The sequence below is a fragment of the Pinus tabuliformis genome, chromosome 7 (assembly GCF_031772625.1).
Source record: "Pinus tabuliformis cultivar Carrire ecotype Pingquan chromosome 7, CPIR1, whole genome shotgun sequence".
In the NCBI taxonomy this organism is placed as follows: Eukaryota; Viridiplantae; Streptophyta; class Pinopsida; order Pinales; family Pinaceae; genus Pinus; species Pinus tabuliformis.
The window spans coordinates 1,933,816,365-1,933,888,453 of record NC_142293.1 but is presented as its reverse complement, the minus strand read 5'-3'; positions in this window follow the sequence as shown (position 1 = coordinate 1,933,888,453).

The following is a 72,089-nucleotide window of genomic DNA, read 5'->3' as shown; positions in this document are numbered from 1 at the left end:
CCTATGCAGATGTGCACTCCGTCTGCCACTAAAAAGTGTGCACATGACTCAATAAATAGTGAAAATAAAAGGTGAGATCTAGAAGCATTTTTGGGTGAATCATTCCCAATTGAAAGCCTCAAACTCATGTTTATTCTAGCCTAACCTCATTTTTGATGGAGTCAATCCCCATTCTTCAAGGAGCCGTCATCACTCTTTTAGTGGATCTCATCCTTGGACTAAGGATATCAAACTATTTCCTTTTGGCCTATTAATCAAACCATAGGTGGGGGAGTTGAGAGAGGTTACTGAGAATAAGTTTATGCTAGAGAAATTAGGTTGGAGAGCTTATCATTCTTAGAGAGGATTGAGATCAATGGGAGGAGCTTCACAACATCAAGGCACAAGTTTTGTAGCTATTTTATTTTTCTGAAATTAATACAAACAAGTGTTTCTTCTCACTGCATTGTTTAATGGATTAATTGATGAATTTCATGGATGGTTTATGTTATTTCTATTTGCCCATTGGAATGATGTTTGTTACTAGTCTCCTTAATCACTAGTTTGAATTATTGAGTCATTTATGTTGCATATACCTTTGATCGTTTATTGTTTCCATGTGTGCAGGCCTGGATTCAATCATGGAGGAGCTTCACTAAAGCAAAAAGGGGGATCTTCATCAATCATGTCGTAATAAGGTATGGATTTCCTTTTCTCACTTTGTTATCTTATAATTCAAGAAAATATAGATTCAAGGAAGGAATTTGCTTGATTGTTTGTTTGTTACTAGGGTTCTTTGAAACCTAGGGAGATTGCTCGCATCCATACTTGTGTTTTGTCCTCATAACAAATTGGCAACTCCTTTGGGGAACGTCCTTTTCTCTTCCATATCCTTGTTTTTTATTCTCAAACTTTTTTGATAGCTTTATTTGAGTCTCAACAGTTTAATAATCTTTCAGATTTTGTGATTTGTTTGGATAATTTTTTATTTTTTTCTTTATGTTTATTGACCTATGTGATTTTTGTTCAGAAATAGAGCACAAATATCCATATATTACCTTTAGCAACAATGCATATACACAATGTACTCTATTGTCTTCCTGTGCATATTCTCAGAATTTTTGAAAAAATATCTTTTCCTGTCATTAAATTCTGAATTTTTGTTTTTTAATTTTTCATTATACTTGTCTATGTATCTAGTCAGTTTCCATGTGTTTGATGAGGTGTTGTGAAGGAATTTTTTTTTGATATTTTTTCATTTTCAAGGATTGAAAGGTAGGGTTTCTCAATAATTAGTGTTTTGATGAGATGTGCTTCTTGTGTTGCATTGAAAAATAAAGTCATTTTTATTCCAATATTGAAGTATAATCAAAATTACACTTTAAGTGTTGATTTCATAACATTCATTCAAGCATTTTCATTTTTAGGATTTCATTGGGTGTTTTGGATTTGATTTCCTTTGGTCATTGCTCAAATATTTGTCTCAGTTTCATAACAATTTTTGCATGTTTTTTCTTTCATTTTTGCAAAAAAAGTTCCCCCTCAGTCGCCGGGGGGTGGGGGGTGGGGGCGGAATTATGTCTGAGTGTTAATCACCTTTGAGTGTCATTTTTTTTATCTTTGGAATTTTCACCCAATTTCCTTTGCTTACACTTGATTGGTTCTATAGTTGTACTAGTGAAGAGAAATAGTCTTGTTGTTCTTTCACTGATTTGGAATTATCTTGTGTTAGTTTTGAAGAATTACTTTGCATAGATTATATTTGCATAGTGCTCACGAAAATTTTGCATAGAGTAAAGTTGCATAATTTTCAAGAAAGTTGTGCATATATTACATTCAGTGGTTTGTAACTTAGAGCTTTGAATTGCAATGGAAAATTAGAAGTGGTGCATTTTGGAGTTAATATTTTAAAGAACAACCTCTTTACTTACTCTATCTAGAATTAATTGAAATGAAGAGATTAAAAATTTCATATTTGATGCATTATAGTTTTGGGGCAAGTCATGATACCATCAATTTCATGTCCATTTACCCTTTGAGTAAATAACAACTTAATAACACAATGTTAATAAAATTTATCTAGAATTTTTATTCTTTTTAGGGCTATTTTACACCTACAGTAGATTATGTTGTAGGTATTTAGAATAGGGAAGAGAGTAAAATTTCTGAAATTGCAGGCAAACACTGGAATATTTTGATAGGGAGATAAATCTAGTTATTTCAATTTTTCTCTAGAAAGCTCCCTTTACAAAGGAGTCAAGCATGAGATCATATCAAACCTGGTGAAGTGATCATACCCAATTCATTGGTTATGGTACAATGATTTACATGTATTAAAATGGTGCCAAAAGGTACTTGGGGTCACTTGAAAGTGAACCTCCAATTAACCATGTTGAGGAGCTTTCAAGGGGATTGAGCTTTGTTACTCTTCCCTTACGTGTACGTCCGATCTATGGCTGTCCCCCCAAGTAGAATTGTTCTAGTTGGTAACCTTAGTGACCATAATGCTAGGGCTATTACTCGAGGTGAAAATAGAGGGAAGCTCCTGCCATTCCTGGAACATACATTGACTAGACTCACTTGGAATATTTGGAGGGTAATCTTCACTCGAGATGGCATAAGTGAAGTTACTTGGACTAGATTGTTTCATTAAGAAGGTTGTTATTCTAACTGGTTCCACTCACTCTATCTATAACCACTTTTCACTTTGATTTCTGTGACGTTGGATTTCAATACCAGCGAGTGATTTCGTTGTGAAAATCATGTTTACATGGTTTGAATCCTTAAGTTTTTTAAGTGGGTGATAATTGGTTGTCTTTACTTTTTAGTGAATTTAGGTGTGGATTTTGATTTATTCAACTATTAATATTGATAGTTAATTTATCTAAGTTGAAGCTAATGGAAAAATACTGAAATTTATTAATAAAGACCTTTGTTTTAACAAGAGCCCTAATCCTTTCCCTGATTTTGCAAATGTTAGTCCTCATATGGCTACATTTTCACTTCCCAGATTCATAATAGATTTACCTATATGGATGTTCTCAACTTCTTTAATTCAAAATTCTCCAATTGTACAACTCAACCGAGTTTTTCACCTCAACCGAGTTCACCATCTCAACATCACCAACATATTGTTAACCCTTTATCTTCTTCATCCAACATTTCCTCCTCCCTTTCTTCCTCTTCGCTTGGTAAAAGCCTTGAGGCTAGTAACCACGTGACTAAGAAGAAGAAGAAAGGGAAGGAGAATAAGAAGCAAGATAAGAAATAAGTCAACCAACCAAGCATGGTTATAAGTATTGCTAATGTTGAGGAAATTTTTAAAATGCATCGTAAGCCCAAATACCCTTGCAATATTTGTAAGGGTGACCACTTCCTTATCAATTGTCCTGGTATTCCTAATGTTTTGGAAGTATGGTCAAATAATTCTCATCGACTTACTATTGATCCATCAACCACTGATTATTAGATTTCAGGGAAAAAGATTAAGGTTAGGTTTCCTTGTAGGTTATGCAAAGGGGCTCATCATAGTCACATTTTCCCTCACATGGATGAAGCCTCAAAATTTCTTGAAAATCTTACTATTTCACAAAAACAACTTCTAACTAATTATTGTAAAATTTCTCCCCATCTACCATTAGTTAAAGAGGAGATTGATCTAAATCCAAGTACAGTCAATCCCACTCTTCCATTGGAGAGTGAAACATGTATCACTTAGGTTGATGGAATATTTGTTGATGAAGTGATCGAATTGATTCAATCTTCGATTTATTCCACTCTCCCTTTAGAGAGTGAACTTCATACTTCTCAGGTTCTTCATGTTACCTTAGATTCTTCTACACATGCATCTCTTTCTTTTCAACCCCATCCAAGTAATCCAACTATTTCTTTTGATTGGAGTAGACTAACAAAACCTCGTCTTCCTTCTTATGCCCCTTTCCAAATTATTGTGAAGTCTTATGGTAAGAATGTGCGTGCACAAATGTAGATGAATGCAATTCTATCAGTGTTTTATGCTCGACTGCTTGGCAAGCTTTGGGTTCCCCTCATCTTGGTCCTGTTACACAAACTCTGTTAGCTTTTAACATAACTATTAGTAAGCCTTTAGGGGTTATTCCTAAGTTACCTATTACTCTAGAAGATAAAATTGTTTGTATTGATCTTATGGTAGTCCAAAGTTGTTATAGACATTTTTGGGCACTACAACCCCAAGCATGAAATGTCCATAAACCAAGGGCTCCTAAGTCCCTAAAAGTGTTGTTCTAACCCCTAAAGGAACAAGGTCAACTGATTACAGCTTCTCCCAGAAGTTCTCCATGAAAAACTGCTCAGAACTGGTCAAAACAGGATCATTTCAGCTGCTCCATAGGGAAAGTGCGTTGCATATCACCTAAATACACTGTGTGGGTGGGTTGCATTTCAAAAAGCCCTTCTATGGGGTGCGATGGGTGAGAAGTGACAAATGGAAGTGTCATTCCACGAGGTGGAGAGGCATGGAATCTTCCAGAAACTTCTCCTGTGACACTTGCCTCTCTGAATTTGACCAAGGATGAGTAAGAGATCATCAATCTCCAAGTGGAAGCAAGAACTATCAGAGGGAAGACACTAATCAAATCACAAGCTGACCCATCTCCCTTACATATATCTATATATGGATCCCTCATCCCAGAGATCCTGAGGCTGGAATTTTGCATATTGTAAGGAATTGCTGTTGGTTTCTTAAGACAACATTAGAGTGTTGGGTGATCTAATCTTTGTATGAGGTGAAGAGGGGCTTACCTGCTGAGAGGATGATGCTGGGTCAGAACAACTGGTTGTAACTCCCTTGGCGTTTTCTTGTTTATCAACAAAAGCTATTCAAGTTTTCCTCCATACTCTTGTGTCATTTATGTTTTATGCATTTGTATGGTCAATTTACATCTGATCCTAGATTGTTTATGATTATAGATCCATGTTCTTGTATAGTGCTATGCTATTGTGATCTTACATGTATGCTGTGAAGCTGAGCATACAAGGGAGCAAGTAGCGAAAGACTATCAAGAGAGAGAGAGGAATCAAACTAGGAGATTAGCGCAAGACAGAGGTTGGTCTTCGTTGTTCTTCTCTAATACATATTTCATAAAGGAAAAACGAAAGTAGCTTTACCTTGTTTGTTTCTAAGGTAGCTATCACACCTTAGTGGGATAAGCAGTTCTGTGTAGACACTTTTCCTTGTAACAAAATGGCGACTCCACTGGGGAGGAATTAGTTTGTTTGTTTATCTTCCTTGTTGTCTATTTTATAAACTTACAGACGAAGCCTGAAGTCGAGCCAGGTAGCTTTCGAACTGCATTTGCTATGCAAATGCAAAGTAGATAAATGCAGCTTCAGTCAATCTCCGGGATTTGTTTATGACCTAAACAACTGATTCACAAACTCTTTAATTGCCCCTTGTGGTAGCTCTTAGAACCTCCTTAGATCTACCCCTGATTGTTGCATTACTGATTACCATTTGCTCGGCCAAAACCCATGAACTGAACTGCAAACTGTGACCCGGAACCCAAGCAAAGTCTCGTCTCTGGCCCAGCGTAGGTACTGTTCTGTGAATCTGAAATTCAGCGCACTTCTCGAGTGTAGTAGGTGCGCTGCATTTAAAATTCCCTATGTTACAAGTGCACTGATCAGACTAGGCATGTTCAGTTTTGGTTTCTGTGATTCATTCTTTTCAGTTCTATTCATGAATTTTGCTGCCTGTAATCGGTATATCTCTGTTTGAAACCCCTTTTCCTTGTTGTTATTCCGCCTCCTTTGTGCAAAAGAACTGTAAATGTTTTTGTGTATTTGTTGAGTCATTTTCAGTTCTCCTTTGCAAAAAGTAACGTAATCGTACTGTCGTCCTTTGATTTGAAAGTGTCGCAAGTGTCGTTTTTAGTCATAGGAAAGAGTTTGGTTGCTATTGATAGTCGATTATCCTGTTACTATTGTATTTGGTCTGAATTCGTAGTTTTTCTTGTGTCAAAAACAAGTATCCATTTCCAAATCGTAAAATGTTGTGATTGTCTCCATTTTTTATTTTGAAAAGAAACTTGTTAATAATTGTCGCTTGAAAAGTAATTCAGATTTGTGCATCAAATTTATTTTTACCATTCACATACTAAGAAAGCCGAAAACAAATTCATGCATGTGCATTTACATTTAGACTGTTTGATTGGTTTGATTTAGGACAGTGCATTTAGAGTGTGCTCTTTGCTCTTTGTGAAAGAATACTGTCTATCTTTCCTTAGTAGCTAGGATTTTCATTGCACAAAGAAGATAAAAGACTGTTTATCATCTTAGATTACATTTTAGGAATTATACATCTACATCTCGCGGTGAACTTGAAAGGAAAATTTCTTAAACAAGATCAACTATAAAATAAATTCAATGAATCTAACAACGCTTTGGAACCTAACACACAACATCTAGAAGTCTAGGCTAGAGACGTATTCCGGCATCGTAAACCCTGGGAATTGTTGTTCTCACTGATGGTTTGTTGATTCCTCCACTTTGAGATGATAAGTGACAGTACGGACTTGTGCTCCCACGTATCGTCGAGTATATTTTGGGAGACCACAATAGGCTTAATCCTTTATCCATAGGAAGCCGTGTCTGCCGCCCTATCGATCGCAATGCACTGAACACAGCATTGGGAAGATTGACTGCCGTACCGTAAAACGTATTTTGCAGTTTTGCGATTGGTTTGGTAATCCCTCTACCTAGACTTCCAGAGTAGTCCCTTTCATTCCTTTTCAGACTCCTTAACGGAAAAGGTCCATCTGAGCACTTGTCACTTCAAGCTCATTAAAAATCGAAGGTGACTAGGGTCATCTTTTGTTTTTTCTCGACCCTTAAAAATTGAAAAAACAAGTTGTGTCAAAGCGTCTAAAATTTATTTTAAACGGAATAATCATCACCCTTTCCTACATTGATCTTGGGTTGAGAAAATAGAACCCACCAACCAAGGATTCCCCTTGGAGGAAATCCTAGTCCCTTCTCCTCTTGGGGAGATGTTGGTGCACCCCATATGGCCACATTGTCACTTCTAGGATTGACAATCGGCTTGCCCGTATGGCTCTTCTCAACATCTTTTGTTCAGAACACCGCAATTCCTGAACAATCGATTCAGCAACTAGACGAATCCAGAGTTACCCACCAACCTTCTACTTCCTCCAATTCTTCCTCTCCTCCTTCTCCTTCGCTTGATGGGGTTGGTAAAGCCAAAAATCAAGTACCCGAGAAGAAGAAGGAAAAGAAGAAGAAAGAGAAGAAGAAGTAGGAGCCAAAAGCAAAAGGGGGCAAACAAGCATCGTCTAGCGAAAATCCACACACTGAGCCGACCAGGCCTAAATCGCCATGTGTCATTTGTTGGAAATAATACTGAGAGGGGGGGTGAATCAGTATTATCACATTAATAAAACTTTTTCAATTCCATAATCAGATTCATATATGCTACTTCCACAACTTCTTAAGATTAAGTTAATCGATCTTCAATGAGTGCATTAGGACATTATCAACCATATTATCAGTTAACAGATGCAGTAACATAAAGTAGATCATCACACATAAGGCACACATATGAACACAATGATATAAGGTGGAAACCCAATGCGGGAGAAAACCACCTGCTGCAAGTCATCTCAATCTTCTTCTTAATAAGAAAATTCTTTTACAATATTTGTACTGGTGCAGCCTTATACCAGTACGGGAGCTACAACCCCCTTTGCTCTTGTACTAGCCGATCCATTTACTAGTACGCAGGCTACTACCTGCTACAATGCTCCAAAGATTTCTTTTAGCTCTTGTACTAGCTTAGATACTAGTACATAGGCGCCGGCCTACAATCTTCTCCCTTTAAGTACCACGTTTCATCAATTTTCATACTGGATACATTGAGGCACAACTCATAATCTTGAAAGGCCACATTTCATCCAATTTTCATATTGGACCCAACAACAACATTGAAGCTCAAACAACCTTCTGAAACACCCAATCAACTGTAGTAACTAGATCAACAATAATAGGACCAAACCCAGGATGCAACAATGATAAACAAAGATTTTAAGAGAAGGAAGCACCCTGCTCAACTGCTAGCCTGAGTCCGGACTCACCCTGCTCAACTGCTAGCCTGAGTCCCGGACTCACCCTGCTCAACTGCTGGCCTGAGTCCCTGGACGCACCCTGTTCAACTGCTAGCCCGCGTCCCGGACGCACTCTGCTCAACTGCTAGCCTGCGTCCCTCGCTCTGAGTCTTTTGAACTGCCTGCGTCTCGGCGCACCTGAACCCTTCTGCGCCTGCGTCCGGCGCACCTGAACCGGTTCGCTCCTGCGTCCCGGACGCACCTGAACCCTTACTGCACCTGCGTCTCTTTAGATATGAAATATATAAAGACTTCAAGACTAACCCAAACATTCAGATCTACAGATCTGATCGTGCGCCATAGCGATCATAGTCCATTAGAAGATTCGCCTTCATAGATCTGGACTAGATCTCACCAAAAGATATTCAACAAAGATGGTCCATAATCCAAATGAACTCCTTTGCTTTATATAGGCAAGCTTCTCCCCAAAACATGGAACAATACCACGAGCCGACACCATAGAAACGCAAAACCGTCGGCTAGATACCACACAAGAAACCCCCACGTGCTTTCCTCTGCCTTGATATGTGTGCACTGGGTGGACGCACCCCCTAAACGGCTGGCCTGCGTCTCTGGACGCGGGTTCTGCATGGATTACCTGCGGGGACGCACTTTCTGTAAGGTGTACCTGCGTCCTTCATAATTTCAACAATATTTGAACCTCTGCTTACAAAGAGCTTGCCATTTGATTCCTTTGAGCTATCCTGAAATATGTCACATCTGATATCTCTTCTGTAGATTCATCTGAATGTATATAAGTGAGATGATCTTCTATGAGAGTGTTGCCATCAAGTACAACATATGCATCATAATGCCAACATCATTTGCAAAGGAGACCACTATCATAGAGATTTTCCTTGCATCCCTCGGATCTTAAGGGACTGGTCTCCTCGTTTGCACAACCCGGTGTCATCAACCTCTGATGATCATGTTGAAAGCACACCGTCGACTAGTGAAAGTGAAGCCCCAGGACAAAAAGGAAAATATAGATTTCCTTGTAAAATGTGCGAAGGCGATCATGCCGTCCACCGTTGTCCCTTCTTAGATGAGGCTAAAAGAGTTTTGGACGATCGTCCGGTTTCACTGTTACGACTTCCTCCTGGATATTAAAAACTCTTGCTGAGTCCGTCACTAGTTGAAAAGCCGGCTGACCCGCTCAGGTGGTCGGCCGAAGCATCTGTCATTGAAGACAAAACATTTGAACCCATACCAGATGAAAGTCAAAAGGTCAAGGCGGCAGTTGACCCGGTCTTGCCTTTAGAGGTTCCATCTTCAGATGATACAGTCACAGAAGAGAATAAGGATGACACCATCCAAATTATTTTCGTAAGCACAGACTCTGATGAACATGGGGGCAATTTACCTATTCCTTTACCGTAGGAAGGAGGTTCGTCAGAGTTGTACCTGGCCGTCTATTCGGTCCCACCTCCAAGCAACCTAGCTGTCTCCTTCGACTGGAATCAACTAGGCAGACCCCGTTTACCGGCTAGTGTACCATTCCAAATTATTGCTCAAATATATAGAATGGTTATGGCTGGTACCATCATAGATGAAGGGGCTTCTGTGAGTATCCTTTCCTCGACTACTTGGAAAGCTCTTGGTTCGCCATCGCTTTTGCCTGAGATGAGAAATCTAACAGGCTTTGACAAAGGAACCAGTCGACCGTTAGGGATCCTTCCCAATGTGCCCATAACATTGAGAGGGAAAACCGTTCACATGAACGTAATGGTAGTTCAAGGATCCATGGATTATAATCTACTCCTTGGACGAGACTATATTTATTGCATGGGAGCCATTGTCTCATCACTCTTTAGAGTAATGTGTTTTCCGCATGAAGGAAGAGTGGTCAAGCTCATAGACCAACTTTCATTTCCCGGATCACGCATAGCAAATAGTCATATACCATCCCTGAATGGTCTTTTCACACAAGGAATGTCTCATCAATCCCTAGTCCATCCACCTGATGAGCACGAGTGATTCGGGGGACATGACTGAAACCCAGGGGGCATGCACCCTAGTCTGCTTCGGCAGGAAAACTTCGGGTATAGGGTAGGTTTCCACGAGGGAATCTTATTCCAGTCTAACTCCCTTTTCTAATCACGGACGAGAGTATAGACTAGTCATATATCTCTCGCGGAAACCTACCCTATACCCGAAGTTTTCCTACCGAAGCAGACCAGGGTGCATGCCCCCTGGGTTACAGTCATGTCTCCCGAATCATTCGCGCTCATCAGGTGGACAGACTGGGGATTGATGAGACATTCCTTGTGTGAAAAGACCATTCAGGGATGGTATATGACTATTTTCTATGCGTGATCCAAGAAATGAAAGCTGGTCTACGAGCTTGACCACTCTTCCTTCGTGCGGAAAACACATTACTCTAAAGAGTGATGAGAGGAAATCATATACCATCCCTGGAATTTTGCATATTGTAAGGAATTGCTATTGGTTTCTTGAGACAACATTAGAGTGTTGGGTGATCTAAGCTTTGTATGAGGTGAAGAGGGCCTTACTTGCTGAGAGGATGATGCTGGGTCAGAACAACTGGTTGTAACTCCCTTGGCTTTTTCTTGTTTATCAATAAAAGCTATTCACGTTTTCCTCCATGCTCTTGTGTCATTTATGTTTCATGCATTTGTATGGTCAATTTACATTTGATCCTAGATTGTTTATGATTATAGATTCATGTTCTTGTATAGTGCTATGCTACTGTGATCTTACAGGTACGCTATGAAGCTGAGCGTACAAGGGAGCAAGTAGCGAAAGACTATCAAGAGAGAGAGGAATCGAACTAGGAGATTAGCGCAAGAGAGAGGTTGGTCTTCTTTGTTCTTCTCTCATCTATGTTTCATAAGGGAAGTTCTTTGTTTTGTTTTGTTACAGGGAAAAGTGTCTACACAGAACTGCTTATCCCACTAAGGTGTGATAGCTACCTTAGAAACAAACAAAGTAAAGCTACTTTCGTTTTTCCTTTATGAAATATAGATGAGAGAAGAACAAAGAAGACCAACCTCTGTCTTGCACTAATCTCCTAGTTCGATTCCTCTCTCTCTTGATAGTCTTTTGCTACTTGCTCCCTTGTACGCTCATCTTCACAGCGTACCTGTAAGATCATAGTAGCATAGCACTATACAAGAACATGGATCTATAACCATAAACAATCTAGGATCAGATGTAAATTGACCATACAAATGCATAAAACATAAATGACACAAGAGTATGGAGGAAAACTTGAATAGCTTTTATTGATAAACAAGAAAAAGCCAAGGGACTTACAACCAGTTGTTCTGACCCAACATCATCCTCTCAGCAAGTAAGCCCCTCTTCACCTCATACAAAGCTTATATTACCCAACACTCTGATGTTGTCTCAAGAAACCAACAACAATTCCTTACAATATGAAAAATTCCAGCCTCTGGATCTCTAGGATGAGGGATCCATATATAGATATCTATAAGGGAGATGAGTTAGCTTGTGATTTGATTAGTGTCTTCCCTCTGATAGTTCTTGCTTCCACTTGGAGATTGATGATCTCTTACTCATCCTTGGTCGAATTCAGAGAGGCAAGTGTCACAGGAGAAGTTTCTGGAAGATTCCATGCCTCTCCACCTCCCGCAATGACACTGCCATTTGTCACTTCTCGCCCATCGCACCCCATAGAAGGGATTTTTGAAATGCAACACACCCACACAGTGTATTTAGGTGAGATGCAATGCACTTTACCTATGGAGCAGCTGAAATGATCTTGTTTTGACTAGTTTTGAGTGGTTTTTTATGGAGAACTTCTGGGAGAAGTTGTAATCTGTTGACCTTGTTCCTTTAGGGGTTAGAACAACACTTTTAGGGACTTAGGAGCCCTTGGTTCATGGAAATTTCATAATTGGGTTTGTAGTGCCCAAAAATGTCTATAACAGTTGCCCCTAAAGCATGAGGTCATTAATCTTTTGATGTCGGGTGAAATGCTTTATTATGAGGATCCGAAGTTGTTTCAAGCTGGGAGGAGACCTGTACTAAGATACAATACAATACATTATCTTCATAATATTCTCATGATCTAGCTGAGGCGGGCATTCCCATTCTCAGCTTTATAAATTCATTTTCATGTACATACGACAGCCAATCGTCTGAGTGTAGATTGATGATTCTGGTAGAGTCATCATCCCTTTGATTGGATGATTATCTGTGCAGCAGTAATGTACATTTGATGTCTTTATTTCCCTGAATATATATCGCAGCCCGGATGGATGAAACTAGATCCGGAGTCTTCAATCTCGTTCGATCTTCACTCGAAGTACAAGTCTATCCATGTGAGAGATGTTCTAGAGTCGAACATGGAAAGACATCGCCTGATTACCAGCCAATGATGTAAGTTGTTAATAGGCGTGAGAGGAATCACCGATAATGATAATGACCCTCAAGGTACTGCAGCACAATTCACGTGGTGTGAATAAAGGACTTGGTGTCGAACACCACGCAAAATCTTTCGGTCGAAGGCCATTGATGTAAACCTGTCGCCGGAAGTGAGAAACTTGCCATTGAGGCATGCAAGCTACAAAGTACTGACCGGGGTGTTCCTAGATCGACTTCTTGGAAAATGAGCTGATGTCGAAAAGAAGCGATCCGTCACAGGAGGGCCTTAATGAATCCCACATCAATGACATGGAACAGAGCAAATGATTTTAATGGAGGTGAAAACAATCTGATGACATAAGGTTCAGGGTGGCGGTCATGAAAGAATGGAGTGTAAATGTATTGTAGTGGGTGAGACACAGGTGAATTCTCTTAATGAATTCTCTTGAACATATCGGCGACACTAATGTGATGGATTGGTAGCATTAATCCCAAATGTGGATGGTGTAATGGGACCATGGGGATGTGACTGGTGAATGAAACAACCCAACCCGACTTGGATGCAGAGTGAAAGTGTCATGTTCAAGAGCGACTTGCTACCAACAAAGTTTCTTCAAGTTTTCTTCCATACTCTTGTGTCATTTATGTTTTATGCATTTGTATGGTCAATTTACATCTGATCCTAGATTGTTTATGATTATAGATCCATGTCCTTGTATAGTGCTATGCTACTGTGATCTTACAGGTACGCTGTGAAGCTGAGTGTACAAGGGAGAAAGTAGCGAAAGACTATCAAGAGAGAGAGGAATCGAAATAGGAGATTAGCGCAAGACAGAGGTTGGTCTTCTTTGTTCTTCTCTCATCTATATTTCATAAAGGAAAAACAAAAGTAGCTTTACTTTGTTTGTTTCTAAGGTAGCTATCACACCTTAGTGGGATAAGCAGTTCTGTGTAGACACTTTTCCCTGTAACAAAATGGCGACTCCGCTGGGGGAAAAGTGTCTACACAGAATTGCTTATCCCACTAAGGTGTGATAGCTACCTTAGAAAAAAACAAAGTAAAGCTACTTTTGTTTTTCCTTTATGAAATATAGATGAGAGAAGAACAAAGAAGACCAACCTCTGTCTTGCGCTAATTTCCTAGTTCGATTCCTCTCTCTCTTGATAGTCTTTCGCTACTTGCTCCCTTGTATGCTCAGCTTCATAGAGTACCTGTAACATCACAGTAGCATAGCACTATACAAGAACATGGATCTATAATCATAAACAATCTAGGATCAGATGTAAATTGACCATACAAATGCATAAAACATAAATGACACAAGAGTATGGAGGAAAAAAATGTTATAGAAATTTTTGGGCACTACAACCCCAAGCATGAAATGTCCATAAACCAAGGGCTCCTAAGTCCCTAAAAGTGTTGTTATAACCCCTAAAGGAACAAGGTCAACTATTTACAGCTTCTCCCAGAAGTTCTCCATGAAAAAAATGCTCAAAACGGGTCGAAACAGGATCATTTCAGCTGCTCCATAGGTAAAGTGCTTTGCATCTCACCTAAATACACTGTGTGGGTGCGTTGCATTTCAAAACGCCCTTCTATGGGGTGTGATTGGCGAGAAGTGAAAAATGGCAGTGTCATTCCGCGAGGTGGAGAGGCATGGAATCTTCCAGAAACTTCTCCTGTGACACTTGCCTCTATGAATTCGACCAAGGATGAGTAAGAGATCATCAATCTCCAAGTGGAAGCAAGAACTGTCAGAGGGAAGACACTAGTCAAATCACAAGCTGACTCATCTCCCTTACAGATATCTATATATGGATCCCTCATCCCAGAGATCCAGAGGTTGGGATTTTGCATATTGTAAGGAATTGTTGTTGGTTTCTTGAGACAACATCCGAGTGTTGGGTGATCTAAGCTTTGTATGATGTGAAGAGGGGCTTACCTGCTGAGAGGATGATGCTGGGTCAGAACAACTGGTTGTAACTCCCTTGGCTTTTTCTTGTTTATCAATAAAAGCTATTCAAGTTTTCCTCCATACTCTTGTGTCATTTATGTTTTATGCATTTGTATGGTCAATTTACATCTGATCCTAGATTGTTTATGATTATAGATCCATGTTCTTGTATAGTGCTATGCTACTGTGATCTTACATGTACGATGTGAAGCTGAGCGTACAAGGGAGAAAGTAGCAAAAGAATATCAAGAGAGAGAGGAATCAAACTAGGAGATTAGCGCAAGACAAAGGTTGGTCTTCTTTGTTCTTCTCTCATCTATATTTCATAAAGGAAAAACGAAAGTATCTTTACTTTGTTTGTTTCTAAGGTAGCTATCACACCTTAGTGGGATAAGCAGTTCTGTGTAGACACTTTTCCCTGTAACAAAATGGCGACCATACTGGGGACGAATTAGTTTGTTTCTTTATCTTCCTTGTTGTCTATTTTATAAACTCACAGACGAAGCCTAAAGTCAAGCCAGGTAGCTTTCGAATTTCATTTGCTATGCAAATGCAAAGTAGATAAATGCCGCTTCAGTCAATCTCTGGGATTTGTTTATAAATTAAACAACTGATTAACAAAATCTCTGATTGCCCCTTGTGGTAGCTCTTAGAACCTCCTTAGATCTACCCCTGATTGTTGCATTACTGATTACCATTTACTCGGCCAAAACCCATGAACTGAACTGCAAACTGTGACCCGGAACCCAAGCAAAGTCTCGCCTCTGGCCCAGTGCAGGTATTGTTCTATGAATCTGAAATTCAGCGCACTTCCCGAGTGTAGTAGGTGTGCTGCATTTCAAATTCCCTGTGTTACAAGTGCGCTGATCAGACTAGGAATTGTTTAGTTTTGGTTTCTGTGATTCATCCTTTTCAGTTCTATTCATGAATTTTGCTGCTTGTAATCAGTATATCTCTGTTTGAAACCCCTTTTCCTTGCTGTTATTCTGCCTCCTTTGTGCAAAAGAATTGTAAATGTTTTTGTGTATTTGTTGAGTCATTTTCAGTTCTCCTTTGCAAAAAGTAACGTAATCGTACTGTCATCCTTTGATTTGAAAGTGTCGCAAGTGTCGTTTTCAGTCATAGGAAAGAGTTTGGTTGCTATTGATAGTCGATTATCCTGTTACTATTGTATTTGGTCTAAATTTGTAGTTTTTCTAGTGTCAAAAACAAGTATTCATTTCCAAATCGTAAAATGTTGTGATTGTCTCCATTTTTTATTTTGAAAAGAAACTTGTTAATAATTGTCGCTTGAAAAGTAATTCAGATTTGTGCATTAGCTTTCTTTTTACCATTCACATACTAAGAAAGACAAAAACAAATACATGCATGTGCATTTGCATTTAGACTGTTTGATTGGTTTGATTTAGAACAATGCATTTAGAGTGTGCTCTTTGCTCTTTGTGAAAGAATACTGCCTCTCTTTCCTTAGTAGCTAGGATTTTCATTGCACAAAGAAGATAAAAGACTGTTTATCATCTTAGATTGCATTTTAGGAATTATACATCTACATCTCACGGTGAACCTGAAAGGAAAATTTCTTAAACAAGATCAACTATAAAATAAATTCAATGAATCTAACAACGCTTTGGAACCTAACGCACAACATTTAGAAGTCTAGGCTAGAGACGTATTCCGACGTCGTAAAGCCTGGTAACTGTTGTTCTCACTGATGGTTGGGTGATTCCTCCACTTTGAGACGATAAGTTCCAATACAGACTTGTGCTCCCACATACCGTCAAGTATATTTTGGGAGACCACAATAGGCTTAATCCTTTATCCATAGGAAGCCGTGTCTGCCGCCCTATCGATCGCAATGCACTGAACACTGCATTCGGAAAGATTGACTGCCATACCGTAAAAATTATTTTGCAGTTTTGCGATTGGTTTGGTAATCCCTCTACCTAGATTTCCAGAGCAGTCCCTTTCATTCCTTTTCAGACTCCTTAACGGAAAAGGTCCATCTGAGCACTTGTCACTTCTGGCTCATTAAAAATCGAAGGCGACTAGAGTCATCTTTTGTTTTTTCTCGACTCTTAAAAATTGAAAAAACAAGTTGTGTCAAAGCGTCTAAAATTTATTTTAAACGGAATAATCATCACCCTTTCCTACGTTGATCTTAGGTTGAGAAAATGGAACCCACCAACCAAGGAATTCCCCTTGGAGGAAATCTTAGTCCCTTCTCCTCTTGGGGAGATGTTGGTGCACCCCATATGGCCACATTGTCGCTTCCAGGATTGACAATCGGCTTGCCCGTATGGCTCTTCTCAACCTCTGTCATTTAAAACACTGCAATTCCTGAACAATCGAGTCAGCAACTAGACGAATCCAGAGTTACCCACCAGCCTTCTACTTCCTCCAATTCTTCCTCTCCTCCTTCTTCTTCGCTTGATGGGGTTGGTAAAGCCAAAAATCAAGTACCTGAGAAGAAGAAGGAAAAGAAGAAGAAAGAGAAGAAGAAGAAGGAGCCAAAAGTGAAAGGGGGCAACCAAGCGTCGTCTAGCAAAAATCCACACACTGCACCGACCAGGCCTAAATCACCATGTGTCATTTGCAAAGGAGGCCACTATCATAGAGATTGTCCTTGCATCCCTCGGATCTTAAGGGACTGGTCTCCTCGTTTGCACAACCCGGTGTCGTCAACCTCTGATGATCATGTTGAAAACACACTATCGACTAGTGAAAGTGAAGCCCCAAGACAAAAAGGAAAATATAGATTTCCTTGTCAACTGTGTGAAGGCGATCATGCCATCCACTGTTGTTCCTTCTTAGACGAGGCTAAAAGAGTTTTGGACGATCGTCCGGTTTCACCGTTACGACTTCCTCCTAGATATAAAAAACTCTTGCTGAGTCCGTCACTAGTTGAAAATCTGGCTGACCCACCCAGGTGGTCGGCTGAAGCATCTATCATTGAAGACAAACCACCTGAACCCATACCAGGCGAAAGTCAAAAGGTCAAGGTGGCAGTTGACCCGGTCTTGCCTTCAGAGGTTCCATCTTCAAATGATACAGTCACAGAAGAGAATAAGGATGACACTGTCCAAATTCTTTTCGTAAGCACAGACTCCGATGAACATGGGGGAAATTTACCCATTCCTTTACCGTAGGAAGGAAGTTCGTCAAAGTCATACCCGGCAGTATATTCAGTCCCACCTCCAAGAAACCTAGTTGTCTCCTTTGACTGGAATCGACTAGGCAGACCCCGTTTAACGGTTAGTGTACCATTCCGAATTATTGCTCAAATATATAGAATGGTTATGGCTGGTACCATCATAGATGAAGGGGCTTTTCTGAGTATCCTTTCCTCGACTGCTTGGAAAGCGCTTGGTTCGCCATCGCTTTTGCCTGAGATGAGAAATCTAACAGGCTTTGACAAAGGAACTAGTCGACCATTAGGGATCCTTCCCAATGTGCCCATAACATTGAGAGGGAAAATCGTTCACATGAATGTAATGGTAGTTCAAGGACCCCTAGATTATAATCTAGTCCTTGGACGAGACTATATTTATTGCATGGGAGCGATTGTCTCCTCACTCTTTAGAGTAATGTGTTTTCCGCACGAAGGAAGAGTGGTCAAGCTCGTAGACCAGCTTTCATTTCCCGGATCACGCGGAGCAAATAGTCATATGCCATCCCTGAATGGTCTTTTCACACAAGGAATGTCTCATCAATCTCCAGTCCGTCCACCTGATGAGCGCGAGTAATTCAGGGGACATGACTGAAACCCAGGGGGCATGCACCCTGGTCTGCTTCGGCAGGAAAACTTCGGGTATAGGATAGGTTTCCGCGAGAGATATATGACTGGACTGTACTCCCGTCCGTGATTGGAAGAGGGGGTTAGACTGGAACAAGATTTCCTCGTCAAAGTTATGTGAGTGGAGTCGTCTCCGCCACTCGCCTTTGTCTATTTCGGTAGACATCGCCGAGGAAGTGTTTTGTTTGCGCTGTGAACAAAACAATCTTTGGTAACCTGAAAGAGGTATACCTTTCCTGATAAAACAAATGTTTTGTCGGTAGAACAAAAGGTGACCTTGAAGCTTTATTTTATACCTGGGGGCATGCAAACCTTTTGGCATGCAAGCGAAGAGCGACTATTTATTTTTTAAATTTATAGGCCCTCTAACCCTTTAAACTCGTAAGATTGGTCGTTTCCTAACTTGCATAAAGAAAGGATGTGGGGCAAAACTCTAAAAATTTCCGTTTCTAAATGGGACATTCTTATTATATGACTGGATTAATCGAGCAGTTTTAGCGCATAGTTCAAGCTCGTTAAAAAATAAACATAAGCCATGAGCAAATGTTTCCCCCCGCTTTTAAGCTCATTAAAAACTGAACTATTTTTTGGTAAATAACCATCGTGAATGTAGTACTTTAGCCTTTAAAGCTTTGGTCGTGCTCTCATAATCACCTCCACTCTGTAGTGGCTGATCATTCACCTCCATTTGATTGTTTACCCCTTTTTGAGGAACAGCTGCGAAGAGTGATCCCACTAGCCATCCTTGTAACACTGCCATGATTGGAAAATTCCAAACCTTACCTGGAATCAGCTGCTACCAAATTTTATCACTCGTTCCTCAAAAGACGAGTCTCCTTTAAGCTCTTTTCAACTGACTCGTAAAATATGAAAAGATTGCCGAGCCATTGGCCTCTCCAGCTCGTTAAAGGGACCAGAAGTGCTATCCCTCCTTTCGATTTTAATCTTTTTGGACCTGAGGGATTATTACACAAAAAGATCGAGCGCTTGTTTTGTTCGGCACGTTAAAAGTATCGAAAATTCATCCCTTCTGTATTGTTTTATACTTTTTCGGACTTAAGGGATTAGATGACGAAAAAGGAATTTTGGAGTTTCCTTTACGTCCCTTTTTAGACTCTCTAAAATTGAAAAGCACCGAGTTATCTTTGTCGTTAAACTCATTAAAACTTAATAGCAACAAACTTGTCCATAGCAGACAAGAATGAGTTTCACTATCGCTAGGCTCGTTAAAACACAGTGATGGGTTTGCCCGAAGGGAAAATTATAGAACAAGCATATGTTATCCTCTTCAAGCTTGACAAAAATAAAGAGGTACTGGTCAGCAATGACTGGGGAAAAATTGGGAAGAAAACTTGAAGAAACTTTGTTGGTAGCAAGTCGCTCTTGAACATGACACTTTCACTCCGCATCCAAGTCGGGTTGGGTTGTTTCATTCACCGGTCACATCACCATGGTCCCATCACACCATCCACATTTAGGGTTAATGCTACCAATCCATCACGTCAGTGTCGCCGATATGTTCAAGAGAAGTCATTTAGAGAATTCACCTGTGTCTCACGCGCTACAATACATTTACACTCCATTCTTTCATGACCACCACCCTGAACCTTATGTTATCAGATTGTTTTCACCTCCATTAAAATCATTTGCTCCGTTCCGTGTCATTGATGTGGGATTCATTAAGGCCCTCCTGTGACGGATCGCTTCTTGTCGACATCAGCTCATTATCCAAGAAGTCGATCTAGGAACACCCCGTTCAATACTTTGAAGCTTGCATGCCTCAATGGCAAGTTTCTCACTTCCGGCGACAGGTTTACGTCAATGGCCTTCGACCAAAATATTTTGTGTGGTTTTCGACGCCAAGTCCTTTATTCACACCACGTGAATTGTACTGCAGTACCTTGAGGGTCATTATCATTATCGGTGATTCCTCTTGCGCCCGTTAACAGCTTACATCATTGGCTGGTAATCAAGCGATGTCTTTCCATGTTCGACTCCAAAACATCTCTCACATGGATAGACTTGTATTTTGAGTGAAGATCGAACGAGATTGAAGACCCCGGATCTAGATTCATCCATCCGAGCTGTGATATATATTCAGGGAAATAAAGATATCAAATGTACATCATTGCTGCACAGATAATCATCCAATCAAAGGGATGATGACTCTACCAGAATCATCAATCTACACTCAGACGACTGTCTGTCCTATGTACATGAAAATGAATTTATAAAGCTGAGCATGGGAATGCCCGCCTCAGCTAGATCATGAAAATATTATGAAGATAATGTATTGTATTGTATCTTATTACAAGTCTCCTCTCAGCTTGAAAGAACTTCGGATCCTCATAATAAAGCATTTCACTTGACATCAAAAGATTAACAACCTCATGCTTTAGGGGCCAACTGTTATAGACATTTTTGGGCACTACAACCCCAAACATGAAATTTCCATAAACCAAGGGCTCCTAAGTCCCTAAAAGTGTTCTTCTAACCCCTAAACGAACAAGGTCAACTGATTACAGCTTCTCCCAGAAGTTTTCCATGAAAAAATTGCTCAAAACTGGTCAAAACAGGATCATTTCAGCTGCTCCATAGGCAAAGTACGTTGCATCTCACCTAAATACACTATGTGGATGCGTTGCATTTCAAAAAGCCCTTCTATGGGGTGCGATGGGCGAGAAGTGACAAATGGCAGTGTCATTCCACGAGGTGGAGAGGCATGGAATCTTCCAGAAACTTCTCCTGTGACACTTGCCTCTATGAATTCGACCAAGGATGAGTAAGAGATCATCAATCTCCAAGTGGAAGCAAGAACTATCAGAGGGAAGACACTAATCAAATCACAAGCTGACTCATCTCCCTTACAAATATCTATATATGGATCCCTCATCCCAGAGATCCAGAGGCTAGAATTTTGCATATTGTAAGGAATTGTTGTTGGTTTCTTGAGACAACATCAGAGTGTTGGTTGATCTAAGCTTTGTATGAGGTGAAGAGGGGCTTACTTGCTGAGAGGATGATGCTGGGTCAGAAGAACTAGTTGTAACTCCCTTGGCTTTTTCTTGTTTATCAATAAAAGCTATTCAAGTTTTCCTCCATACTCTTGTGTCATTTATGTTTTATGCATTTGCATGGTCAATTTACATATGATCCTAGATGGTTTATGATTATAGATCCATGTCCTTGTATAGTTCTATGCTACTGTGATCTTACAGGTACGCTGTGAGGCTGAGCGTACAAGGGAGCAAGTAGCGAAAGACTATCAAGAGAGAGAGGAATCGAACTAGGAGATTAGCACAAGACAGAGGTTGGTCTTCTTTGTTTTTCTCTCATCTATATTTCATAAAGGAAAAACGAAAGTAGCTTTACTTTGTTTGTTTCTAAGGTAGCTATCACACTTTAGTGGGATAAGTAGTTCTGTGTAGACACTTTTCCCTGTAAAAGGGAAAAGTGTCTACACAGAACTGCTTATCCCACTAAGGTGTGGTAGCTACCTTAGAAACAAACAAAGTAAAGCTACTTTTGTTTTTCCTTTATGAAATATAGATGAGAGAAGAACAAAGAAGACCAACCTCTGTCTTGCGCTAATCTCCTAGTTCGATTCCTCTCTCTCTTGATAGTCTTTCGCCACTTGCTCCCTTGTACGCCCAACTTCACAGAGTACCTGCAAGATCGCAGTAGCATAGCACTATACAAGAACATGGATCTATAATCATAAACAATTTATGATCAAATGTAAATTGACCATACAAATGCATAAAACATAAATGACACAAGAGTATGGAGGAAAACTTGAATAACTTTTATTGATAAACAAGAAAAAGCCAAGGGAGTTACAACCAGTTGTTCTGTCCCAGCATCATCCTCTCAGCAAGTAAGCCCCTCTTCACCTCATACAAAGCATAGATCACCCAACACTCTGATGTTGTCTCAAGAAACCAACAGCAATTCCTTACAATATGCAAAATTCCAGCCCCTCGGATCTCTGGGATGAGGGATCCATATATAGATATCTGTAAGGGAGATGAGTCAGCTTGTGATTTGATTAGTGTCTTCCCTCTGATAGTTCTTGCTTCCACTTGGAGATTGATGATCTCTTACTCATCCTTGAGCGAATTCAGAGAGGCAAGTGTCACAGGAGAAGTTTCTGGAAGATTCCATGCCTCTCCACCTCGCGGAATGACACTGCCATTTGTCACTTCTCGCCCATCGCACCCCTTAGAAGGGATTTTTGAAATGCAACGCACCCACACAGTGTATTTAGGTGAGATGCAACACACTTTGCCTATGGAGCAGTAGAAATGATCTTGTTTTGACCAGTTTTGAGTGATTTTTTATGGAGAACTTCTGGGAGAAGCTGTAATCAGTTGACCTTGTTCCTTTAGGGGTTAGAAGAACACTTTTAGGGACTTAGGAGCCCTTGTTTCATGGAAATTTCATGCTTGGGGTTGTAGTGCCCAAAAATGTCTATAACAGTCGCCCCCTAAGGCATGAGGTCGTTAATCTTTTGATGTTGGGTGAAATGCTTTATTATGAGGATCCGAAGTTGTTTCAAGCTGGGAGGAGACTTGTAATAAGATACAATACAATACATTATCTTCATAATATTCTCATGATCTAGCTGAGGCGGGCATTCCCATTCTCAGCTTTATAAATTCATTTTCATGTACATAGGACAGACAATCGTCTGAGTGTAGATTGATGATTCTAGTAGAGTCATCATCCCTTTGATTGGATGATTATTTGTGCAGCAATAATGTACATTTGATGTCTTTATTTCCCTGAATATATATCACAGCCCGGATGGATGAAACTAATCCGGGGTCTTCAATCTCGTTCGATCTTCACTCGAAGTACAAGTCTATCCATGTGAGAGATGTTCTAGAGTCGAAGATGGAAAGACATCGCCTGATTACCAGCCAATGATGTAAGCTGTTAACAGGCGCGAGAGGAATCACCGATAATGATAATGAATCTCAAGGTACTGCAGTACAATTCACATGGTGTGAATAAAGGACTTGGCGTCGAACACCACGCAAAATATTTCGGTCGAAGGCCATTGATGTAAACCTGTCGCCGGAAGTGAGAAACTTGCCATTGAGGCATGCAAGCTTCAAAGTACTGACCGGGGTGTTCCTATATCGACGTCTTGGAAAATGAGCTGATGTCGACAAGAAGCGATCCATCAGAGGAGGGCCTTAATGAATCCCACATTAATGACACAGAACGGAGCAAATGATTTTAATGGAGGTGAAAACAATCTGATGACATAAGGTTCAGGGTGGTGGTCATGAAAGAATGGAGTGTAAATGTATTGTAGCGTGTGAGACACAGGTGAATTCTCTGAATGACTTCTCTTGAACATATCGGTGACACTGACGTGATGGATTGGTAGCATTAACCCCAAATTTGGATGGTGTGATGGGACCATGGTGATGTGACTGGTGAATGAAACAACCCAACCTGCCTTGGATGCAGAGTGAAAGTGTCATGTTCAAGAGCGACTTGCTACCAACAAAGTTTCTTCAAGTTTTCTTCCCAATTTTTCCCCAGTCATTGCTAACCAGTACCTCTTTATTTTTGTCAAGCTTGAGGAGGATAACATATGCTTGTTCTATAATTTTCCCTTCGGGCAAACCCATCGCTATGTTTTAACGAGCCTAGCGATAGTGAAACTTGTTCTTGTCTGCTATGGACAAGTTTGTCGCTATTAAGTTTTAACGATTTTAACGACAAAGATAACTCGGTCCTTTTCAATTTTAGAGAGTCTAAAAAGGGACATAAAGGAAACTCCAAAATCCTTTTTTTGTCATCTAATCCCTTAAGTCCGAAAAAGTATAAAACAATACAGAAGGGATGAATTTTCGATACTTTTAACGTGCCGAAAAAAACAAGCGCTCGATCTTTTTGTGTAATAATCCCTCAGGTCCAAAAAGATTAAAATCTAAAGGAGGGATAGCACTTCCGGTCCCTTTAACGAACTGGAGAGGCCAATGGCTCGGCAATCTTTTCATATTTTACGAGTCAGTCGAAAAGAGCTTAAAGGAGACTCGTCTTTTGAGGAACGAGTGATAAAATTGGGTAGCAGCTGATTCTAGGTAAGGTTTGGAATTTTCCAATCACGACAGTGTTACAAGGATGGCTAGTGGGATCACTCTTCGCAGCTGTTCCTCAGAAAGGGGTAAACAATCAAATGGAGGTGAATGATCGGCCAATACAGAGTGGAGGTGTTGATGAGAGCACAACCAAGGCTTTAAAGGTTGAAGTACTACATTCACGATGGTTATTTACTGGAATATAGTTCATTTTTTAATGAGCTTAAACGCGGGGGGAAACATTTGCTCATGGCTTATGTTTATCTTTTAACGAGCTTGAACTATGCGCTAAAACTGCTCGATTAATCTAGTCGTATAATAAGAATGTCCCATTTAAAAACGATAATTGTTAGAGTTTTGCCCACATCCTTTCTTTATGCAAGTTAGGAAACGACCAATCCTACGAGTTTAAAGGGTTAGAGGACCTAAAAATTTTAAAAATAAATAGTCGCTCTTCGCTTGCATGCCAAGAGGTTTACATGCCCCCAGGTATAAAATAAAGCTTCAAGGTCACCTTTTGTTCTACCGAGAAAACATTTGTTTTATCAGGAAAGGTATACCTCTTTCAGGTTACCAAAGATTGTTTTGTTCACAGCGCAAACAAAACATTTCTTCGGCGATGTCTACCGAAATAGACAAAGGCGAGTGGTGGAGACGACTCCACTCACATAACTTTGACGAGGGAATCTTATTCCAGTCTATCTCCCTTTTCCAATCACGAACGAGAGTACAGACTAGTCATATATCTCTCGCGGAAACCTATCCTATACCCGAAGTTTTCTTGCCTAAGCAGACCAGGGTGCATGCCCCCTGGGTTTCAGTCATGTACCCCGAATCACTCGCGCTCATCAGGTGGACGGACTGGGGATTGATGAGACATTCCTTGTGTGAAAAGACCATTCAAGGATGGCATATGACTATTTGCTCCGTGTGATCCGGGAAATGAAAGCTGGTCTACGAGCTTGACCACTCTTCCTTCGTGCGGAAAACACATTACTCTAAAGAGTGAGGAGACAATCGCTCCCATGCAATAAATATAGTCTCGTCCAAGGAGTAGATTATAATCCAGGGGTCCTTGAACTACCATTACATTCATGTGAACGGTTTTCCCTCTCAATGTTATGGGCACATTGGGAAGGATCCCTAATGGTCGACTGGTTCCTTTGTCAAAGCCTGTTAGATTTCTCATCTCAGGCAAAAGCGATGGCGAACCAAGCGCTTTCCAAGCAGTCGAGGAAAGGATACTCACAAAAGCCCCTTCATCTATGATGGTACTAGCCATAACCATTCTATATATTTGAGCAATAATTCAGAATGGTACACTAGCTGTTAAATGGGGTCTACCTAGTTGATTCCAGTCGAAGGAGACAACTAGGTTGCTTGGAGGTGAGATCGAATAGGTGGCCGGGTATGACTCTGACGAACTTCCTTCGTACGGTAAAGGAATGGGTAAATTTCCCCCATGTTGATCGGAGTCTGTGCTTACGAAAAGAATTTGGACGGTGTCATCCTTATTCTCTTCTGTGACTGTATCATTTGAAGATGGAACCTCTAAAGGCAAGACCGGGTCAACTGCCGCCTCGACCTTTTGACTTTCATCTGGTATGGGTTCAGGTGGTTTGTCTTCAATGATAGATGCTTCAGCCGACCACCTAGGCGAGTCAGTCGGATTTTCAACTAGTGACGGACTCGGCAAGAGTTTTTTATATCCAGGAGGAAGTCGTAACAGTGAAACCGGAAGATCGTCCAAAACTCTTTTAGCCTCATCTAAGAAGGGACAACGGTGGATGGCATGATTGCCTTCGCACAGTTTACAAGGAAATCTATATTTTCCTTTTTGTCCTGGGGCTTCACTTTCACTAGTCGATGGTGTGTTTTCAACATGATCATTAGAGGTTGACGACACTGGGTTGTGTAAATGAGGAGACCAGTCCCTTAAGATCCGAGGGATGCAAGGACAATCTCTATGATAGTGGTCTCCTTTGCAAATGACACATGGCGATTTAGGCCTGGTCGGTGCAGTGTGTGCATTTTCGCTAGACGATGCTTGGTTGCCCCCTTTCGCTTTTGGATCCTTCTTCTTCTTCTCTTTCTTCTTCTTTTCCTTCTTCTTCTCAGGTACTCGATTTTTGGCTTTACCAACCCCATCAAGCGAAGAAGAAGGAGGAGAGGAAGAATTAGAGGAAGTAGAAGGCTGGTGGGTAACTCTGGATTCGTCTAGTTGTTGACTCAATTGTTCAGGAATTGCAGTGTTCTGAACGACAGAGGTTGAGAAGAGCCATACGGGCAAGCCGATTGTCAATCCTGGAAGCGACAATGTGGCCATATGGGGTGCACCAACATCTCCCCAAGAGGAGAAGGGACTAGGATTTCCTCCAAGGGGAATTCCTTGGTTGGTGGGTTCCATTTTCTCAACCTAAGATCAACGTAGGAAAGGGTGATGATTATTCCGTTTAAAATAAATTTTAGACGCTTTGACACGACTTGTTTTTTCAATTTTTAAGAGTCAAGAAAAAACAAAATATGACTCTAGTCGCCTTCCGTTAAGGAGTCTGAAAAGGAATGAAAGGGACTGCTCTGGAAATCTAGGTAGAGGGATTACCAACCAATCGCAAAACTGCAGAATAATTTTTACGGTATGGCAGTCAATCTTCCCGAATGCTGTGTTCAGTGCATTGCAATCGATAGGGCGGCAGACACGGCTTCCTATGGATAAAGGATTAAGCCTATTGTGGTCTCCCAAAATATACTTGAGGGTACATGGGAGCACAAGTCCGTACTAGCACTTATCTTCTAAAAGTGGAGGAATCACCCAACCATTAGTGAGAACAACAGTTACCAGGCTTTACGACGCTGGAATATGTCTCTAGCCTAGACTTCTAAATGTTGTGCGTTAGGTTCCAAAGCGTTGTTAGATTCATTGAATTTATTTTATAGTTGATCCTTGTTTAAGAAATTTGCCTTTCAGGTTCACCGCGAGATGTAGATGTATAATTCCTAAAATGCAATCTAAAATGATAAACAGTCTTTTATCTTCTTTGTGCAATGAAAATCCTAGCTACTAAGGAAAGAGAGACAATATTCTTTCACAAAGAGTAAAGAGCACACTCTAAATGCACTGTCCTAAATCAAAGCAATCAAACAGTCTAAATGCAAATGCACATGCATGTATTTTTTTTCGGCTTTCTTAGTATGTGAATGGTAAAATGAAAGCTAATGCACAAATCTGAATTACTTTTCAAGCGACAATTATTAACAAGTTTCTTTTCAAAATAAAAAATGGATTCAATCACAACATTTTACGATTTGGAAATGAATACTTGTTTTTGACACTAGAAAACTACAAATTCAGACCAAATACAATAGTAACAGGATAATCGACTATCAATAGCAACCAAACTCTTTCCTATGACTGAAAACGACACTTGCGACACTTTCAAATAAAAGGACGACAGTACGATTACGTTACCTTTTGTAAAGGAGAACTGAAAATGACTCAACAAATACACAAAAACATTTAAAGTTCTTTTGCACAAAGGAGGTGGAATAACAACAAGGAAAAGGGGTTTGAAATAGAGATATACTGATTATAGGCAGCAAAATTCATGAATAGAACTGAAAAGAATGAATCAAAGAAACCAAAACTGAACAATGCCTAGTCTGATCAGCGCACCTGTAACACAGGGAATTTGAAATGCAGCGCACCTACTACACTCGGGAAGTGCGCTGAATTTTAGATTCATAGAACAGTACCTGCGCTGGGCCAGAGACGAGACTTTGCTTAGGTTCCGGGTCACAGTTTGCAGTTCAATTCATGGTTTTTGGCCAAGCAAATGGTAATCAGTAATGCAACAATTAGGGGTAGATATAAGGAGATTCTAAGAGCTACCACGAGGGCAATCAAAGAGTTTGTGAATCAGTTGTTTAAGTCATAAACAAATCCTGGAGATTGACTGAAGCGACATTTATCTACTATGCAAATGCAGTTCGAAAGCTACCTGGCTCGACTTCAGGCTCCGTCTGTAAGTTTATAAAATAAACAACAAGGAAGATAAACAAACAAACTAATTCGTCCCCAGCGGAGTTGCCATTTTGTAGCAAATAGTCATATACCATCCCTGAATGGTCTTTTCACACAAGGAATGTCTCATCAATCCCCAGTCCATCCACCTGATGAGCACGAGTGATTTGGGGGACATGACTGAAACCCAGGGGGCATGCACCCTGGTCTACTTCGGCAGGAAAACTTTGGGTATAGGGTATGTTTTCGCGAGAGATATATGACTAGTCTGTACTCCCGTACGTGATTGGAAAAGGGAGTTAGATTGGAATAAGATTCCCTCGTCAAAGTTATGTGAGTGGAGTCTTCTCCGCCACTCGCCTTTGTCTATTTCGGTATACATCGCCGAAGAAATGTTTTGTTTGCGCTGTGAACAAAACAATCTTTGGTAACCTGAAAGAGGTATACCTTTCCTGATAAAACAAATTTTTTGTCGGTAGAACAAAAGGTGACCTTGAAGATTTATTTTATACCTGGGGGCATGAAATCCTCTTGGCATGCAAGTGAAGAGCGACTATTTATTTTTTAAATTTGTATGTCCTCTAACCCTTTAAACTTGTAGGATTGGTTGTTTCCTAACTTGCATAAAGAAAGGATGTGGGGCAAAACTCTAAAAATTTCCGTTTTTAAATGGGACATTCTTATTATACGACTGGTTTAATCGAGAAGTTTTAGCGCATAGTTCAAGCTCGTTAAAAAATAAACATAAGCCATGGGCAAATGTTTCCCCCCGCGTTTAAGCTCATTAAAAAATTAACTATTTCCCGGTAAATAACCATCGTGAATGTAGTACTCCAGCCTTTAAAAGCCTTGGTCGTGTTCTCATCATCACCTCCGCTCTGTATTGGCTGATCATTCACCTCCATTTGATTGTTTACCCCTTTTGAGGAACAACTACGAAGAGTGATCTCGCTAGCCATCCTTGTAACATTGCCGTGATTGGAAAATTCCAAACCTTACCTGGAATCAGCTGCTACCCAATTTTATCATTCATTCCTCAAGAGACGAGTCTCCTTTAAGATCTTTTCAACTGACTCGTAAAATATGAAAAGATTGCCGAGCCATTGGCCTCTCCAACTCATTTAAGGGACCGGAAGTGCTATCCCTCCTCTAAATTTTAATCTTTTTGGACCTGAGGGATTATTACACAAAAAGATCGAGTGCTTGTTTTGTTCGGCTCGTTAAAAGTATCGAAAATTCATCCCTTCGGTATTGTTTTATGCTTTTTCAAACTTAAGGGATTAGATGACGAAAAAGGAATGTTGGAGTTTCCTTTACGTTCCTTTTTAGACTCTCTAAAATTGAAAAGGACCGAGTTATCCTTGTCGTTAAACTTGTTAAAACTTAATAGCGACAAACTTGTCCATAGCAGACAAGAACGAGTTTCACTATTGCTAGGCTCGTTAAAACATAGTGTTGGGTTTGCCCAAAGGGAAAATTATAGAACAAGCATATGTTATCCTCCTCAAGCTTGACAAAAATAAAGAGGTACTGGTCAGAAATGACTGGGGAAAAATTGGGAAGAAAACTTGAATAAACTTTGTTGGTAGCAAGTCGCTCTTGAACATGACACTTTCACTCCACGTCCAAGTCGGGTTGGGTTGTTTCATTCACCGGTCACGTCACCATGGTCCCATCACACCATCCACATTTGGGGTTAATGCTACCAATCCATCATGTCAGTGTTGCCGATATGCTCAAGAGAAGTCATTCAGAGAATTCACCTGTGTCTCACCCACTACAATACATTTACACTCCATTCTTTCGTGACCGCCACCCTGAACCTTATGTTATCAGATTGTTTTCACCTCCATTAAAATTATTTTCTCCGTTCCGTGTCATTGATGTGGGATTCATTAAGGCCCTCTTGTGACGGATCGCTTCTTGTCGACATCGGCTCATTATCCAAGAAGTCGATCTAGGAACACCCCGGTCAGTACTTTGAAGCTTGCATGCCTCAATGGCAAGTTTCTCACTTCGGGCGACAGGTTTACATCAATGGCCTTCGACCGAAAGATTTTACATGGTGTTTGACACCAAGTCCTTTATTCACACCATGTGAATTGTACTGCAGTACCTTGAGGGTCATTATCATTATCGGTGATTCCTCTCGTGCCTGTTAACAGCTTACATCATTGGCTGGTAATCAGGCGATGTCTTTCCATGTTCGACTCCAGAACATCTCTCACATGGATAAACTTGTACTTCGAGTGAAGATTGAACGAGATTGAAGACCCCAGATCTAGTTTCATTCATCCGGGCTGCGATATATATTCATGGAAATAAAGACATCAAATGTACATCATTGTTGCACAGATAATCATCCAATCAAAGGGATGATGGCTCTACTAGAATCATCAGTCTACACTCAGACGATTGTTTGTCCTATGTACATGAAAATGAATTTATAAAGTTGAGCATGGGAATGCCCGCCTCAGCTAGATCATGAAAATATTATGAAGATAATGTTTTGTATTGTATCTTATTACAGGTCTCCTCCCAGCTTGAAAGAACTTCGGATCCTCATAATAAAGAATTTCACCCGACATTAAAAGATTAACGACCTCATGCTTTAGGGGGCAACTGTTATAGACATTTTTTGGCACTACAACCCCAAGCATGAAATGTCCATAAACCAAGGGCTCCTAAGTCCCTAAAAGTGTTGTTCTAACCCCTAAAGGAACAAGGTCAACTGATTGCAGCTTCTCCCAGAAGTTCTCCATGAAAAACTGCTCAGAACTGGTCAAAACAGGATCATTTCAGCTGCTCCATAGGCAAAGTGCATTGCATCTCACCTAAATACACCGTGTGGGTGCATTTCATTTCAAAAATCCCTTCTATGGGGTGCGATGGGCGAGAAGTGACAAACGACAGTGTCATTCCGCGAGGTGGAGAGGCATGGAATCTTCCAGAAACTTCTCCTGTGACACTTTCCTCTCTGAATTCGACCAAGGATGAGTAAGAGATCATCAATCTCCAAGTGGAAGCAAGAACTATCAGAGGGAAGACACTAATCAAATCACAAGCTGACTCATCTCCCTTACAGATATCTATATATGGATCCCTCATCCCGGAGATCCTGAGGCTGGAATTTTGCATATTGTAAGGAATTGCTGTTGGTTTCTTGAGACAAAATCAGAGTGTTGGGTGATCTAAGCTTTGTATGAGGTGAAGAGGGGCTTACTTGCTGAGAGGATGATGCTGGGTCAGAACAACTGGTTGTAACTCCCTTGGCTTTTTCTTGTTTATCAATAAAAGCTATTCAAGTTTTCCTCCATACTCTTGTGTCATTTATGTTTTATGCATTTGTATGGTCAATTTACATCTGATCCTAGATTGTTTATGATTATAGATCCATGTTCTTGTATAGTGCTATGCTACTGTGATCTTACAGGTACGCTGTGAAGCTAAGCGTACAAGGGAGCAAGTAGTGAAAGACTATCAAGAGAGAGAGGAATCGAACTAGGAGATTAGCGCAAGACAGAGGTTGGTCTTCTTTGTTCTTCTCTCATCTATATTTCATAAATGAAAAATGAAAGTAGCTTTACTTTGTTTGTTTCTAAGGTAGCTATCACACCTTAGTGGGATAAGCAGTTCTGTGTAGACACCTTTCCCTGTAACAAAGATCCCTTGGATTTCAATTTTCTCCTTTGGTGAGACTATATCTATGCCATAAAATTTGTCGTATCGATACTTTTTTGTGTGATGTCCTTCCCTCACAATGGAAACATTGTGACCGTTTATCATCTTTTATTCGTTGATCTTGATGCAACTACCAGCCATCTGGAACCCCTGAAAGTTCCTTATCTGCAAGTGGTACCTACCCTTCCACGGGTTAATTATGTGGCAACCTATCCCATGTTTTTAGTTATCAATGCAAGCAAGCCTCTCAATATTTTCTTGACTTCTTTTGACTTACATTTGATAATTGACATGGTCAAAACTTCAATAGGGAATTTGAATACTATTTTCTTATCCCTATTGATCCTCTTGACATGCGTTCCTTCCAAAGAACTATTCTTCTATCTGATCAAGACCTTTTGGAAGCCATGATCAAGGGGTCTCCCTTGGCATGTGTTTCTTCCAAATGGAATCCATGATACAATACATGAGGATAGTTCTTTTACTATGTCAATCTCATTAAAAATTGAAATAGGTCTCGTGAGGATGGTTCTTTTACTGTGTCAACCTCGTTACAAATGAAACAACTTTCTCATGAGGATGGTTCTTTTCATCAGCCTCATTAAAAACTGAAACAAGTTATATGTAGCATAGTTCTTTTCTTGTTTCAAGCTCGTTAAAAATGAAACAACACACTTGAGGATAGTTATTTTACTATGTCAAACTTGTTAAAAAATGAAATAGGTTCTCTGAGGAATGTTATTTTACTGTGTCAACCTTGTTAAAAAATGAAACATATCATTATGAGCATAGTTATTTTCATGTGTCAAGCTCGTTAAAAAATGAAACAAATCCTCCCCTGATTGAGTCAAGTTTTTCATCTGACTCGTAAACAAGACTTCATTACATCCACCTATTATTAACCTATAGTCTACCTAGGTGAATGAAATGAGTTTTGGGGGGCATGTGCCCTTGTAGTCATTATTTTGAGGGCATGGAAACTTATCTCAACCACAATTTCCTCTTTGTTTCAAGCTTGTGTAAAAATGAAACCACTCTCAAGCACATTTTTCTGTTTCAATATTGTGTAAAAATGAAACCACCCTCAATCATGGTTTTGCTTTGTTTCAAGCTTGTGTAAAATTAAAACCTATCTTGAGTCCATTTCGGTTATATTTTCAAGACTTTTTAAACTCATGAAAATCCAGAGTTTCTTTTGGTATCTTTTCATGCTCGTAAAGCGTACATGAAAATGTCAAGTTCTTTCCGTCTTTTCCTACTCGTTAATTGATTCGAGTACATTTTCATCACTTTTCCAAACTCATTACAAAAAATTGAAATGATGGATTTCTCTTTACGCCTTTTTTAGACTCCTTAAAAATGAAAATATCGTTGAGTAATTGATTGTTTGAACTCATAAAAGTAAATGAACAACTGTCCATTCAGTAAAAGTTTACCCCTTTTACAGATTGAACAGGACTATTTATGAAAAAGGTATACGTTGACTAATCATGGTCAATAGAGTTCTCTCTCACATTTTTTTATCCTTTTTTCAGGCTTGAGATACTAAACTTACGAAAAATAACATTGCGGATTTTTCTTATGTTTTTATCTTGACTCCCTAAAAATGAAAATCACTAAGCTTTACTTTCTCTGGGCTCATTAAAATTTTACTGTAAAAGAACTAAACGAGTTTCCTTTTCATGCCTTTTCAAACTCTTTAAACATGAAAACGACATTGAGTTACCCCTTTACTGGACTTGTAAAATTAAACAATATAGGACTCGTTAAGCATGACAATACCAAACCACTCCTTCTTAAGGTTCGTTAAAAATACTTTGAAGGACTCATCTGAAGGATGATTTTACAAGAAAAGCATGTGTTATCCTCCTCAAGCTTGTAAAAAATAAAGAGGTACTTTCCAGTAATGGTGGGGTGTTATAGACATTTTTGTGCCTTACAGCATGGAGCATGAAATGTCAATAATCTGAGGGATCCAAAGTCCCTAAACATGTTGTTCCTACCCCTAGAGGAACAAGGTCAGCAAACCACAGCACTTCAGATCAGTTCTCCACTGAAAAACACTCAAAAACAGGTCAATTTTGGATCAAAGCAGCTGCTCCACTAAGCATCTGCGCTGAATGTCAAAAGATCTATGGTGTACCTGCGCTGCATAGCAAGTGCAACAAAGGCTACCTGCGCTGGGCATACTTTGACATGTGGAGGAATCTTTTCTCAATGTGCCAGTGCCCAGGAAGCTTCCAAAATGACACTTGGATCAGAAGATTCGCCTAATGATGAGTAAAGAGGTTCTAAAACTCCAAGTGGAAGGTAGAAACTCCAAGTGGACTCAAGGACTGAAGAACAACTGGAGTTGAAGAGGACAACAAGTCACACATCAAGCTGACTTATCTTCACTCCAAAACTCTATATAAGGATCTCATCCCATGGGATCTGGAGGCCGGAATTTTGTGCAAAGAATTGCTGTTGGTTTACAGTTGTGAGTATTGGGTGATTGCTTGAGGGAGGTGAAGAGGAGATTTCTTTCCGTCGGGAAGGTGATGCTGGATTGGACCTCTCACGGTTGTATCACCGCCTGAACCTTACTTCCTTATATTAATAAAGCATTTGAGGTTCTTCTATTCGCATGTGTTTCAATGGTTTATTGTCTTACTTGCGTATTTGATTTATGCTAATCCTTGAATCAATTATGAATGCATGCTTCTTGTAGTTTCATTTTCTTGTCTTGTTCGCAGGATCTCGTGTAGCTGGGCCCGTGAGAAGACTTGGAGCTGGGAGCGAGCGGCAAATAGAGGAGATTGGATCGACCATTTGCGCAAGACATCGGTAAGTGGATCTCTTCCTTTCATCTCTTGCATGTCATAAAGAAGTAACTTTAGATAGCTTTGCTTCAGCTGTTGCTAAGGAACTATCACCCTTAGAGTGGGATAGGGTCATTCCGTGTTGGATACTTTTCCCCACAACAGACTGGCGACTCCACTAGGGATCGTGTCTTGTTGGTAGCTTGTGTTTCTTGCTATTCATTTCCTAAACAAAGGGAGTACCGAATCGAACTGCATTCGAATCCTTCGAATGCAAAGTAGAGGGCAGCTACTCTAGCTCAGTGCTGGGCATGTTTATGATTTGAAGAGCTGATCCACAAGGACTCTTTTAGCTCTTTGTGATAGTGTTCATCTTCCTTAATCATCCTCTAGTGTATACTTGGCTGATAGCCTCTGATTTGGCCAAAAACCATTGATTTTTGAGCAAACTGTAACCCGGAATCTGAGAGAGACGAGAGTTGTCTCTTCAGTGCAGCTGCAGCAAAGGCTACCTGCGTTGCAACGCAGGTCCCGAAGGGGCTACCTGCGCTGCATGTCAGATTGACAGTGCAGTACCTGCGCTGATCCAGTTTTTCCTTGTGCAACTGGGGTTCCCTACTGTCTGTTGCCCAGTTTTCAATATTGTTTTTGCAACCTGTTGTCAAGCTGTATACCCAGCTGAAACTACCTTTCTTTGCCTTCATTCCGCCTCAGTTGTATGAAGAAACCGTGATTGTTCTTATTGTATTTCTTGCTTTCATTCACAGTTTCCCGTAGCGAAAGTGAACTAGTCTTGCTGTGACCTCTTGGATCTAGGCCTGTAAGAAAGTGTCGTTGTGATTCTAAGAGCTAGTTTATTACTGTTCATAGCTGCTTGAACATTTGATTTCGTTATATGGTTCGAATTTCAGTATTTCTTGTGTTTAAACGAGTGAATCTTAAGGTGTTCTTTTGATTATTGGACAAAAACTTGTTTTCTTTCACTTGAAATTGAATTCGAAATTATACAACAGCTTTCTTTTTGTAGTACATCAACATTAAGGAAGAAGAAAAGAAATACTTGCATTGTGCATGTGCATTTTGACAGTTTGCATGTCGATTTAGGAAAAGTGCATCAGTGTGTGCTCTATGATCTGTTTGAAAAGATGATTTCTTTCTTTTCCCTCAGTAGTTAAGATTTTCATAAGTTGAAAGAATTGAAAAAGCTTGCTTATCATTCTTAGACTGCATTTAGGAGTTGTATCATACATCACGTGGTGATCCATAAAGGAAAACTGCTAAGCAAGATCAACCTAAAAAGAACTGAATTTATCTAACAACGCTTTGAAACATAACGAAACACAGTAGAGGTCTAGGTAGAGACGTGTTCCGGCGTCGTTAAACATAGTGACCGTCGATCTCTACGAAGGTGGGTGATTCCTCCTGAGGGACGATAGCACTAATACGGACTTGTGCCCCTGCGTACCGTCGCGTATATTGGGGGACCCCTATAGGAGCAAAGCCTTTATCCATAGGAAGCCGTGTCGGCCGCCCTACTGATCGCGATGCAGTGAACACAGCATTCACGAAGATCGACCACTCGTACCGTAAAACGTATTCTGTGGTTTTGCGAAAGGTTTGGCACACCCTCTGCCTAGAACTCCAGAGTAGTTTCTTTTGGCCTTTTTCAAACTCTATAACTGAAAAAGTCCATCCAAGCATTTGTCACTTCGGGCTCGTTAATACATCGAAGGAGACTAGAGTCATCTTTAGCTTTTTCTCGACTCTTAAAACATGAAAAAGCAAGTTGTGTCTTAAAAAGCATCTAAAATTAATCCAATTCGAAAACACATTTTTACCCTGTGCATTGTTGGTTGATCAAGTAATCCGCAACCGTGGAAGAAATTCAATCGATGAACCGTCGTTCGCGGAGGCATACGAGTCAACTGTCTTTGTCTCCGGAATCGAAAACAACCCGGGCAAAGCGATCTCGTTCAACTGGTTCCAAATCTCCTGTCAAAGTTAGAACAAGTGTTCCGACGAAATCTGAGGTTCCGGTTACTCCAAACATTTCTGGAAACCCTGCCCCTATTGAAGAAGTTCAACAGCCCCAGAAGGACAGTAACACTGATCCTAGTCTGAGAGCAACTACTTGTGTTACTGAATCAGTTCCATCAGTGATCGGTTCAGAGAGTCTGGCTCCTCAAACAACTGTCGCTGTCGAAACAACCCCTTCTTCGGCACCAGAAATATTCTACGGACCTGACGGTCTTCCTCTTCCACCCGGTCTGATCGCAATAGAAGAAGTTGTAGAAGATCCACAAGCAACTACTCCAACACATTTTGGAGCAGGGATCACTCTACTTCCTACTGCATCAGAAGCTAGCCTATCACCCAGAGAAGTTCCTGAAGAATCACTAGGCAATCTACTGGATAGACTCAAAATGTCTGAACAACCGTCAACATCTAGGACTGTGCCAAATGACACAGCGACAGCAGAACTCCCTGCAGTCATTCCGACAATGTTCGCCGGCATACCATCTGTCCCTAACTCTCAACAGCTGGAGGGGGTCCCTTCGGGGGCCATGACGACATTATGGTCTGTTCCTGTTTGTTCTCCTGGGATAATACCCGGTAACTCCTATGTTGGAACTCAACAAATTGATCCTTTCGGAAATCAGTTTGGGAAATCTGGTCCTCGAGGTGTAATAAATCCTCTCGGTTCCGGACCACCACCGTATGGGGGGCAATATGCTTTTTCATTACCCCCTCCGGGAGGTTACCCATACGGGAGCTCACAACCATACTCAGGTTATACTGGAATAACTACAAGTGGTTGGATGCCTATGCTACCCCAGCAACCAAGAGTTGTGTATTCTATGCAACAACAGATGCCTATGACGAACATCCCGACGACACCAGCAATTGTGACTGTGTCGCAAGTTCAAACAATACCTGTTGCATGTCAACCTCAGTTTTCTCAGGTTGTAATGCAACAACCCTTTGACCCTGCAACCCAACCACAATCGCCGACTGGCGGGGCGACACAAGCACAAACAGGTACCCTTACCCCTCATCTTGGCCTAGTGGTAAGCATCGCACAACAACCAATGGTATCACAACCATGGTTGGTGCAGTATCAACAACCGCAGTTCCAGCAAGTGTACCAAGGTACCGAGCAGCAGATTTTTGCGAACAATGGACAACCGTACCTACAATACGGTCAAAACCAACCACTTTACAGTGAGGTAGTCCACCAACCGTATCAATCATACCAGCATCAAATACATTATGCCGGTATGCAAAGACCAACTGCTCAGGCGATCCCTTTGTATCCTGGGTACGCTTCGCCTAATCTGAGTCAACAGCTGCCATTCGTGGCAACTCTAGAGTTACCCGATTTACATCGATTGACGAACGATCCGATTGCTTATGCCCCTTGGTGGCCAGCGATTCCTCACAAACTTCCCTCCGACATTCCTAAATTCAATGGAAATCCAGGTGAAGACCCGTCGAATCACGTCATGACCTTTCATCTATGGTGTTCATCGAACACTCTGAACGATGATTCGATAAGACTTCGCCTCTTCCAGAGGACATTGACAGGTCCGGCGGCTAAATGGTATATAGAATTGCCAAGAACCTCTTTCGACAATTTCAGCTCCTTAGCCACGACTTTCCTAACCCATTTTCAATTACCTATCAGGTATGAAACAGGAACCGAGATACTGACCAACTTCAAACAGACGACAGCTACTCACATATCTGATCACATACATGAGTGGCGTCGCCGTCGTAGGATGGTGAAAACATACGTTCCTGATCAGCTATTAGCCGAATGGTTTATAAAGTCATTACTTTCGGCTATAACGGAAGATGTGGCCAAGGGGGGGTCGTAACAGAGGAGCAAGTGATTGCTCGTGCTCAATATTTAGACTTGGTATATACTCAGTCTGGCACGCTCTACGACAAAATACCTGATGCCCCCAGACATGAATTTTCAATTCCTCCCCCTCCTAAATCGAATATTGACTCTCATGCCGGAGATGGCGTGATTGGCACTGCAAGCGCGAAGTCGAAAAAGGCTTCACCTCAGAAAGCCCGTAAGACTTCAGATCGAAATGCCCATGAAGAAATTCTTGCTTCGGAAGTAAATGCCATATCAGCAGATAAAGGCAAAGAAACCAATCAACCAGGAAGCAAGAAGAAGCAAAACAAAGGGAAGAAGAAGCAACAGGATGATCCGTCACCTGAAAAAACTTCTTCGAACTCTCCTGAGAAAGGGAAAAAGAAATGGCCCTGTATGATATGTGACGAAGATCACAAGACAACAGATTGTCCATACAAAGCTGAGCTCAAGAGATTCTTTAAAAGTCCAAAGAACCCAGCTGTGTTGACAGATCCATTTCCCAATCCAGGTCAAAATATGGTTGATAGTGGAAATGCTTCCCCGTCGCAAGTGCTGATGTTATCGATCTCCAAGCAGCAGAATGATGCTTTGATTTCGACAAGGAACAAAGATTACGGGAATCCGCAACTGTCAAACGAAAAAGGTAAAGATCAACCTAGTAGTTCGACAACAACTTCGACAGAAGTTGTCCCACCCATAATGCCAGAATTAACGATAAAGCCGGGTGTAGTACACAAGTCGACTTTTAATCCTCGTGCCAGAGCGGCGCAGCATTATAACATAGTAGAAGATTTGGCTCAATCGCCATCCGCTATGTCGACTCTAGAAGTACTACAAAATTGTCCATCCCAAAGGCAGGCATTGTTATCGGCAATAGGGGGGGTTGATCCTAAGGATTCCAATATTGTGTCCTTTGATCACAAAGGGTATGACCCTCAGTTACCAGCTCAACTAGCTTTCCTTATTCAAGTGAAGGCCCTCAACAAAACTGTTCACAGAACAATTATTGACGAGGGGGCATCTACATGTATTATGTCGATGAGCTGCTGGAAAACGCTAGGGTCGCCAACCTTGTCGAGATCTTCGACAACACTAAAGGCTTTCGACGGTAGGACATATACCCCTTACGGTATTTTAAGTAACTTGAAGGTTGAACTAGGTGGAAAAACAATAGAGATTGATGTTGAAGTCATAGATGGAAATCTGGATTACAACATCCTACTGGGAAGACCATGGATTTATGCCATGGCAGCTGTCGTGTCGACTTATTTTAGGAAGATCGCATTCCCGTTTGAAGGAGGGATTACGGTCGTCGACCAACAGAACTTCCTCCTTAATGGTTCACAAGTTACGGGAAGCATTCCCATGATCCATGAAAGCGACCATTCAATTCAAGATATAGGAGTAGGCCTGTTGAAAGACCCCACGATGATGGGGACTTTCTCGCTACCAAATCATATGTACATAGGAAATGTACCATTGGTGGCTACCTGCAACATGATATCTTCCACGAAGGTCGCAAAAGACAAAGTCATCATGGATCGGGCAATGGTCTTGCACCCGAGCCCAATCGAAATATTGTAGCAATCAATGTTTCAGGCATGGGAGGCGAGCCCAAATCAATGCTCGTCAAGCGTTTGGGTAGATAGGTCAGGAGAATGTGGTACCCCTTTGGATCCTTGGTCACGAGTGCATGCAAGTGACGAAGGAATCCTACAATCAATGTGGATTGAGGGGGCACCATGGGATGATAACCACCATCGTTCCCTTCCTAAGGAAGATACTCAAGGCGACCTGTATCACCCCTCAGTATTTGAATTCCTAACGAATACTGTAAATACGGTGGACTCCGAGAGAAACCTATCCAATATAGAAGAAACTATAGCCATAAATATCTCGACCAAAACAGACATTGTAGAGAATATTTATGTCGGCAAAGGTTGTTCCCCTTCAGAACAAGAAATATATAAAGCTCTTTTCCGCGAATTTAGAGATGTCTTTGCCTGGTCATATGATGAAATGCCAGGCATTGACTCGAGTATCGTTGAACATGAAATTAAGATGTATCCTGATGTCAAACCAGTAAGACAGTGGCTTCGGCAGGTACACCCCAAGAAGGCCGCTGCCATTAAATCGAAAGTTGAGAAACTTCTCCATGCTGGTTTCATCTACCCGGTTCCTCTAACCGATTGGGTATCGAATATTGTCCCTATTATGAAAAAACAAGGAACAATACGAGTGTGTGTCGATTATAGGGATGTAAATCAAGCCTGTCCAAAGGACAACTACCCTACACCCTTCATCGACCAGATAATTGATGAATGCGCCGGATGTGAAATCTTTTCGTTTATGGACGGATTTTCCGGGTATAATCAAATTAATATCCGCCCACAGGACCAGTCAAAGACTGCATTTATTTGTCCGTGGGGCACCTTCGCTTATCGAAAATTACCCTTTGGTTTAAAGAACACAGGAGCAACGTTTCAGAGAGCAATGAATTATGCTTTCCATGACATCAAGAACATCGTTCAACCTTATCTTGACGATCTTCCGGCTCATTCGCAAAAGCGGACTGATCATCCGCAGCATTTAAGAGCGATATTTCTACGTTGCCGACACTACAAGATAAGACTCAATCCGCACAAATGTGTGTTTTGCGTCGGTTCTGGTCGTTTACTTGGCTTTATAGTCTCCAAGGATGGAATTCGTCTCGACCCTTGCAAGGTGCAGGCAATCATTAATTTGCCTCCACCTTCGAACTTGCTTCAGATTCAGAAACTCCAAGGGAAAGCAAACTTTCTGAGGAGGTTCATTCCAAATTACGCAGAACTTGCTAAAGGTTATACCCGTCTCCTGAAAAAGGATGTACCTTTCGTCTGGGACCAGGTTGCACAAGCTTCCTTTGATGCTTTGAAAGAAGCGCTAGTCAAAGCATCATTAATGTACGCCCCAGACTATCTAAGGGACTTTAACCTGTATCTGGCTGCAGCAGATACGACCATAGCAATGGTTTTAGTTCAAGAAGCCGATAGAATTGAACACCCTATATATTATTTAAGTAAAAACTTAAATGATACAGAAAGTAGATATTCTCATGTTGAAAAGCTAGCACTTGCTACTGTTCAAGCGATACAAAGATTTCGGCATTATGTCCTCTTCAGGAAGACCACCGTATTGTCAGATTGCAACCCCATGACTTATATACTGTCGCGACAGTTGCTTGGGGGAAAATATTCAAAGTGGATAGCTATCCTTCAAGAGTTTGATCTGGAATTTGTGAAATCCAAATCAAAGAAAGCTTTAGTTTTCGCAGAATTATTATGCGATCACCCGTCATCGTCCAACGATGAAACGTCCAAAGAATCGATCGTGGATGAAAGTTTGTTTCTGATATCAGCAAGTGATGAGTGGTATGGAGATATAATAGTTTATCTCCAAACCCAAAAGTTTCAGCCAGACACCTCTCATTCAGAACAAAAACGCATTCGATACCAAGCAAAAGACTACATGATCGTCGGTGATACGCTTTACCGTCGTGGTGTCGATACGGTCCTGAGAAGGTGTCTAACCCATGAGGAGGCCGAAAAATCCCTGAATGAATGTCATTCAGGGACCTGTGGGGGGCATCAATCTGGATATGGTACAGCACAAAGAATCTTACGAGCAGGATACTTCTGGCCAACCATGTTCAAAGATTGCATAACCGCAGTTAGAAGTTGCCATGCATGTCAGATTTTTGATAGCAAAACCAGAAGACCCCCCGCTCCTTTATAGCCAATAATAGCTGTGGGGCCTTTCGCCAAGTGGGGCATTGATTTCATGCAATGTAACCCCACCTCGACCGGGGGGCATGGGTATATTATAGTCGCAGTTGACTATTTTACCAAATGGGCCGAGGCGATGCCTACATTGGATAACACTGGTGAAACAGCAGCCCTATTCTTTTTTAATCATGTAGTCGCCAGATTCGGCATGCCACAGGCCATAGTAACAAATCATGGATCGCATTTTCGCAATCACATGATGGTTGAATTAACTGCCAAACTAGGATTGTCTCACGACAGCTCTACCCCGTACTATCCGCAAGCTAACGGACAGGTTGAAGCGATCAACAAGGTCCTGAAGCGCATGCTGCAAAGGATGGTGGGGGTTCACAAAAGAAGATGGCATTTGATCCTGTACTCGGCTTTGTGGGCCTACCGAACATCGGTAAGGAATGCCACTGGGTTCACACCGTTTCAACTGGTGTATGGCCTAGAGGCGATCCTACCAATCCAGTGTGAAATTTCGTCCCTTAAACTCGCAATTGATCTCCTCCCCGGAACTTCGGAAGAAGAGGCTCGTTTCTTGGAATTAATCCAGTTGGATGAAACCCGTCGTGATGCCGCTTTGGCTAACGAAGCCCATAAGAAACAAGTCAAGGCGCAGTTCGACAAAAATGTCAAACCTTGTGTCTTCTCAGAAGGTGATTTGGTCTTGCTTTATGACCAAGAATCCGATAAATTGGGAGCTGGGAAATTTAAGTCCTTATGGATGGGCCCTTATATTGTTAAGAGTGTATTAGCAAAAGGAGCCTACGAGTTGGTAGATTATGACGGGATTCCACTGGCGCAACCCCGCAACGGGTTGTACCTTAAACGTTACTATGCCTAATAGTAACCTGTATGCTTTTGTTACATTTTTGTTTTCGCTAAAGCGTTTGTTCCGGTTTAAGTAATCCGCTTTTTACACTTATTGCAGATGTCAAATCCATTGGAACCGTGGGTTGGATATGCTGACGGAGCAAGTCGTAGTTCGAGGAACCTATCCTCTGCAGCATGGGCCATTTTTGACCCAAGCGGCGAGTTAGTGAGTTTCAGGGGGGTATGTATTGGTCAATCAATGAATAACATCGCTGAGTATAGCGCGTTGATAGAGCTCCTCTCTGATGCCATCACCCATGGCATACGCCGGCTAGTCGTCAGGCTAGACTCACAGCTCGTGGTAGTACAACTCAATGGTACCTACTCTGTCCGAAATCCAGCTATTTATCGCAAGTTCCTAAGAGTTAAAATCTTGGAAAGACAGTTTGATTTTATCCAATATCAACACATTTCCAGAAACTTAAACACATTAACCGACTCATTAGCAAACTATGTGTTAGATAGACATTTGCAAAATTGATAAAAAGAGAAGCATCATCGATGTTTCATACATGGATCACATAAAAACTGGAATAAACCCCGAAAATCAAAAATATATATAATTGTTTACGGTTTACATATAATGTTCTGTAATCAAGAAAAAATCGGTCATACAACCCCAAAACTCAAAAATGGCTGGGGGGCACCCTAGCCTAGTGATGCTCATGATAACATGCCACGGCCTGTGCGATCATGCGCAAAAGACGAGACCATCGTCTAGGAACACCAGCAGTATGTCGCTGCAATCGTAGAGGCAACTCATCGATCCGTACATCCGGAATCCCAAGGGTAAGACCCTCGACCTGTTCCTGCACAGCTGCAAGAGTCTCAGCCAAGTCAAGGTCACGGAGAATAGCTCTCCCAGGAGCCTCCCCTGCTGGGGCAGCGGCCGGAACTCTCGGACGAACTGCTGGACGGACGGGGACCACATCTGCATGCACACATGAGTTTGATTAGAGTCTTGAAAGAGTAAAGCACAAGGACATTATAAATAAAAGACAGTAAATAGTGATAAGGTCAAAATATTTACCAAGATCACCCCACTGCTCGCCGTCTGGTAGCACCAAATCCGGATCGCCTCGGAAATCCATGCCAATATATGGATACTCGGAAAAAGCCATATCCTGCCGCTCGAACCACCTAAAGAAGGCATCAGTAAAAGTAATCTGGGATTGAACTACGTGTCTAGACATGTGGTCAACCCACCTCTGCATGCGTGGCTCAGTAGGAGATGGCAAGTCGAGAACAATATACTGAGGTTGCATCAGGGGTATCTTCTCCAAAGCGAAGGCAGTCAAAACTGAACCGAAGCCAAAGTTCTTCAGTTTCCCATCCTTTACTTTGGTCAAATGGTTTTTCATCTGAACCAGTACTGCATCACACCAGTTAAAAACTTTCGGCTGAAGACACTCCAGGGCGTGCTACACATAAGACCTGTTGGCAACATGAGGGGATGCGCTGCCGGCCATCCTACAAATCGTGTACAGAATAGACCTGAGAGACCTGTCAGTGATATCACGGATAGAAACCTTGTCGTCTCTGCTCGGCTGGGATCCTTCCCTACAATACTGACGGATATAATCTTTCACGGAATCGCTCCCTCGAGCCGAACTGGACAAGGAAATGGGGGCACCCCGCCTTGACAACCCAGTCAAGAAGTAAATGTCCACTATGGTCAAAGGGATGGACTTGCCCCTAATCTGGAACACTTGGTTAACAGGATCCCAAGCATCAAGCAAGTACTGCAGTAAACGTATCTGTGCCCTCATGCTAGATATGCGGAAGAATTTTAGCAAGCCACAGTTCCGCAACGCGCTCACGGTAACAGGATCATGGAGGGCAACCATGTCCTCCTCTTCATGCTCTCGTTCTCGCCACGTAAGAGTCATTCTGCTCCAATAAACTCTGCAAAACAAACAAGAGGAGGAGTAAGATCCCTGACTCGGTAAAGAAAATGGCAAAATTCTCATGAAAAAGAGTGCAACCAAGAAGTTTTTTGCGCCCAACGCAGGTAGAGAAGGGTCTCACCTGCGTTGGGGGACAAACTGCCTTTGAAAAATGAGAACCCCAACGCAGATTTCAAATGGGGCACCTGCGCTGATGGCAGAGCGCCCTAGTGAAACCCCAGGGGCTCATGGGGGCAGGAAAACAAGCATAAAACTGAGAAATAAGACCATGAAAATATAGAGCTAGGGTTTAGCTCCTACCTGGTGGAAACGGCGTTGAAAATCGTCCACAGAATCTCCCGAAATCAGCTGGTGAAAAATCGAGAGGAAGAGGCACCTCCAAAGCTCCAACAAACCAAATGCACATGAAATGGTAAAATGAGAGGTAAAAACATCTTTTGATTGCTTTTTACGTAATTCAAAGTGAAATATTAGTATTTTTGCTTCATGTTATCCGTTTCTAACAAGTTTGTTGCAGCAATTGATGAAACAGTACTATCTCTGGAAAAGAAAAAACTAGTCATGGTAAAATAGGAATTTGACCTTATCAAACGAGCAGTTTTGGCAAAGTTCATGCTCGTTAAAAAATAAACGCAAGATCCGAGCAGTTTTAACGCGGACTTCATGCTCGTTAAAAAATAAACATAAGCATGTGAGCAGGCTTCCCCCCCAGAGTTCAAGCTCATCCAGAAAAAATGAACCGGTAAATAACCATTTGAGACCGTAAATTCATCAGCCATAAAAGCCTTGGTCGTGTTTGTGCACCGTCACCTCCACTTTTCATTTGGCCGATCATTCACATCCACTTGATTGTTTACCTATTTTGAGGAACAGCTGCGAAGAGTGATTTCACCTAGCCATCCTTGTGACACTGCCGTGATTGGAAAATTCCAACCTGTACCTGGAATCTGCTGCTATCCCTGTTTATCACTCGTTCCTCAAAATACGAGTCTTCTTTGAGCTCTTTTCACTGACTCGTAAATATAAAAAGTTTGCCGAGTTTTGGCCTTCCAACTCGTTAAAAGGACTGGAAGAGCTATCCTTCCTCTAGATTTTAATCTTTTTGGACCTGAGGGATTATTGCACAAAAAGATCGAGCGCTTGTCTAGTTCGGCTCGATAAAGATATCGAACATTCATCCCTTCTGTATCGTTTTATACTTTTTCGGACTTAAGGGATTAGATGACGAAAAAGGACCCATGGAGTCCACTTTATGTACCCTTTTCAGACTCTCTAAAGATGAAAAGGACCGAGTTGTCTTTGTCGCTGGGCTCGTTAAAAATATTAGATAGCGACAAACTTGTCTTTAGACGAGAACGAGTTTCCCTATCGTTAAGCTCGTTAAAACATAGCGATGGGCTTGCCCGAAGGGCAGGTTATAGAACAAGCATATGTTATCCTCCTCAAGCTTGACAAAAATAAAGAGGTACTGGTCAGAAATGACTGGGGAAAAATTGGGAAGAACCTCAAAGCTTAATGGTAGCAAGTCGCTCTTGAACATGACACTTTTGCCTCCGTAAATATCGGGTTGGGTTATTATCATTCACCGGTCCCTTCACCATGGTCTCGCCATACCATCCATACATGGGGTAATGCTACCGATCCATCACATCAGTGTCGTTATATGTTCAAGAGATGTCATTCAGAAAGTGTCAACCGGGTCCCATCCACTACCATACGTCATCTTTCATCCTTCCATGACCGCCACCCTGAATCATATTTCACAGATCGTTTTCACCATCATCACTAGCTCCGTTCCGTGTCACTGATGTGGGATTCATTAAGGCCCCCCTTTGACGGATCACTTCTTGTCGACATGAGCTCACTATCCAAGAAGTTGATCTAGGAACACCCCCTCAGTACTTTGAAGCTTGCATGCCTCAATGGCAAGTTTCTCACTTCCGGCGATAGGTATACATTAATGACCTTCGACCGGGAGACTTTGCGTGGTGTTCGACGTCAGATCCTATATTCACGCCACGTGAATTGTGCTGCAGTACCTTGAGGGTCATCATCATTATCGGTGATTCCTCTCGCGCTTGTTAACAGTTTACATTATTGACTGGTAATCAAGCGATGTCTTTCCATGTTCGACTTCAAGAAATTCTCACATGGATAGACTTGTACTAGAGTGAAGATCGGACAAGTTTGAAGACCCCGGATCTAGTTTCATCCATCCGGGCTGCGATATATATTCAGGAGATAAAAACATAGACATGTGCAGCAGATGATCATCCTACTAAAAGGATGATAATTAAAAGCGGAGAATTATCAATCTATTATCAGACGATCGTCTGTTTATGTACAGCAAATGTATTTATAAAGCTGAGCATGGGAAATGCCCGCATCAGCTAGATCATGAAAAGAAAGTATGAAAAGATAATGTATTGTATTGTATTTTGTTACAGGTCACCTCCCGACGATTGAATGAACTTCGGATCCTCCTAATAAAGCATTTCACCTGATAAACGACCTCATACTTTAGGGGGCAACTGTTATAGACATTTTTGTGCCTTACAGCATGGAGCATGAAATGTCAATAATCTGAGGGATCCAAAGTCCCTAAACATGTTGTTCCTACCCCTAGAGGAACAAGGTCAGCAAACCACAGCACTTCAGATCAGTTCTCCACTGAAAAACACTCAAAAACAGGTCAATTTTGGATCAAAGCAGCTGCTCCACTAAGCATCTGCGCTGAATGTCAAAAGCTCTATGGTGTACCTGCGCTGCATAGCAAGTGCAACAAAGGCTACCTGCGCTGGGCGTACTTTGACATGTGGAGGAATCTTTTCTCAATGTGCCAGTGCCCAGGAAGCTTCCAAAATGACACTTGGATCAGAAGATTCGCCTAATGATGAGTAAAGAGGTTCTAAAACTCCAAGTGGAAGGTAGAAACTCCGAGTGGACTCAAGGACTGAAGAACAACTGGAGTTGAAGAGGACAACAAGTCACACATCAAGCTGACTTATCTTCACTCCAAAACTCTATATAAGGATCTCATCCCATGGGATCTGGAGGCCGGAATTTTGTGCAAAGAATTGCTGTTGGTTTACAGTTGTGAGTATTGGGTGATTGCTTGAGGGAGGTGAAGAGGAGATTTCTTTTCGTCGGGAAGGTGATGCTGGATTGGACCTCTCACGGTTGTATCACCGCCTGAACCTTACTTCCTTATATTAATAAAGCATTTGAGGTTCTTCTATTCGCATGTGTTTCAATGGTGTATTGTCTTACTTGCGTATTTGATTTATGCTAATCCTTGAATCAATTATGAATGCATGCTTCTTGTAGTTTCCTTTTCTTGTCTTGTTCGCAGGATCTCGTGTAGCTGGGCCCGTGAGAAGACTTGGAGCTGGGAGCGAGCGGCAAATAGAGGAGATTGGATCGACCATTTGCGCAAGACATCGGTAAGTGGATCTCTTCCTTTCATCTCTTGCATGTCATAAAGAAGTAACTTTAGATAGCTTTGCTTCAGCTGTTGCTAAGGAACTATCACCCTTAGAGTGGGATAAGGTCATTCCGTGTTGGATACTTTTCCCCACAACATGGGGGAAAAGTGAAAAATAATATTTGATTTGTATGACACTTCATCATTTTCGTGTCCAGGTTGGGAAATCCATTCGTTACTCAGTTAATCAAACCTCATTGAAAGTATTTAGTTGGTTTTGTGTATTATTGTTGAGTCAAAGGTTTCCAAGTCATTTTTTCGTGTCACCAACATGTTCAAGAGAAGTCTAAACCTCAACTCAGATTACCTTGCAATTTCTAGCCTTCAATCGCGTCGACCATCCCTAAGTCAATCCTTGTAACTATTCTTCAAAACTTGACATTGAGTTTCATCTCATAAGCCCTCATGCGACAGGTCGCTTCATATCGACTTCATTTCATTATATAGGAATTTGATCTAGAAACCTTTAATACCTTGAGGCCTACATGCCTTAATGGAAGGTTTCTCGCCTTCGACATCGGGTTCTCATCATTGGCCTTCGATCGAATAATTATATGAGTGTTTGACTTCAAATCATCTTTTCACACTCCATAGATTGTACTGAGAGGACCTTGAGGACCATTGTCATTAATGGTGGTTTCTATCGCACTTGTTAACGGTTCAAATCATTGACCAGTAATCAAGTGGATTCTGCCATGTTCGACTTCAAGACATCTACTCACATGGTTAGATTTCTAGTATGGATTAAGAGATGGAGATCAAGAAGCTGGATCTAGTTTCATCGATCCAGTCTATGAGGAGTTTTGTATTCATGATTATATAGAGATTTTTATGTTTGATGGTTGCGTCCATCCTATATCTACTTTGACATGATGCATTTCCCTAATGATTCATCGATTTATATTTACTCTGAGTATGGGAATGCCTACCTCAATGATGATTGTTATATTGCATTGTAATCCTTGAATGATTGTTGTAGGTTTCCAACCATGATCTCTGATCCAATAATTGACATGAAAGTACTTTAGTCCTCAAACTTTTCTGACTTTGCATTTTAGGGGGCAATCCGTTACACTGTGAAGTAGGAAAGTGTTCCCTTTGTGGACAGAGGCAACCCCTCTAGCCCTAGAGTGGGTCTAATCACAACAAAGACAAATGAACAATCGATTCCCTTAAATAGTCATCGTTGGAGGCCTACCTCAAACCGGTGGTTGATGAAGTTCTGTTGCGCTGCTCCAACTTCCGTTTCCTTCTCCTCAATGAGAAATCAACCTAAAACATCACAAGAAAAAAATAGAGCACGTAACCAAGAACAACAATGATATATTTACTCATAAAGTCAAGAAATCATGATCTATCAAGTAAATTACATACAAGACATAGGAAAACATCATTGATTGTATTAATAACGAATCAAGAGAAAAACTTACAACCAAGTCTTGATGTCGCAAGCCTTCTCGGAGGGTCTAGCCAGTATGTTTCTTCAAGCATTCACTCTCAAGGATGGGTCTCCCAAATAAACAATATCTCTCTCTCACTCACAAGCTTTAATACAAAGTTAAGGGCACTCCACAACCTCTTACAAACTATTAGCAATCCCACACTTGTCACACTCACACCAAAGCTATCTACCAAACTCAAAAGAACTAGTAGCACTGTCCAACAAAAAGAACTAGCAGATCATAGCAACGGTGAGTGATTTTATAGGAGAAGGAGTCTCCATGAAATGAGGGAGAGGGAGCTTATCCTCAAGGAAGGTAGCACAAAATACGGAACTACCCTCCTAGAGGAGGAAGGCGACCTAAACTGACCCAACAACTAGGTCTAGAGACATCCAGAAGGTTGACTATTGGAACAAATTCACCCAATCTGGATCGTCGCTAGCTGTAAACTAAGTCTCCGTGACGGCATCGTAAGGAGGCAATGCATAGAGACCAATCGTTGCTATCAATAGCTAATAGCCTCACTCTGGTACTTGAAATTTGACCGTCACGGGAAACAGGTGTACACCTGTGATGGGGTCACGATGAGACCGTTTAGGAAAGTGGACTGTCGCATATATTAAGGGTTTACTCGCGACGAGGCAAAAACTTAGGGAATGAGGGTCAACTTGTAGCATCAGAGAGCATTTGCTTAATCTTCTTACATCAGTGGGAAGACATGAACATCTTTATTTAATACATGACATAGTAGAGGGATTGAGATGAGGACAGTGACAAATTACTATGTAATAGATGCCCCCTAAAGCATGAAGCCCAAGAGAGTGGGAGGAGTGAAATGCTTTACAAAACTGTCTGAACTGAAACACCACTTCGAAGAACCTGCAGGCGCAAGCACATATAATATCTCTGATAGTGAAATACATGTAGTCTAGGCATGGGCGCAGTCATCCAAAAGACATATGAAACTCGGTCTGTGATATGGATGCAGCCACCCAATTGACAAGACCATGATAATGATGAGGGTATGGTCGTAGCCATCCATGAAGACTCAAGTATGGTCGCAGCCATCCATCAAGAGTCATGTATGTAATCATGAACAAATCCACGTAGCCCGAACATATGTAATCTTAGTTCAGGGTCTTGAAACCCAACCGATCATAGTACAAATTTTAGCATGCGAACAGAGGTGCTGAGGTCGAGCATGATAGAAAGTCACTTTATTACTAGTCAATGATGAAAACCGTTAACAAGCACGAGAGAAACCACCAATAATGCCAACGGCTCTCAATGTATTGTCCAGTACAATCCACTAAGTGTGAAAATGAGCTAAAGTCAAACACTCGTGGAATCACCCAATCAAAGACCAATGATGAAAGTCTATCGTCATGCACGAAGAACTTGCCATTGAGGCATGCAAGCTCCAAGGTACTGAAGGGTATCTCTAGACCAATCTCTTGGATAATGAGCTGGCGTCGACAGGAGACGATCCATCACAGGAGGGCCATAATGTTTCCCCCATCAACGACACGAGATAAGGAACAAGTGGTAGATGGTGAATCAGAGTATCAGAGGAGGAGGTAAGGGTGTCAACTGCAGAAGGATTATACTCTTGAACACATCGACAACACGACTCCAGAATGTGGTAGCATTTTGGTACCAAGGGATCGGAGGCTTCATGGAGACAACGTGGATCAGATGGAATGAGTTAAAATGACAACCCAAAACCCCGGAAGGCCAAATGATGATGTGTGGATACCCCAACCCGATAAGAAGCAAAAGTGTCGATGTTTAAGAGTGACTAGCTGTTGCAAGTAACCAATGACAACTTCCAAATTTTCCCCCACCATTGCTAGCGAGTACCCCAATTATTTTTGAAAACAGGCTTGAAGGGGATAACATATGCTTGTAATATAAGTTTGACCTTTGGACGAATCCAACCTAGTGATAGTTTAACGAGCACTAGGGAGGAGAAGCTCGAGTCTCATCATGGCGACGAGTCCAATGTCATCAGGGTTTAATGAGTCTGACATATGGAAAACTCGAAGTCTTTTTCATGTTTAGAGAGTTTGAAAAAGACATGAAAAAGAAAACTCCAAGGGGGACCTTTTTCATAAATTTGTGTCCCTCGAGCCCGAAAAAGTATAAAATAATACTCGAGAGAACTGCTTGACCATTACGATCAAGGAGTACTTTTCATAATTTGTGGCCCCAATCCGAAAAAGTAGAAAAGTGATTGAAGAAACATTGTTTCGTAACCAGTATCGAACCTGAAATGACAAAAGTCTGGTGATGTTTTCATGCTTATACGGTTAGAAAATAGCTCAAAGTGGACCACATTTTATTTCGTTTAACGAGTCAAAAGGGAAAACTCGACAATCTTTTCAGCTTTTGAGTCAGAAAAGAGCTTAAAGAGGACTTTTGAAAAATATAGACCAAGTGTATACGGATCATAACATATACCCGCCATCCCTATTTCCGCACAAAAACACCACATCATAAGATCCATTCGATACAAATACATTATATATGTGGAAATTAGGTTAAAAAACTCAAAACCCTAAATAAAACTTCTAAATAAATGGGAAAACCCTAAACCCTATAGTGCAAAATTTTAATTTTTTGGAAAAAAAACACTATTAAAAAGGGTATGTTAACTCATTTTTACATTTACCTTTTGAGTTTTCTGTGTTTTTCGGTGGATTTTAAATTCCAAATCCGCCTCTCGGTTGTCATGGAAGATACGCTTGGGTTAACGACGACCGAGCATGTTAACATACGCAACCATCGGGGTCATCGCTAGAGATAGATGTACTCTCGTAACGATCATTGAAAAATGAACGTCTGACCTTGAGCTGTCGCTGCTGTTTGAAAAACAGTTGTGACGGCGCTGGAAACTTTAAAATTTTTGTAATTTGTGTATTTAAGCTTATGAAAAAAACTCTAATTATTTTTTCCTTCAACGCAGGGCAAAATGGCATTCGTGTCTCAAGAAAGAAATCACGATATCAACGAGGAACAAGAATTTAATGATCCCGGGTGCAGGAGAGCCCTACTTGAGTGTGGATTGCTGAAATTTTTCCCCACTCCACATCTTTGAGCACATCCTGACTTGCCAGAGCTGTTGATCCGCTCATGGAACCCGACAGACAGGAAGTTCGTCATCTACGGCAAAGATATTGAATTTGATGCAATGGACATATATTTTCTAACTGGTTTGTCTCGTTGCAGTGAGAGGCTGATCTTAGAGGGTCAACAAGTTGCCAATGAGACCCTCGATATGCTGATAGCATGAGTGTGCTCAGGGGCACGTAAATCAACCACTAGTGGGAAACTACAGATCCTGTCAGTGGAGGATTTGACTCTTCACTCGGTATTGTTCATGGTTATGAGAGCAGAGTTCTCTCAAGAACAACATGAGGCAACAAAGATTCATCTTTGGCTGGCTCTTGATTGCCTTAACCTGACCATGTACAACTGGGCCAAAGCAGTGGCCGTTAACATGAAGAGGCAGCTTACTAAGTGCCGGCGAGGGGAGACGAAACAGTTCGGATACGGATCCATTCTCATTCTGCTCATGTTGGAGCGAGTGATGTCCCTTCAGCTGTAGGATATGGACCTATACATGCCTGGGCCACGGGAGACTCGCATCACTTGCTGGGCACATGTTATGCCACGAGGGGGTGGCGATCGACTGGTATCATGGGGGGTGTTGTTCCGAGAGTGGCTAGACCGTCAGAAGGTCATCATCAAGGATTGGCCGTATGCAAGCATGGAATTCCATGGAGACCCCGACATGCTACTCCTAGCTGGCAAGCATTGGAATGAGGGAGGTAAAACACTTGATCAAACACCACACTATTTATGTGTTTTGTTTTTTATGATGTTTTTTAGATTTTGTCATGCATATGTCTTAATGATGTCTCTTATGTTACTTGCAGATGTGGGACTGGAGAGACTTGTAGGACTGGCTTCTGAGGCATGGAGGGACTTGCATGGCAACAAAGAGCTGGCCCTGGTTCACCCTAGTGGCAATGTAGAGGAGGAGATAGCTCGTTGATGAGCCCCAAAAATGGACAATTATTTGGGCTCATTCAACCTCCTAATTTGACTTAATCCACCATTCTCATTAGTTTATTGCATGTTTTTGATTATATTCATGTTAATAGAGTGAATTTGGTTAGTCATTATGCCAACAAGTCTAATGGGTGCTTTGTGTAGCCTTTTTGGTCAATTTGGAGACAAAATTGAAGGTCTTAATGAGCACTTGGCAGCCAAATTCGTGGGAAGACAAGGGAGAGGATTTGTAGGAAGGTGTCCCCTTCATTTATGGGCCCTTACCTCGAATTCTCCACCATCAGCTCAGAGTTCAAGGACCACCGAATCAATCAGCACAAGGGCAGCCAAGCAAGTCAAGTAGGACTGTTGTTAACTCCAAGTTTTGGGCAGCCGAGTCCCTAAAGTTTAGGAGGACTGTTGGGTCCTCAATTTGTATAAATAAGAAGGCTTAGGGCCTCATTTTGGTTAGCCAGTGGATGTTAGCTAGTTAGCCAGTAGATAGTAGCTAGTAGTTAGTCATTTCATAGCCTTGTTGTAGTCATTTTGTAATTCGATTTGTAGGCAATAGATTAGCTTTGCTTTCAGCTCATTCTCAAGCTCTCCTTGTGGACAGTTTTGATGTAACTCTTCATTCTTGATTAATAAAGATGAATCCAGCTTTGCACCAGCTCTAAATCTCTCTTGGGAGGCTGTAGCTCTTGGGGTTGGGCCCATCTCAAGCGCCCAGTACCCCCCTTGTTTATCTTTATGTGTGTTCGCTGCATTCTTAAAATAAATTCTGCTCTTTAGATTTAATTCGTGCTTTGTTACTTAGGTTGCTTTTGATGGTTGAAGTAGCTTTTATGTTTAGGATGGATTGGTAGGAGTTAGTCATGCGTTTATATCTCTTTGATAATGTTTTGTTCACATGCTGTACGTGATTCTTGTCATGAATAAGGTTGCTGTTCACTGATCTCATTAAACTGTTAGATAGATCATCTAATATTTTGATTGTATGCAAGACGTAGTTGGTTTGATCAGGTAAACACTATGCAGGGCACCTTCATCACCTCCTCGTTCATCTGAGCCTCGTCCAGATCAGCTCCTCCATCACCAAGTCTGTTTCCTCATCTCCCATCTGCTCTTTTGCCACGTAACCCTACCTTCTTGCCTTTCCATTGCCTAAACCTTCTTTGATGCAAGCTAGACTTCCACACCCTCTCATCAACTCTATCCATCAGTCCTTGGGTCATTTCAGGCCCCTACCCTACCTCCCTATCCATTCATGCACCTTACCTCACTCACCCATGCTCCGAAATTCCATTACAGAACATCCTGTAGAAATCCCAGAACATCCTGTGGAACCCCTGCAGACTTCCTGTAGAAGCTCATAAACACGGTTCCTTGGCAGCCAAACTTTGTGAGACTCTTTGGAAGGGTGTTAGGGACCCCTTAGACCCTCTCTGAACCTTCCCAACCTTTCCCAAGCATTTCTCCTCCTTGATCCACCTCTGCACAGTGAAAAACTAGTTAAAAGCACATGCATGATGATTCTCATAACTTAATAAAAAATACAAAAATATGTTTTCTTCAGATAGAGGTAGTCTAGACACACGTATTTTACCTTCATAGAAGTAATGGCATCTCTTTCAATAGTTTGCATGCTCTCCTTTGCGTCAGTAGGACTAGCTGGTAGAATTAGGGTTTGCTAGGGTTTGCGTTTCTTTTTGGCTTTCAGTTTCTTTTTGCAATTAGATTAGCTTCCTTCGAGTTAGCTTTCATCCATAAATTAAAAAGCTTCTTCTAAGAGCTCATAGAAGTTGGCTTAAGCTCCTACTGGACTTGTGCCAGCTAACCAAGTGACAGCTGTGGCAAGAGCTAGTACTTGTGCATACAGGACTGTCGCTTCCAAGTTTGTTACGAACTACCGGGTTGATAAAATTAAAGAAGGGAGTTCCAGGAGTTGTAGCATTATTGCTACAATACTGGAGCCCACCATCTTTTTGGCGCCGTTGCCGGGGAAGCGTCAGAGTATTGGTGATTGTCGCTTTTCTTCTATTTTCCACTACAATCTTCTGCTAAGTAGTTTATTTCATTTCCATTATGCAATTTCGTTTATGCAAAAGTAGATTAGAATTTCCCACTTTCATAGATTAGCATTTCAATTCCACAATTTCATTTCTGCAAGCGTAGATTAGCATTTCAATTCCGCAAGCGTAGACTAGCATTTCATTCTTGCAATTTCATTTGAGCAAAATAGATTAGTCCTTTCCTGCTTTCATTTCAATTCCGCATTTTCATTTTCGCAAGATAGTTAGTTGCAGTTCAATCTATTTCATTTTTGCAGGTAGAAGTAGAAAAAAAAACAAAAATCAACCAAAAAGATTTCATTTCATGCCTTGTAGGAGTAGAGATAAGTTAGAAAAATGATTGCACAACGCCCCCACTGCTTCACACAGCCAACATTCTCTCTTCTTCGATGGCTGTGATTAAAGAACCCCTGGGTGGACATCAAGGCATATTTAAAGAACCTCTAGGGAAGAAGAAGAAGAAACCATTCCTCTGGAGCAAATGGCTACAAGCAGAAATGTTGGGAGCAGTACCTTATCCAAAAATGAATTTGCAAATCAGATCGAAGATTTCAACAGTGATATGAGGCAGTTTCTTGCCATGCAACTGGATTCCTTGCGAATCCAAAAGAAGTAAGAAGAAGCCAAGAGGGCTTTGGCCATTTTTTGTCCAAGGTGCACTAGAAAGCATCCTAGGAACGAATGTCCAATGCACTCCCTAGAAGTGTGTTTCATCTGTGAAGAATACCATCCTACAAATCAGTGCCCTTCCTTGCCTGGACTTAAAGTTGCATATCAGAGAGCCAAAGGAGCCACTGAACCACTCCATGATATGAACCAAAGGAGGCCACATGGACCTAGATCTTACCAGCAGGAACTGCACGGGACATCTGAGACCTATTATGACCCCTATCAAGCCACTTTCGTGCCTTCTTGGGGTCCCCCTGCTCATCCTTCCTGGTTCACACCTCCTCCTTGTTCCTTCACAAATCCATATCATGCCCAACTAGTTGCTCATTCATTTCACTCTTATGCTCAGCCGCAGCCTCAGTGGAATGCACCTTATCAGGAGTGGAGGCCCCAGTACAACTCTCATCCCGCTCATTTTCCTCCACCACCTGCTCATCCACAACCATCGCCTCCTCCTCCACCAAGGCAACCCCAAATGCCTGCTCAACCACAACCCCATCCGCATCCATCTCAAATACACACCTCCACTCAAATACCCGTACCACCATTTCCAAAACCATACCATGGAGCAGCTCAACCCAATTGCAAAGCTGAGGCACAACATATCCAAATGACTCCTCTTGAGCTCAATGATCTTCACCATAGCTCAGGAAAAGCATTGCAAAAAAGAGATCATCTTGAAAGCATTGAAGGATCACATCCAACAAAAGAAGATTCAAAAGAAGAGATCAAAGAACCATGGGCTGCACTTGATGAAGAGAAGAGATCAGAATCAGAGATCGAGAAAGCTTCATCATGGTTACCATCAAATCTTCCATGTATTCAAGAGAAAGATCAACAAAAAGAGGAAGATGAGAAAGTCATGTTAGAAGGTGACATGAAACATGATCCAGATCAGCAAAAGAACCAAGGATATCAAAGCTATATTGAGATATGGTTTTAGAAGGTTACTAAGTTGCAACGGTACTTTCTTCCTCAGCTTTGTTTGATCGCTCTAAAGCCAGATCATTTGGTCTCTGAGATCTGGATACCTGTCAAAGCATGCATTTTGAGCCTTCACATCATCTTTTCTCTAATCTCAATGTGCACATGGCTCCATTGGAAGTATTCTTATACTTGAAAATGATTTTGTTTTTCAAGTAGGGTAGGGTAGAAAAAAAAGGAAAAAAAAAAGAAAAAATGAAAATAAGAAGAAAATAAAAATCTAAGGTGAAAACCTCCTCGGAGGCGCCTTAGATTGGCTCATTGATTGAAAACCTCCATGAGGCGGTCAATGGGTTGGAAAGAAGAAAAAATAAAAAGGCAATAAGATCTTTGGGTGAAAACCTCCCTTGGAGGCGCCCAAGGCAGGCAATTAGGGTGAAAACCTCCATGAGGCGCCCTAGTTGTTTTAAAAAAAAAAAAACAAACAAAAGAGAAAAAGAAAAAGAAAAATAAAACTAATTCCATTGGCTAATTGCAGGTTGCAAGAAGGACGTTTCATGACAGGAGGAGCACTCAAATCAAGGTCAAAGGAATTTTTCTTGTGCCTTCTACAGGAAGCTCTGTATTTCTACAGGAAACATCCTGTAGAACCTTTGGACGAACCAAATTCAAGTTTAAAATGGAATCTGATGGTGGGAATCTGTTGATTAGGCCTACAAGCACTTGTGTGTCCATCCCTTGCCTTTCTCCATCATTTTTTCCACCTCATTGTGCTTCTCATTGTGCTTCTACAGGAACTTCCTATAGAAATTGTGGGAAACTAGACATGGATTTCAAAAAGTGGTTTGGCAAACATGGTAGCTTCCTCAAGGGTTCAGAAGCCCTCATGCAATCTTCCAACTCCTCCTCCATCATCTCCATACCTGCATCACAGCCCAAGCTCAGTTTTTCCTTCCATGCAAACACTTGCAAAAGGCCTTGAAGCAAAAATACCTAGAACCAAATTAGTTTTTCCCATAACTTGAAAACCATGCATCCATTTGACAAACCGTTTTATGGGGAATTGTACAAGGTTGATGACAACATGCCTGAGCAGTTTCATGCAATTCCAGTGCACGGTTTCCAAGAAATCAGCCTCCATCACCATCAGCCATTTTTTCATTTTCTCCATATCCGTGCATCCGTTTCAAAACCTGTTTCATGGGGATATGCATGTGAGTGATGGTAACCTACCGAAGCAGTTTCAGCCGATTCTGATGCACGATTTCCGAGAAATCAATCGCTGAAATCTTCAGCCATTTTCCATTTTTCTCGAAATCCGTGCATCCATTGATCACGATTTTGCTATGGGAGATGCATCATGATGATAGAAACATGCTCAGCAAGTTTCAGATCAATCCGCTTTACCGTTTGGGAGAAATGGCGAAAACAGGTTCTGGTTCTGTGACAATGCAGCAGCAACAGCTTGAAGGTGCGGATTTGAACGTGGAAAAAAATGCATGCAGCTTAGATTTGGTCAGAGGACACCTGCACAAGGAAAAGCAATCAAAAATCATCAGCCAATCCCTCATGCAACCAAAGGATCCAAGCATGCAGCAGCAGAACATGAGCATGCAGCAGCAAAAAGATTCACAAGCAGCCGTTTGACTTCAGGTACGTGACTAAGCCTTGTTCATCTATTGCATGAATCTAGTCTAAGCATTGCATGAACAAATGGAATGGTGAAATTAAGCCATGAACATAGCAAGACATCCAGTTCTCCAGCACTCACGGGAAAGTCACGCAGCATGCATGGATCAGTCATGCACGTGAAATTTAAAAAACACGGACAGTGTGGGTAGTCTAAACTCCAGTGCAACTGATGGATGAGATCACATGCAGAGAACACACAGTTAACCACTGCAGTTCATGATAGCACAACGGTTGCATGGGCCAACACACGTCTTTGCCACCTCACTCCACCAACAATCACGCAGAAATTAATGAGCGCTCAACTGAAATTCGTAGGCTGTTATCCAACTTGCACTTGCAAAACATGTTCTTTTTTTTCACCCAAGCTGGCTATGTTGTTGCATCCAGGAAGCAATGTTCAGGTTTTCTTGCCTGGTTCCCTTTCTCACATTGTCCAGTACACAGCTCCAGGTTATAGATCTTTACCAAAACCAGGTAGTCTGTGTCAGATTCAAAGTTCCGCTGATATAAATGACAATACATCTTTGTCTTCTGATTGTTCCTTTAGTGAAGGAAGTTTGCAGGGCCCTGAAAGTGGATCTGACCAAGAAATTGATCAATCACATGGTAAGTGAAGGCTCAGACCTTGAAATTATGTGCAAGGATAGGTCAAGACATTCACCAAGTAGCTTGACTAGAAACTCTTGTGTGAAGTTGAAAGCTTCTGAGTCAAATGATAAAATGAGTAAAGATGTAGAAGGAAAGAGCAAAGTTGGGAAAAAAACATGTCGAACCACTAATCTCTTTATCGGATGGTGAGCATGGAAAAGACAAAGAAGTTGATCACTATGATCTGTCTACAATTTCTGACAGTATACCGCTGATGCACCATGATGCATTGGAGTCATGGCTATGGCCAGTCCTGCCTGTTCCTGGCCCTTTTTCATCTGCAAAAGAATCTATACTATCTGGCTATGCCAACCTGTCAATAGGAACTGTGGATAGAGAGCCCAGGAAGTATACACTTTTAGATTTTACAAATGGGGATGGTATGAATGTCATGTATGCATTCTCTAATGAACAGTCATTTTATTCACCAATGATGGTCTGTGCTCGTTTTTTTTATAATCGTTCAGCAGATGCAATTTTTAACATTGTTGTCAAAGCTGATGAGTCAGTCGAGTCTCCTCTTGAATCCGGAGCACCAACGGCAGAATACATGATCAACCTGTGGTTTCATCAGAACCACCAAAAGTTATTCCTATGCAAGAGATTCCATGTCTTGGTCCAGGTCAAACAATAGAGGCAGAGTTGTATGTTTCTTTTCATCATCAGTTAGTACCTCTCAAGTTGGGTGTCTATTGCAATAAGGATGGCTAATGACAGAAATTCCTCACATATCTACAGAGAAGAAAACACTGAAGCAATTACAAGCTCGGCATACCTGAAACGCAGTATCCTGGATGGACAAAGAAGACTGTGTATATATTGCAGAAATAACAAGGGTTGCATCTCGGCTCTATATTCAGATCTGTCTAGACATATCACAATGAATATATGTGATACTCAGTATACCTATGATTAAGAAATATCTATGGAGGTATAAACCTAGGAATATATATGAACATCATCTCGTCAACCTGCAAGTGTTTTCATCAAAGAGATGAAGTTGAAGGATCTGTCCTATGATCAAGGATCTCAGCATACAATTTATATTGGCCTGCATACCTCAGTGTGAACTGTAATTTGATATCTCTCAATGGGTATTTGAAATAAAATTCCACGGTTGCAATCACAGTTTAGAAACACATGGAGATCTAACCTTCAGGTAGACTTCATGGATATGATAAAGAAGCAACAGTGAGGGTCTCAATGATGATGTAACAAACACAAGAAAGACCACCACAGAAGGACCAGGAAGAGGAATGAGGGAAAAGGACAAGCTGTTGAGGCCAAAGCAGGGGGTGGTAAAATAACACAAATGCCAAGGGAGAAGTGGTTGCAAGCATGAGCAGAGAAGAATGAAAAAGGCCAAACAAGTAGGGACACACCCAAGGCAGCCACAGCACAGTTCAAGTAGAAGGCACCCCCAGCCAACCAAGCAAAATCAGAGAAAATTGGTTGTACAGGAAGTTAGCAGACTGTTTCTACAGGAAGACAGAGGACTGTTTCTACAGGAAGCCAGCGAACTGTTTCTAGAGGAAGTTTGAAAAGAGGGAAGCCAAAGGAGAAATCAGCCGAGATTTTAGCCAAGGAGGCCACCAGGGCCATCAAAGATGAGGAGAGAGATTGGTTGCTCAGAGGATGAGCAACACTTTCAGTAGGGGGGTGATGATGAGCCCCAAAAATGGACAATTATTTGGGCTCATTCAACCTCCTAATTTGACTTAATCCACCATTCTCATTAGTTTATTGCATGTTTTTGAGTATATTTATGTTAATAGAGTGAATTTGGTTAGTCATTATGCCAACAAGTCTAATGGGTGCTTTGTGTAGCCTTTTTGGTCAATTTGGAGACAAAATTGAAGGTCTTAATGAGCACTTGGCAGCCAAATTCGTGGGAAGACAAGGGAGAGGATTTGTAGGAAGGTGTCCCCTTCATTTATGGGCCCTTACCTCGAATTCTCCACCATCAGCTCGGAGTTCAAGGGCCACCGAATCAATCAGCACAAGGGCAGCCAAGCAAGTCAAGTAGGACTGTTGTTAACTCCAAGTTTTGGGCAGCCGAGTCCCTAAAGTTTAGGAGGACTGTTGGGTCCTCAATCTGTATAAATAAGAAGGATTAGGGCCTCATTTTGGTTAGCCAGTGGATGTTAGCTAGTTAGCCAGTAGATAGTAGCTAGTAGTTAGTCATTTCATAGCCTTGTTGTAGTCATTTTGTAATTCGATTTGTAGGCAATAGATTAGCTTTGCTTTCAGCTCATTCTCAAGCTCTCCTTGTGGACAGTTTTGATGTAACTCTTCATTCTTGATTAATAAATATGAATCCAGCTTTGCACCAGCTCTAAATCTCTCTTGGGAGGCTGTAGCTCTTGGGGTTGGGCCCATCTCAAGCACCCAGTACCTCCCTTGTTTATCTTTATGTGTGTTCGCTGCATTCTTAAAATAAATTCTGCTCTTTAGATTTAATTCGTGCTTTGTTACTTAGGTTGCTTTTGATGGTTGAAGTAGCTTTTATGTTTAGTATGGATTGGTAGGAGTTAGTCATGCATTTATATCTCTTTGATAATGTTTTGTTCACATGCTGTACGTGATTCTTGTCATGAATAAGGTTGTTGTTCACTGATCTCATTAAACTGTTAGATAGATCATCTAATATTTTGATTGTATGCAAGACGTAGTTGGTTTGATCAGGTAAACACTATGCAGGGCACCTTCATCACCTCCTCATTCATCTGAGCCTCGTCCAGATCAGCTCCTCCATCACCAAGTCTGTTTCCTCATCTCCCATCTGCTTTTGCCACGTAACCCTACCTTCTTGCCTTGCCATTGCCTAAACCTTCTTTGATGCAAGCTAAATTCCACACCCTCTCATCAACTCTATCCATCAGTCCTTGGATCATTTCAGGCCCCTACCCTGCCTCCCTATCTATTCATGCACCTTACCTCACTCACCCATGCTCCGAAATTCCATTACAGAACATCCTGTAGAAATCCCAGAACATCCTCTGGAACCCCTGCAGACTTCCTGTAGAAGCTCATAAACACAGTTCCTTGGCAGCCAAACTTTGTGAGACTCTTTGGAAGGGTGTTAGGGACCCCTTAGACCCTCTCTGAACCTTCCCAACCTTTCCCAAGCATTTCTCCTCCTTGATCCACCTCTACACAGTGAAAAGCTAGTTAAAAGCACATGCATGATGATTCTCATAACTTAATCAAAAATACAAAAATATTTTTTCTTCAGATAGAGGTAGTCTAGACACACGTATTTTACCTTCATAGAAGTAATGGCATCTCTTTCAGAAGTTTGCATGCTCTCCTTTGCGTCAGTAGGACTAGCTGGTAGAATTAGGGTTTGCTAGGGTTTGCGTTTCTTTTTGGCTTTCAGTTTCTTTTTGCAATTAGATTAGCTTCCTTCGAGTTAGCTTTCATCCATCAATTAAAAAGCTTCTTCTAAGAGCTCATAGAAGTTGGCTTAAGCTCCTACTGGACTTGTGCCAGCTGACCAAGTGACAGCTGCGGCAAGAGCTAGTACTTGTGCATACAGCACCGTCACTTCCAAGTTTGTTACGAACTACCGGGTTGATAAAATTAAAGAAGGGAGTTCCAGGAGTTGTAGCATTATTGCTACAATACTGGAGCCCACCATCTTTTTGGCGCTGTTGCCGGGGAAGCGTCAGAGTATTGGTGATTGTCGCTTTTCTTCTATTTTCCACTACAATCTTCTGCTAAGTAGTTTATTTCATTTCCATTATGCAATTTCGTTTATGCAAAAGTAGATTAGCATTTCCCACTTTCATAGATTAGCATTTCAATTCCGCAATTTCATTTCTGCAAGTGTAGATTATCATTTCAATTCCGCAAGCGTAGACTAGCATTTCATTCTTGCAATTTCATTTGAGCAAAATAGATTAGTCCTTTCCTGCTTTCATTTCAATTCCGCATTTTCATTTTCACAAGATAGTTAGTTGCAGTTCAATCTATTTCATTTTTGCAGGTAGAAGTAGGAAAAAAAACAAAAATCAACCAAAAAGATTTCATTTCATGCCTTGTAGGAGTAGAGATAAGTTAGAAAAATGATTGCACAACACCCCCACTGCTTCACACAGCCAACATTCTCTCTTCTTCGATGGCTGTGATTAAAGAACCCCTGGGTGGACATCAAGGCATATTTAAAGAACCTCTAGGGAAGAAGAAGAAGAAACCATTCCTCTGGAGCAAATGGCTACAAGCAGAAATGTTGGGAGCAGTACCTTATCCAAAAATGAATTTGCAAATCAGATCGAAGATTTCAAGAGTGATATGAGGCAGTTTCTTGCCATGCAACTGGATTCCTTGCGAATCCAAAAGAAGCAAGAAGAAGCCAAGAGGGCTTTGGCCATTTTTTGTCCTAGGTGCACTAGAAAGCATCCTAGGAACGAATGTCCAATGCACTCCCTAGAAGTGTGTTTCATCTATGAAGAATACCATCCTACAAATCAGTGCTCTTCCTTGCCTGGACTTAAAGTTGCATATCAGAGAGCCAAAGGAGCCACTGAACCACTCCATGATATGAACCAAAGGAGGCCACATGGACCTAGATCTTACCAGCAGGAACTGCAAGGGACATCTGAGACCTATTATGACCCCTATCAAGCCACTTTCGTGCCTTCTTGGGGTCCCCCTGCTCATCCTTCCTGGTTCACACCTCCTCCTTGTTCCTTCATAGATCCATATCATGCCCAACTAGTTGCTCATTCATTTCACTCTTATGCTCAGCCGCAGCCTCAGTGGAATGCACCTTATCAGGAGTGGAGGCCCCAGTACAACTCTCATCCCGCTCATTTTCCTCCACCACCTGCTCATCCACAACCATCGCCTCCTCCTCCACCAAGGCAACCCCAAATGCCTGCTCAACCACAACCCCATCCGCATCCATCTCAAATACACAACTCCACTAAAATACCCGTACCACCATTTCCAAAACCATACCATGGAGTAGCTCAACCCAATTGCAAAGCTGAGGCACAACATATCCAAATGACTCCTCTTGAGCTCAATGATCTTCACCATAGCTCAGGAAAAGCATTGCAAAAAAGAGATCATCTTGAAAGCATTGAAGGATCACATCCAGCAAAAGAAGATTCAAAAGAAGAGATCAAAAAACCATGGGCTGCACTTGATGAAGAGAAGAGATCAGAATCAGAGATCGAGAAAGCTTCATCATGGTTACCATCAAATCTTCCATGTATTCAAGAGAAAGATCAGCAAAAAGAGGAAGATGAGAAAGTCATGTTAGAAGGTGACATGAAACATGATCCAGATCAGCAAAAGAACCAAGGATATCAAAGCTATATTGAGATATGGTTTCAGAAGGTCACTAAGTTGCAGCGGTACTTTCCTCCTCAGCTTTGTTTGATCCCTCCAAAGCCAGATCATTTGGTCTCTGAGATCTGGATACCTGTCAAAGCATGCATTTTGAGACTTCACATCATCTTTTCTCTAATCTCGATGTGCACATGGCTCCATTGGAAGTATTCTTATACTTGAAAATGATTTTGTTTTTCAAGTAGGGTAGGGTAGAAAAAAAAGGAAAAAAAAAAAGAAAAAATGAAAATAAGAAGAAAATAAAAATCTAAGGTGAAAACCTCCTCGGAAGCGCCTTAGATTGGCTCATTGATTGAAAACCTCCATGAGGCGGTCAATGGGTTGGAAAGAAGAAAAAATAAAAAGGCAATAAGATCTTTGGGTGAAAACCTCCCTTGGAGGCGCCCAAGGCAGGCAATTAGGGTGAAAACCTCCATGAGGCGCCCTAGTTGTTTTTCAAAAAAAAAAAAACAAACAAAAGAGAAAAAGAAAAAGAAAAATAAAACTAATTCCATTGGCTAATTGCAGGTTGCAAGAAGGACATTTCATGACAGGAGGAGCACTCAAATCAAGGTCAAAGGAATTTTTCTTGTGCCTTCTACAGGAAGCTCTGTATTTCTACAGGAAACATCCTGTAGAACCTTTGGACGAACCAAATTCAAGTTTAAAATGGAATCTGATGGTGGGAATCTGTTGATTAGGCCTACAGGCACTTGTGTGTCCATCCCTTGCCTTTCTCCATCATTTTTTCCACCTCATTGTGCTTCTACAGGAACTTCCTGTAGAAATTGTGGGAAACTAGACATGGATTTCAAAAAGTGGTTTGGCGAACATGGTAGCTTCCTCAAGGGTTCGGAAGCCCTCATGCAATCTTCCAACTCCTCCTCCATCATCTCCATACCTGCATCACAACCCAAGCTCAGTTTTTCCTTCCATGCAAACACTTGCAAAAGGCCTTGAAGCAAAAATACCTAGAACAAAATTTGTTTTTGCCATAACTTGAAAACCATGCATCCATTTGACAAACCGTTTTATGGGGAATTGTACAAGGTTGATGACAACATGCCTGAGCAGTTTGATGCAATTCCGGTGCACGGTTTCCAAGAAATCAGCCTCCATCACCATCAGCCATTTTTGCATTTTCTACATATCCGTGCATCCGTTTCAAAACCTGTTTCATGGGGATATGCATGTGAGTGATGGTAACCTATCCAAGCAGTTTCAGCCGATTTCGATGCACGGTTTCCGAGAAATTGATCGCTGAAATCTTCAGCCATTTTCCATTTTTCTCGAAATCCGTGCATCCATTGATCACGATTTTGCTATGGGAGATGCATCATGATGATAGAAACATGCTCAGCAAGTTTCATATCAATCCGCTTTACCGTTTGGGAGAAATGGCGAAAACAAGTTCTGGTTCTGTGACAATGCAGCAGCAGCAGCTTGAAGGTGCAGATTTGAACGTGGAAACAAATGCATGCAGCTTAGATCTGGTCAGAGGACACCTGCACAAGGAAAAGCAATCAAAAATCATCAGCCAAGCCCTCATGCAACCAAAGGATCCAAGCATGCAGCAGCAGAACATGAGCATGCAACAGCAAAAAGCTTCACAAGCAGCCGTTTGACTTCAGGTACGTGACTAAACCTTGTTCATCTATTGCATGAATCTAGTCTAAGCATTGCATGAATGAATGGAATGGTGAGATTAAGCCATGAATATAGCAAGACATCCAGTTCTCCAGCACTCACGAGAAAGTCACGCAGCATGCATGGATCAGTCATGCACGTGAAATTTAAAAAACACGGACAGTGTGGGTAGTCTAAACTCCAGTGCAACTGATGGATGAGATCACATGCAGAGAACACATAGTTAACCACTGCAGTTCATGATAGCACAATAGTTGCATGGGCCAGCACACGTCTTTGCCACCTCACTCCACCAACAATCACGCAGAAATTAATGAGCGCTCAACTGAAATTCATAGGCTGTTATCCAACTTGCACTTGCAAAACATGTTCTTTTTTTTCACCCAAGCTGGCTACGTTGTTGCATCCAGGAAGCAATGTTCGGGTTTTCTTGCCTGGTTCCCTTTCTCACATTGTCCAGCACACAACTCCAGGTTATAGATCTTTACCAAAACCAGGTAATCTGTGTCAGATTCAAAGTTCCGCTGATATAAATGACAATACATCTTTGTCTTCTGATTGTTCCTTTAGTGAAGGAAGTTTGCAGGGCCCTGAAAGTGGATTTGACCAAGAAATTGATCAATCACATGTTAAGTGAAGGCTCAAACCTTGAAATTATGTGCAAGGATAGGTCAAGACATTCACCAAGTAGCTTGACTAGAAACTCTTGTGTGAAGTTGAAAGCTTCCAAGTCAAATGATAAAATGAGTAAAGATGTAGAAGGAAAGAGCAAAGTTGGGAGAAAAACATGTCGAACCACTAATCTCTTTATCGGATGGTGAGCATGGAAAAGACAAAGAAGTTGATCACTATGATCTGTCTACAATTTCTGACAGTATACCGCTGATGTGCCATGATGCATTGGAGTCATGGCTATGGCCAATCCTGCCTGTTCCTGGCCCTTTTTCATCTGCAAAAGAATCTATACTATCTGGCTATGCCAACCTGTCAATAGGAACTGTGGATAGAGAGCCCAGGAAGTATACACTTTTAGATTATACAAATGGGGATGGTATGAATGTCATGTATGCATTCTCTAATGAATAGTCATGTTATTCACCAATGATGGTCTGTGCTCGTTTTTTTATAATCGTTCAGCAGATGCAATTTTTAACATTGTTGTCAAAGCTGATGAGTCAATCGAGTCTCATGTTGAATCTGGAGCACCAACAACAGAATACATGATCAACCTGTGGTTTCATCAGAACCACCAAAAGTTATTCCTATGCAAGAGATTCCCTGTCTTGGTCCAGGTCAAACAATAGAGGCAGAGTTGTATGTTTCTTTTCATCATCAGTTAGTACCTCTCAAGTTGGGTGTCTATTGCAATAAGGATGGCTAATGACAGCAGTTCCTCACATATCTATAGAGAAGAAAACACTGAAGCAATTACAAGCTCGACATACCTGAAACGCAGTATCCTGGATGGACAAACAAGACTGTGTATATATTGCAGAAATAACAAGGGTTACATCTCGACTCTATATTCAGATCTGTCTAGACATATCACAATGAATATATGTGATACTCAGTATACCTATGATTAAGAAATATCTATGGAGGTATAAACCTAGGAATATATATGAACATCATCTCGTCAACCTGCAAGTGTTTTCATCAAAGAGATGAAGTTGAAGGATCTGTCCTATGATCAAGGATCTCAGCATACAATTTATATTGGCCTGCATACCTCAGTGTGAAATGTAATTTGATATCTCTCAATGGGTATTTGAAATAAAATTCCACGGTTGCAATCACAGTTTAGACACACATGGAGATCTAACCTTCAGGTAGACTTCATGGATATGATAAAGAAGCAACAGTGAGGGTCTCAATGATGATGTAACAAACACAAGAAAGACCACCACAGAAGGAACAGGAAGAGGAATGAGGGAAAAGGACACGCTGTTGAGGCCAAAGCAGGGGGTGGTAAAATAACACAAATGCCAAGGGAGAAGCGGTTGCAAGCACGAGCAGAGAAGACTGAAAAAGGCCAAACAAGTAGGGACACACCCAAGGCAGCCACAGCACAGTTCAAGGAGAAGGCACCCCCAACCAAGCAAGCAAAATCAGAGAAAATTGGTTCTACAGGAAGTTAGCAGACTGTTTCTACAGGAAGACAGAGGACTGTTTCTACAGGAAGCCAGCGAACTGTTTCTACAGGTGTTGTGGGGAAAAGTATCCGATGCGGATGACACTAACCCTTCTAAAGGTGACAGTCTTTAGCAACAACTGAATGATAAAGTTTTCATGTTCCACTTTATGAAAGTACAGAGAGAATAGTAAGAAGGTCAACCAACCTGGTGTCTTGCGCTTAGTCGATCCTTGTCCTTCTCTCTTTGTATCCTGCTCCCAGCTCTTTGCTCTCCTAGCCGATCCAGCTACACACAGAACCTGCAAAACAAAAGAGAGCAAACTACAAGATACAAGTACTCATAATTGAAGCATGGATTAGGTTGCATCAAATATACATGTAAACACAAAGCATCTATGTAAAACAAGTATATAGGAGAACATGCAAACTTTATTGATAGAAAGTAACAGGGTTCCAGAGGAAGTTACAACCAATGATGTTGGATCCAATCCAGCAGCACCTCCTCGGCAGCAAGAACTCTCCTCTTCACCTCTAGTAAAACAATCACCCAATAATCCTGGCGGTATACCAACAGCACCTCCTTGCTTATACAAAATTCCAGCCTCTCTTAGACCTCATAGAAGAGCTCTATAAATAGGAGAGAAGAAGAGAGGATGAGTCAGCTGGAGGCTGGCATATAGCTGACTAGTGTCCTCTCCCTCTTCAGTTAATCTTCAGTTCTTGAGTCCACTTGGAGATCCTTGGTTACACATGGTGATCAAGTACCTCTTACTCATCACAAGGCGAATCTGATGAACCAAGTGTCAGTTTGGAAGCTTCCTGGGCAGTTGACACCTTGCAGGATGACTGTGCCACTTGGCCAATCTCGCGCAGCGCAGGTAGCCTTCATTGTTTTTGACTTCCAGCGCAGGTACAGAGTGGGACAGTTGCAATGCAGCGCAGAAGCTCAGTTAAGCAGCTGACATGATCCAAAATAAGCCTGTTTTGAAGTGTTTTCAGGTGGAGAACTGATTGGAAGTGCTGTTGTTTGATGACCTTGTTCTTTTAGGGGTAAGAACAACATGTTTAGGGACTGAGGATCCCTGTAATTATTGACATTCCATGCTCCTTGACGCGAGGCACAAAAATGTCTATAACAACAGGAAGTTTGAAAAGAGGGAAGCCAAAGGAGAAATCGGCCGAGATTTTAGCCAAGGAGGCCACCAGGGCCATCAAAGATGAGGAGAGAGATTGGTTGCTCAGAGGATGAGAAACACTTTTAGTAGGGGGTGATGATGAGCCCCAAAAATGGACAATTATTCGGGCTCATTCAACCTCCTAATTTGACTTAATCCACCATTCTCATTAGTTTATTGCATGTTTTTGATTATATTTATGTTAATAGAGTGAATTTGGTTAGTCATTATTCCAACAAGTCTAACGGGTGCTTTGTGTAGCCTTTTTGGTCAATTTGGAGACAAAATTGAAGGTCTTAATGAGCACTTGGCAGCCAAATTCGTGGGAAGACAAGGGAGAGGATTTGTAGGAAGGTGTCCCCTTCATTTATGGGCCCTTACCTCGAATTCTCCACCATCAGCTCGGAGTTCAAGGGCCACCGAATCAATCAGGACAAGGGCAGCCAAGCAAGTCAAGTAGGACTGTTGTTAACTCCAAGTTTTGGGCAGCCGAGTCCCTAAAGTTTAGGAGGACTGTTGGGTCCTCAATTTGTATAAATAAGAAGGCTTAGGGCCTCATTTTGGTTAGCCAGTGGATGTTAGCTAGTTAGCCAGTAGATAGTAGCTAGTAGTTAGTCATTTCATAGCCTTGTTGTAGTCATTTTGTAATTCGATTTGTAGGCAATAGATTAGCTTTGCTTTCAGCTCATTCTCAAGCTCTCCTTGTGGACAATTTTGATGTAACTCTTCATTCTTGATTAATAAAGATGAATCCAGCTTTGCACGAGCTCTAAATCTCTCTTGGGAGGCTGTAGCTCTTGGGGTTGGGCCCATCTCAAGCGCCCAATACCTCCCTTGTTTATCTTTATGTGTGTTCGCTGCATTCTTAAAATAAAGTCCGCTCTTTAGATTTAATTCGTGCTTTGTTACTTAGGTTGCTTTTGATGGTTGAAGTAGCTTTTATGTTTAGGATGGATTGGTAGGAGTTAGTCATGCGTTTATATCTCTTTGATAATGTTTTGTTCACATGTTGTACGTGATTCTTGTCATGAATAAGGTTGTTGTTCACTGATCTCATTAAACTGTTAGATAGATCATCTAATATTTTGATTGTATGCAAGACGTAGTTGGTTTGATCAGGTAAACACTATGCAGGGCACCTTCATCACCTCCTCGTTCATCTGAGCCTCGTCCAGATTAGCTCCTCCATCACCAAGTCTGTTTCCTCATCTCCGATCTGCTCTTTTGCCACGTAACCCTACCTTCTTGCCTTTCCATTGCCTAAACCTTCTTTGATGCAAGCTAGACTTCCACACCCTCTCATCAACTCTATCCTTCAGTCCTTGGGTCATTTCAGGCCCCTACCCTGCCACCCTATCCATTCATGCACCTTACCTCACTCACCCATGCTCCGAAATTCCATTACAAAACATCCTGTAGAAATCCCAGAACATCCTGTGGAACCCCTGAAGACTTCCTGTAGAAGCTCATAAACACAGTTCCTTGGCAGCCAAACTTTGT